At 29.9% G+C, this 72,089-nt stretch overlaps 4 protein-coding genes across 4 annotated transcripts in view; 3 read left to right on the top strand and 1 right to left on the bottom strand.

Moving 5' to 3' along the window:
* The first annotated feature begins 22,380 nt into the window (after window positions 1-22,380).
* On the top strand, window positions 22,381-27,296 carry LOC101499187 (arogenate dehydratase/prephenate dehydratase 2, chloroplastic-like). The gene is made up of 12 exons (XM_004505891.4): window positions 22,381-22,719; window positions 22,789-22,856; window positions 23,430-23,522; window positions 24,271-24,471; window positions 24,545-24,625; window positions 25,187-25,282; window positions 25,374-25,451; window positions 25,584-25,673; window positions 25,774-25,829; window positions 25,976-26,057; window positions 26,138-26,222; window positions 26,979-27,296. Exons 1-11 carry the CDS (start codon window positions 22,461-22,463, stop codon window positions 26,204-26,206), a joined length of 1,173 nt encoding a protein of 390 aa, XP_004505948.1. The 5' UTR covers window positions 22,381-22,460; the 3' UTR covers window positions 26,207-26,222; window positions 26,979-27,296.
* Window positions 27,297-29,474: 2,178 nt separating this feature from the next.
* On the bottom strand, window positions 29,475-31,421 carry LOC101498866 (NEDD8-specific protease 1). Its single transcript, XM_004505890.4, has 2 exons — window positions 31,283-31,421; window positions 29,475-30,395 (listed from the first exon to the last, which is right to left on the bottom strand). Exon 2 carries the CDS (start codon window positions 30,376-30,378, stop codon window positions 29,671-29,673), a length of 708 nt encoding a protein of 235 aa, XP_004505947.1. The 5' UTR covers window positions 30,379-30,395; window positions 31,283-31,421; the 3' UTR covers window positions 29,475-29,670.
* A 6,521-nt stretch (window positions 31,422-37,942) lies between these two features.
* Window positions 37,943-52,702, top strand: LOC101498522 (V-type proton ATPase subunit a1-like). Its single transcript, XM_004505889.4, has 18 exons — window positions 37,943-38,270; window positions 43,019-43,063; window positions 44,598-44,717; window positions 44,900-45,007; window positions 45,300-45,413; window positions 45,531-45,710; window positions 45,820-45,957; window positions 47,002-47,109; window positions 47,245-47,352; window positions 47,483-47,631; window positions 47,745-47,898; window positions 48,316-48,476; window positions 49,828-50,034; window positions 50,132-50,315; window positions 50,409-50,492; window positions 50,862-51,055; window positions 51,143-51,202; window positions 52,025-52,702. Exons 1-18 carry the CDS (start codon window positions 38,127-38,129, stop codon window positions 52,227-52,229), a joined length of 2,463 nt encoding a protein of 820 aa, XP_004505946.1. The 5' UTR covers window positions 37,943-38,126; the 3' UTR covers window positions 52,230-52,702.
* A 14,379-nt stretch (window positions 52,703-67,081) lies between these two features.
* The window catches only part of LOC101489857 (uncharacterized), an 8,651-nt gene continuing 3,643 nt past the window's right edge, over window positions 67,082-72,089 (top strand). The window contains exons 1-8 of the mRNA XM_012717316.3: window positions 67,082-67,396; window positions 67,504-67,707; window positions 67,812-68,059; window positions 68,166-68,248; window positions 68,650-68,804; window positions 69,177-69,313; window positions 69,445-69,636; window positions 69,742-72,089. The exon at window positions 69,742-72,089 is cut by the window's right edge and continues 1,947 nt beyond it. Of these exons, the coding sequence (XP_012572770.1) occupies window positions 67,258-67,396; window positions 67,504-67,707; window positions 67,812-68,059; window positions 68,166-68,248; window positions 68,650-68,804; window positions 69,177-69,313; window positions 69,445-69,636; window positions 69,742-72,089 (3,506 nt within the window). The 5' untranslated portion in view covers window positions 67,082-67,257. The remainder of the gene's footprint in view (window positions 67,397-67,503; window positions 67,708-67,811; window positions 68,060-68,165; window positions 68,249-68,649; window positions 68,805-69,176; window positions 69,314-69,444; window positions 69,637-69,741) is intronic.

The following is a 72,089-nucleotide window of genomic DNA, read 5'->3' on the forward strand; positions in this document are numbered from 1 at the left end:
ATAGTTGTTTTAAAATATACATTCAATTTCTAAAATTTAATATTATTTCAAAATTATATCTTAAATAAAAAATCATCGATTTTTTTTTTTGTATAAATCAATAATTTTTTTTCCATGTATCATGTTTGAGACATTATCGAAGACAAAATATAGGCATTTATTTCGACTTAAATTCAAACCATAGTTTATCATGTTATGAGAGTGTTGTATATTTCACAATATCTAACTCCATTGATAATCAATATAATTTCTTGTAATTCTATAGACAAAGATAATGATTTAGAGAGATATCGATATTATAGAGTGTTAGATTTAGAGAGATGATTCTTCTCATTAAATTTAACTATCTCAATTGGACTTGGGTTTTCTGGTGCCAGCAAGAACCCACAATCACACAATCGAACATCTAGAACTATCTGATCTTAATCGAATGATTTGGATTCAACTTTAATAATTAAAATATAAAATAAAAAATACTTTTTTTTTAACCATTTGATTAAAATAAGACGCCTATGGTGTCAATAGAGAATCCTAGTTGATCTTAACTCAATTGCATTATACAACCGGTGTAGAGAATCTGAATTATGATTCACCTAACTATGCAGGACACATGACCACTATCACCACTCACTCAACTCACAATATTCATGGGTCAATTTATGCTTTGCTTGTTTTGGGTCTTCAAATTAGGTGTTGGTGGTCCCTTTCCTTATACTGCTCATGATCAATAATAATACGTACACAGTGACTGACTTGTCTTACTCAACTCCCACTTATTAGATCAAACTCATAGCCTTTGTTTGCCATGTCACTCTTTTCACATAATTTCCCATTATAGCCACTTCACTCATAAAATCAATCCCTTTCATAGAAAAATTAAATTTATGAAGCATATAGCTCGCATAACAACAACTCAAAAAAGGAAGGAAAATAAACATTTATTCATGCTATGATGTCGTTTGGCTCTAGCATTAGTTCAAAATTCAAATACATTTCGATTCTTAATCCACATTCATTTATAGATACTGCTGGAATATAATGCTTATATGCGCCCTAGGTGGTATGATGCACGTAATCTCTAGTTAGTAGTTATACATTAATAGATTTAGTTGTCCATGTTCCTTGTTATTAGGGAGTTAGTTAAGTGAACCAAATTGATTCAACTCCTTTGTACAAATATTTTTAGTATTATCTTTTATTATATAACTGTTATTTTTATTATAAATATTGTTGAGATCAAAACTTTTTTATATATATATTTTAACGACAACAAAATTATCAAGTAAATGTTAATTTTTATGATTATTAATTTACTGATAATTGCATGAGTGTTGTTTAAGGAACAAGAATTAGAGAAGTCAACAAGTGATAAGTTACTTACACCAACAAAGTTCATAGTATATACTCAATAACAAAATTAATAATCAAATTTATCATCAAAAGATTACAACAATAGTTTCATAACTTACATGATAATATAAGAAAGTCATTGTTTGAACCTCAAGAAAGTTAATTAAGAGGCTGAGAAACTAATCACATAGAATCTTTTTTTTTAAAGGCACATAGAATATTTCTTATTACATGCAAGTTCTCAAGTATAGAAAGTTCAAGTAAGAAGAGGATGTTTATATTTGACGTATTGTTATAGAATAATTAACTTGTATTGCAAGCTACACATTATTTTGCTTGATGTTTATGTGACAAATCACATTGAGTTTTTTAAGTTACAGAATTTGAGGATCTACTACAACAATACAAGACAAAATAAAATATGATTACAGTTTATGAGAATCTTCATAACCTACTCAAAGAGTCGTCTTACTAAAGCTATTCAAGACTAAGAATGTTTGATAATGATCTTGACTGAGTTTTTCAAGAGATCATGCAATACACAAGGATTTTAATCATTCTCGTGAACTATAAAACGGAAATTTTCCTTACGAGCACATTTATTATCGTCACAATTTTTTTTTTAGAATGCTATAAGAACAAGGAACAACTTTTATGAATGACAATTTGAAGAATTAATTCAACTACTTTATCATTTATTGATAAAAATGTTTGTTACAAAACAAGATAACATTCTCCTTTTTCAAAGATGCATGATGGCCTAACATCACATGGTTATTTTGCCTACACTATTGAGGCAAAATCCATTAATTGAATATTTTAATGATAATAAATTTAAAATAATTATTCATAACAACAAGGAATATCATGAAAGGAACAAACTGATATTGTTTACGCATGCAAAAACAGATTCACACTTTAGTCATATATGATTATGTTTCCTGATCATACTCATTCAAGTTCATGAAGAATATTCAATAAGGAGAACGGTCATACATTATGACAATAAAGAGATGATGTTTTGCACTACATGTATAAATGGACAATTCATTGAAAACTCATTTATCTCACTTTCATCTCATTGCAAGTTGTCACAAGTTATCAAGAGAATTTTCAAACGCCTCTATCATCTTCATGCAAAAGAGGATGTCTTCATAAAAATGAGAATGTTTTCATAAAGAAGAGGATGGTCATTAACATAAACAAATATGAGGTTTACCCATAATTGAAGAGGACGTTTATCCAAGTTACAGATGACATTTGCACAACTTACTCTAACAAATTAGGACATGTTCCCAATATTCATAAAAATTTTTTACAGCAAAAAAAGAAGTCTTCACGAGTCTATAAATAGAAGATTCTTCAAACTTCAATCTCCAAAAGACTACAACCAATCATATTTCATTTTCTTAAGTGCAAATCTATCAAAGTTCTCTTTAATTATCAATAAATACACTACTGCTTTTTTTCATAGATTTAAGGATCAAACATTTGAGTGTTTTCTTTGTTCAACATTTATCAAGTGTTGTAAACAAATCCAAACAAATAATCATTATTATCTTGTTGTAAACATCATCAAGTTTGTCTAGTTGAGTAAAAACTTGAATGATTTGTGTAAGCTTGTTGAGGCTAAGAAAATACAAATGTATAGTCAAATATGATTAAAGGAAAAAGATTAAGTTTAAAAGTTGCTCAACTTACTAGTTAAAATCTCACATGTTGTGAGGACTATATTAACCCCGTTGGATGAACTAAGATATATCTTGTATGTGATTTTCTAATCTTTATCTATTTAATATTTTATTATTTCAGTAAATCACGCTATTATCACATTGAAATGAAATTTATCTCTTTAAAATCCCAATACACTCTTCAGAAGAATTTTTAGGTGGCCAGGAAAAAAGATTTTGTGTTGATCCATCCTTTCATATTGTTGATAATGTTCTAATCTAGTAAATAATAGGCTTAATTGCAGTTTTGATCCCCCTATTTTAACTGAATAGCGAAAGTAGTCCCCCCATTTTGTTTCTCCCCAGTTTTGGTCCCCTAAGCAGAATTTTGGTCCAAAACTTGATGAAATTTCATTTTTTTTGCATTTATTTAAGTCACACAATGCCTCAAGATCTCATTTGCAACAACTGTACCTGAAATATATGATCATAAATGGTGTAGTACGGCTTTAAAAACTAAAATTTCATCAAGTTTTGGACTAAAATTCTGTTTGGGGGACTAAAATTGGGGAGAAACAAAATGGAGGGACTACTTTCGCGATTCAGCTAAAATAAGGGGACCAAAACTGCAATTATGCCTAAATAATATTATGGCACAAAAATGGAGAAGTCGGAGATCAAGGTGGCATAGTGTCTCATTTCTTGTGCCTAACAACTATATTTTTAAAGGCAAATCTAAAGGTTGTCTTCATATATACATAGAAGTGGTTTCAACACATGAAGAGTTATAGCTTAAATTAAGAAACACCATTCATTTATTTTTATATATAAATTATTAAATTATTTTATTTTATCACTTGAGTTGTAGAAAGAAATAAAAAAATAAAAAAAAAACAAAATAAAACTATCATATTATTGTAAGTATGTTGAGACTTATAAAATACAAAGTGTAAGTCTATTAAGCAAAGATAATATAAGTTGTAAAATTAAAATTAATCTAAAGTAAAAGTGGAGATTAAAGAAAATTCTCTAAACAGTGTAATAAAAATACCACAGTTGTGAGAATTTAATTAATTATTAAACTAATGAATATATAGATTAGTGTCTTTTTTAAACTAATACTTGAGAAAAATATTTCTTAAGTGCAAGATTAAATTTTGAAAGAGTTAAAATTCAAAAAAAAAATTATATAATTAATATTTTATTTTAAATATTTAATTTTAATAATAATTACTTACAAAAACCATATAAATTTACATAATTTTAAAATATTCAAGACGGTCTTCAAAAGCTAGATCGTGTATATATATATACTAGAAAAGAGAGCACTATACCGACTCCTATCTTTTCCGGAAAAAAAAAAAAAAAAGGAAACAAAATAGTATGAACATCCAAATATACTTATAAGAAATAGGATAGTTACCATAATTTGCCAAAGCAGAACCGAATGATTAATTTCGTCTTCTTGTTTTATATCATTATACATGCCACTTTGTCGTTTAGCTGGTACCACTCTCTTCTTTTCTACAACTGATCAGTATCTTTGAGCTAATTCTTTAACTCAAAATATGATTAGCTAGAGAAAAGTTGATAGCCATCATTGCATTTCATTTTTTTAATTTAATCCCTAGTTTGAATGAATCATTGGCCACATTATTATTTTGTGTGTCTTTATTTACAATAAGATAAACATGCAAACCACCAAAACTGATTGCTAACCTAACAAATCATAGCTGTAATTATGTTCAGATCCTATAATATTAAATACTCTTTCTGTTTTACAACAAATATCATTTAAGATTTTTATATTTATATTAATAAATATAATAATTAATTAAAAAAATTATTTTATTTTAATTATAAATGATTTTCTTTTATTATTGTTAATACAAAATTATTAAATATTTTAAAAATTATGTACATATTAATAATTGAATGATAATATAAAAAAAGTTAATTAAAATTATATTAAAAATCCTAAACATTTATTTTAAATTTTTTATTAAAATGACCTTTATCATAAGACAAAAAAATAATAATCTATGTGATTAATAATTAAAATTCAATGTTTAATGGAAATTTATTTTTCAAGTACTCTCCTCATTCATTAATCAATTCCATTTATGTATTGTAAGATGTGCTTTTAAGATAAAAACATTTTAAAAAATAAAAATTAAATATTAAAATAATAAATTTTAAATTTAGAAAAACCATAAACACAAATTTAATATAATTTTAATATTCTATTGTCAATGTATTTAACATTTATCTTTATTAATGTTACACAATTTTTTAATTGTATTTACTTTTACATGGCAATGTTGTGTTTCAATGACAATTGCTTAGTACTATGTAATAAAATATAACAAAAGTGAAATAATAAAAATTAATATATTTAATTTAAATTTTTCTATATATTTATTAATTTTAAAATAAATATATTTTAAAATAGTTCGGGAAAATACTATGATACTTATAATTCATGTATATATTGTCATTATATTTTGGAGTACTTATGGAAGAAAAAAAATAGAAAACAATGATTGATCCTCTTTGACGGTCCTCTAGATCCCATGGAAATTTGATGCATCCTAGCTAGCTAACTAGTATTCAAAGCAAATATGTATCGAAAGCAAAAATAAATAAAATAAAAGTATAGAATGTGCTATCATATTCTGATTGAAATAGTAAAGGTGTGTGTGAGAATGGATGGTGTTAAGGATTGAAGAGGATCAAATGTTGGGGATTACAAAAATATGTGGTGGGCCATGGATTGTATGTGGGGTAATAAGGCATGAACATCATAGGGATCAGTCATGTTTGTTGACTGGTCAAATTTATAAGATCAGTCAAAGAAACACCAACGAGAATAAAAGTAACAAAAGAAAAGAAAAAATGCAATGGGAAACTGTGCCCAACATCTCTAGGCACACAACATATAGGCTAATTTTTTAAGTATGACTTTAATATTAATTAAAAATTAATACTACTTCAGCAAAATTTCATTAAACTACATATATTAAGAAAAATAGGTTAAAACTCCACAATAATATTTACTAACTCTATAATAGTATTAATCGATAAACTGTGCTCAACTATCTTAAATAAAGTGATAATTATTTTTTAATAATTAAAATATAAAAATATAATATTAATTGTTTAAAAAAAATTAAATTTTGAGGTCTTCAATATAAAATTTATATTTTTAATTTCTTAATAAGTAGTAGAACATTTGGTACAGACTTCTTAAAATAGTTGGTGATTCAATCAATAAGTTATGATGCTATCTTATAAATTTTTATATTGAATCTAATTTTTTTATAAAAGTAATTTATAAAATTAATGATATCAATCTTTATTATTTTCATTTAGAGTTCTATTTATTTTTAATGTGCGATTTGAATTTTCTTTTATTGTGAAAATACTATTGTTTAGATGACAAATATTTAAAAAAAATATTAAATATAATGGTCTTAATATCAGAATGTATTTTATCAACTAAAATATTCTAATTAATAAATTAATTAATATAGTATTAGATGAATTAAAATAAATTAAAAGTATTGATGAAATAATACATTAAATAAATATTAACGAAAAAATAACTATTCCTTTATTGATATTATTTTATAATAACAAATAAATATTTCACACTTAAAATGCTGAGGAGGGAGTGTGTTAGCATTCCTTTGAAGAAAAGAATCTAGTGTTCCCACTTTCCCACTTCTTTCAATTCCACGCAGAATCTTTGTCTCTATTGTTGAGGTTGATATGTCATCTGATTTTGTATTTGTATAGCATGCTATGATTTTAATATTCATATATCATACAATAACTAAATAACAAAGAGGATGTTATATGTCTTATTTCGACTACAAAATAGACACACACAAAAAAACAATCATGTAATCACTAGGTACAACGCATTCTTGTTTTGGAACTACTTGAAAATAACAGTCAAGTTATATTTTTTTATCCAATAAATTAAGTCATCAATTTGCATCACGGTCAATTTTTTACTCTTGAACCAACAGCATCCTTTGTTGCTAGTTATAACATTGAGGTTCTCTTAATTTGTTTTTATCTTCAAAAGAAAAAAGTGGATAAACCGTTAATTTGTTTTGTAAAGGTAAATAACAATTAATATTATTCTATTTGTTGATGTTTCAATGAATTTCAAGATGTCAGTTTATAAACATATATAGGACTACACGCCTAGCAGTTAATTGAATAGTCTTAGGTACTTTAGAAGGACACATAATTTATATGAAAATAAAATAAAATAATGTGTTGTCTTTTCCAAGCACTTTGATTTGTTTGGGAGGGAAAGATATTTTAAGTTTTATTTATGGGGATTTCAATGGTGTATCTTGTAATTTTAATATTTTGGTTAAGTTAATTGTTGTAGTCAATTAAATTAAAAGATGAGCTATCTTTAAATTCTAACTCGACTATTAAATGTAAAAATTATTAGATTAAACATCATGTTATGTGTTTGAATTCGAGACTTCACAGTTGTTTGTAGTAATTATATAATATCTTTAATTAACAACAATAAAATTCAAAAATATACAATGTCATATGAGTATTTAAGTGTTGGTGGTCTATCATAATTAATGTGTAGATGAATTTTTGCTTTTATTGCACATCAGTCCTTTTTAATTTATCATCAGTTTTGTTTTGAATTTAACTTTTTTGTTATTGCATATCAGTCCTTCTTTTTTATTTATTATCAGTTTTATTTTGAACTTCTTTTGAAGAATCACTTTAAAATTCCAAAATGTTAAACCAAGGGTGATATTATGTCTTCAACGTCAAACATGAATTTTTTACCATTATACTAAACGTCAGATTGAATCGTTAGATTATAGATATTAGAATTTTAAAGTCGTTTTTTTTTCTAATTCGTTAAGATCGAACCGTTGGATCGTCGAAATTATAATTTGTTAATTATAGTTAGTATAATTATTTAACAGTGAACTGTTGGATCATCGAAATTCAATTATATGTCATTGTTAGTATAACTAGTTAAGAGACTCATTGAATTATCAACATTGCACATTTATAATTATAGTTGGTATAATTAATTAACATTAAATTGTTGAATCATTAAAATTAAAATTTTCAAATTATATTTAGTCTAATTAGACTAGATTAAACCGTTTTTTCATCGAAATTTAAATTTGATAATTAAAATTAATCTAATTAATTGGTATTGAATTGTTAGGGATTTTTTGACATAAAACAAAATACATTAAATTAACTAACAAAAATATATAGAGAAAAAAAATAATTATATTAATAACATGAAACAAAATACATTAAATTAACTAACAAAAATATATAGAGAAAAAAACATCAAATTTATACTATTGATGTCTACCTAAATGACTTTAAGTTCCACGTCTAGGATGTCGTTGAACTCGTCTAACTCTTTGAACGAGCCGAGGTTCTTCCGGTTCATCTTGATTTTGATCATTATTATCAATGTAAGTTGTAGGTGGATTAGAACCACTACCACCTGCTTCCATATAGTTTTGAGACCGAGGATTATACATAGAATCAAGCACGACATGATCCGACTCAGAAGTTGTGCACTAAGTTCCAAACAAATTATAGAAAAGTTCACTTTATGTCGGATAACCGGATGTTGGTATTTCTGGCACCGACGGAACGTAATACTGATTTAGAAGTGGATCATAACATGGAACTTCTGTAGGGACATGTAAGTTAGGCGACGATAGAGACAGTTGTGCTATGTTTTTTTTTGTGGGGTAGATTGGAAGGTAGACTGCACATAAGAATATGACGGCGGTTGCAAACGGAGATCACAGAGATATTGTTCAACAGATATAAATAATTTTGTGTGTTGTTTAATCCAAATCATATATTTTGTGCTATAGCATAAAACGTCTTTTACGATCTTACCTTGCAACACGTAATTGTGATGCTCATTTCAATGTTTAATTTCTTCCCTCCAAACTCAGTTTCAATTATCATCTACCCGATGCCTCATGTCGACCTCATGGATCATTTATCTCTTCTTATGAAACTTCATGTTGGAACCTAAGATAAGGTCTCCAATATTTGATGTAATTTTTTTTCTTTTTTAATGTATTTTTTTTGAAATTTATAATATAATTTACTATTTTTAATCTTAATTATAATGATTTTTAATAATAATAATAATTATTATTATTATTTATTACTATTATTGTTTATTATTATTATTTATTAATGTATTATTTATTATTATTATTACTATTATTAATGTATTATTTATTATCATTACTATTATTATTTATTAATTTAATTATTTTTAATTTATTAAAATGATATAATAATTATTAAAACAGCAAAAAAAAAATCACTCCTAGTGCAAGGTCGCTCCTCGGGCCAGCGACCTCTAACTAAGTCTAAACAAATTTATTCCTTTAGTTTGTCGTTTCCTAGACCAGCGACTTGACTCCCAAAAGGTAAGATATAATATTATTTGGGAGTGGAGTATTTTAATGTAAAATATATATATATATATATATATATATATATATAATTAAAAATAAAAAAAATTTAATTGTTAGTCATTCAAATTGAATTTTCTAAGTCTAGTGTAAAATGACCTATAAAAAGAAAACATCCTAATTGGGCGGCTATGTTAAAACTCAATATAAGGAAGAAACTGATTATATAAAACTTAAAATTAAGAAGACATATTACATAAATATCTTTAAAAATAAATTTGGGAATATATTACATGAAGCTAATTTGTTTGTGCAAGAGTTTATGTTCTAGGAACTACAGAGTGTTGGAATATTTTAATTAAGATTTAAATATATTTTTCATTTTTATAGATATATTTTATTTTAATTTTAGTTTCTATATTATTTTTTATTTGATTTATATTCTTGTAAATTTTGATAAATTTTAAAAAAAATCTTTTATGAATCTTATTTAGGAAAAAAATAATGACATGACTAATTTTGAATGAAGTGGCACATGGTGACTATGTAATTATTGTTGACTAAATAATATTTAATATTTAAAATTAAAATTTATTTCAGTAACTTATTTAATTATTTAATTAAAAATTTAAAACTAATTAATTAATCAATAAACCAATTAAATAATAACAACTCCATAATCTTCGTTCCCAATTTTTTTAATAAAAACTCAACAATCTTCATCTTCAACCTCAATTTCTTCATCTTCAAAACACAAATTTTCATATTTGGATTCAAAACCTAAAAATTTGTATCTCTCATTTTTCACTATGTGTCACTTCATTAAAAATTAGTCATATCACTTTTTTTTTTTATTAAAAAAGATTCATAAATGATTTTTTTAAAACTTGTTAAAATATGCAAGGGTATAAATCAAATAAAAAATTATAGAGGCTAAAATCAAAATAAAATATATTTACAAAGACAAAAAATATATTTAAACATTTAATTAATTATTATATTTCTATATTATTACATGTACATATATCTTTATTTTATTATAATAATAATTTATCAATCAAGAGTATTTATTGATTAATGATTAAATTAAGTAATAAGGTTAATTAATTTTTTAATTGAATAATTAATTAAATTTTTAATTAATTGAAGTGGACTCGATTTAAGTGGATCTCACTTATTGTCCATTTACAAATAATGGAAACTCTAATTCACAATCACCCTATATATAGATTATGGTTCTTAATATATCGAACATGCTACAAGTTGCCTCTTCTTTCCATATGAATAGTGTTTAAGGCACAATGAGTCAAAGTTGAACAAGAATTACAAGTCAACGGGTGTTCGTTATCTGTCTCTTTTTTTCAAGATCAATATTTAAAGATTATTCAAGATTTCCACCAAAAAACGATTAGCTATAAATCCAAGTAGTATTAGAAATCTTTTATTTTATGGACCAAACATGTTGTAAATCCAAATTATTTGTATACATGCTCATGCTCGTAATATTATTTGATTTTTGCACCAAAATATTATTAAATGTTTAATCTAAATATTTAACATATTTTGATGAATTAGTAAATTAATTATAAGGTAGAGTTCTTCTGTCTATTCTTCATTTTATTTAAGGAGTATGAATTTATCATTTTTTACACATAAATTTTGAATTAGTTATATGTTTTACTTACAACACAAGTTACACAATAAGCTTCCTCCCAAAAAAATTACCCAGTGGCGCCTGTATTTCTTTTCCGTCATAGAATATAAGTGATTTAAGTATTTTTTATTTATTTGAAGTCATCTTTGTACATTGTTTTTTCTTTATCTTTTTATCTATGTAAATGATTTTTATATAGATTTATTTATTTTCTATCTTTTATTATTTCATCTATTAAGTGCGATGTTTTTTTGTTTTTTCATTTTATTGTGATATACATTTTATTTTAAATTGATAAATTAATTTAGATTTAGTACAAATATATTGAATCAATAAATTTGTTTTTTCATCTTATTGTGATATACATTTTATTTAAATTGATAAATTAATTTAGATTTAGTACAAATATATTGAATCAATAAATTTAACGTCGTAGATTGAGAAATATAAATAATTCAATTAATTTAATTTTTTTAAATTCATAACATTTTGTTATTTTTTTTTATTAATTTAGGTGTTGTGACTTATTTGTTTTTTATTTTAGTAAATTTATACTAATAATGTTCTCATATGGAAGTATTTTATTAATTTAAATACATAAATATTTTTTTAGTATAAAAAACGTGTTTTACTTAATTATACATACAAAAAGCTTTATCTAAATTACTAGCATTACTCAACTATACATGTAAAAAGACATATCCTTGGATATTGATAATGTCCTTACCACCACGTTATAAAAAGAAGATAATGCTTACCACGTAACACTAAATTAGCTTACTAAGTAACACGTGGATTAAATAAGATGTGTCTCTTTTAGCTCAATTAAATTAAAGGTTTCATATCCAACCTCCAAAAAAAGCAACAATGTAAAAACTTTCTGAGAGAAAATTTTACCGTTTATATAATCTTACTTAAAATAAAATTAGCTCATATGCAACAAAGACGCAGTGATAAAGAAAGAGCCAAACATAGACAACTCTTTGCCTTTAAATATTCGTTTCTCATACATATGATTAAGTCGCTAATTCAACATTTACATGCTCCAATAGTTTCATTCGGTATGTATATATAATATATATTAAGTTTACAGGAGAGCATATCGACAGAGATACCAATAGGGACAATTATTTTTTACTAAAAAATTAATATTTATCTATTTAAATTAATATATTAAAATAAATTTACAAATAAATTCATAATATTCAAATTAATAACATAAAATAGTAAAATATCTACAATATTAATAAAACATATAAATATAACAAAATCGAAGTATTCATAGTACACATGTCTTCAGATGTCTTTAAAGTTATAAGGTCGACAATATTAAAATTATTGATAGAATTTAAACACACTTGATTAAAGTTAATTTATCATTCTGAATTAAATATATATTATATTAAGACGGTAAATCAAATACCGCACCAAAATGAAAAATTTAAATAAATATAAATTTTTTAATTGAAAAAAGGTACTTTAAAATATAAAATCACCTAAAAGAAATCCAGTCAAAAAGAAAACCAATGAAAAAGGTTAAGGCTATTTATAAAATTGGGAACTTATATATCTGTCGGTTGAAGGCGTAATCCAACATTATGTTTTCTTATTGTGTTGGTTTGTTTGAGCCACAGTTCAAATATTGTGAGCTAAGCATGCTTGTATTGTTCATTTGGTAATAGTTTATAAGAAAATTTTGAAAAGGTTCAGGGAATGTCTAATGAAATGCTTACATAACACATGCTAATCTTTATCAAATCGTTTTCAAAATCTTTAAGAGGTTATTTATTTGTCATTGAGTCCAGATCACATTCACTAATTATACATGCGACTATATAAATATTTATGATAAAAGTAAAATATTTTAAATATTTACTTAGATTTTAAATATTTAATAGTGTAAAAATTATTTATATCAACAATGGATGCAAATTAAATTTAATATTTACTTAGATTTTTTTTTATTGTATATAAATCATATACAATACAAATTTTTGTATTAATAAATTAGTTAAAAGATTATTTTTTTAAAATGATAATATAAATGTTTGTATTTATGTGAAAATTTTGATTTTTTGACATAAATATAAACTAAATCATTTCTCGGACATTAATATAGACTCTCTTTAGTGAGAGATCTTAGCATTTGGTAAACTTTAAAGTTCGTCTTCATTATGAAGGGTTTTCGAAACACAACTTATATAAATCTTTTATTGTATAAAAAAATAATATAAAACATTAGATAATATTTCATATTAGAATAATATATCAAACAATATTACTTTTAATTTTCAAAAATATTTTCATATTAGAACAATATATTAAACAATACTACTTATAATTTTCGATAATATTTTATAATTTAATTTTTTTATAATGAATGACAACGGTCTTTGAAAAAATAAACAAACACGCACCACCTGTAAGAATGTATGAGTATATTACTAATGACTTTAGAAAATGATTAAATTAATTTGCTGCCCATGGACGCTTGTATTGATTATTATTCTACGAGTGAAATTTTTGAAATCTACTTGAGATTTTGAAAATAAATGTATATACAGTTGAAATTTTTAAAATGTAATTTTTATTTTGTAAATTTTAAAATTAAAATATTTACAATTTTAGAAATTTTAATTTTAAGATTTGTAATGTGTTTTAAAAGTCCAAATTAAATTTTTTGAAAATCTAAAACTTTACTTGTGGGTTTTTTAATTTTCATTTTAGAACGTCTTTTTAATTATGAAAATTATTATGTCTATCGACAATTTTATGGAAGTAGGAGAGTTAACCGAAATTCTATGAAAATTTTGATTTTTTTTTTTAAGTGTTAAGGACAAATTTATATTTTATAGAATTTGTCGTGTATAACTAAAAAAAATGAATTTGTGATGTAGAAATATAATTATCGGAATATAGAGTAAACAAATTTAATTTAAGACGTATATCGAAGTTTCACTTGATGGGCTTCTAGTGTCCATTTCGGCAAGAGGCCCATATTCATATATTTTACCATCGGCCCGTTTCATTTTGATTTCGTAATTGATGATATTATTTTAATTAAAAATAATAATTGTGATTGTTATATTATGGGTTTGCTTTTAGCTATGTTTCCTTCCATTCTTTTTTCAGCATTCTCATTCCTCTTCCCAGCATTTTTAATTTAAAAAATGGCATACGAACAAGTGTGTACAAAAAAACTTGTTAAGAAATTAAAAAAAAAAAAAAAACTAAATAAAGAAAATATGTTTTTTCTAATTTAAGATGTTGAATTAACTTTTAAAATTATATCATCCTTTTTTTTTTTTATATTAGACACTTTTTCTTAAAATAAATATTAAACCACCAAGGATAAGTTGTCCTTAATAATTATAAACACCACAAAAAAATATGTTTTTGAAAAATAAAAGGATGGATAGTGAAATGTCAAAAAAGGATATATGAGTATATAAAGTAGGAGTTAAAATTGGTTATTCTACTTATTTCCGGTTAATCCAATCGAGAGTAGCAGATTTATTTTTTTGGGTATGGTTAACAAACTCGTATTAAATGTAGGTATTTTTTCTTTCACTTTCTAATATTTTTAAATACATAAAAATAAATGTTCAAATTAATCAATTCAAACGTGTAAAATATATTTTTAAATTAATTAATCTGAATAAAATTTAGAGATTTTTTAAAAATTTTGGGGTAAAATAAATAAATTTTCTTAAATATGAGATAAAATTTATGACCAAACCCAATCCTATATAGATTATTGGATTTTGAATTTATTTCATTGTAAAATAAATTAATTTCATGTTGACAACCAAGAATTTTAATAAATCGGTTAAACCACTAGGATGACACATAGAATGAATGCTATAGTGTATTTGTTAGATAAATTATTTTATATTTGTGTGAATAATTGATTTGGAAATATATATAATTACATATCAGAAATTCAATGTGAATATATAAAATAAATAAACAATTAAAACTTTACAGAGAAAAAAATATATATACACACGTTGTCACAGTAAAAGAAACTGATGTCTATGTTTTTGTTTTTATTTTTGAAAAAACACGTTAATGATGTTTAAAGCCACATGACACGAGCAATTAGATCTAAAACTAACTGATAATAGTACAAATTATATAAACATGACGATGGCTTAACCCATATGAAACAATACCTTTGAAAACTGAAGTTTTTATACATAAAAAAGATACAAACCTATTTTAACGCGTTAACCTCTGAACAGAAATCTCAAAAGTATATAAAAAATAAATCATTAATCATATGAATTGAAATGTTATAAAATAAAAGCTACTAAGCCACCGTTAAAGGAAGCACAACACATAAATGGAAAAATTGAAAATATTAAGATAGAACTTGAATGTGCTATAGGCAGTATTTGCACCGTACCTGACGCGCACCGTTGTTCATGGATGGTTGTCGGAAATGATATTTGATAATAAGAAGAGATTATTGAAAATGATAATGAAGATAATGAGAGCTAGTTGGTATGAACTAAAATAATAAAGAAGTTCTTGTATTAGTTATGTCACATATTAATAATGTTTATAAGGTATGACAATTGGGGTACTATAAGGAGTATTCTAATTCTACGAAGGAGTGAGAACACACGCAAATAGACGATCACACATGTGCGGTCACTAGGGATGAGAATAGGCAAGGTCGTCCGACAGGGGCATATGGCATGGCCTACTTATGGCCTGACCTGTTTAATAAAAAGGTCAGACTCAGGCTGTTTTTAAAGCCTATTTATGTAAATAGGTCAAGCTCAGGCTTGTAAAAAAGCCTATTAGGCCTGACATGCCGGTCTATATATATTTTATATGTATTCCATTATTTATTTTTTCTTCTTCTAATTTCCATTGCACTCACTCCAATAAACATGTATGAAAACAACATATTTTTTTTTTTATAAAAACCGATATTATTTATTTGTTACTTTATATTTTATAAAAATCAATACTATTTATTTGTTATCTTTATATATATTATTAGTATATAAATTTAGAAACCCTAATTGTTTATTATTACTGAATATGAGTTTGTTTGAGAGAATTTGTTTAGAGGTAATATTCTGAGTTGTTTGAGAGATAATAATAGGTGCGTTTGTTTCAATTAAAAATTTATTTTTTAAACCAAAAATATATATATATATATATATATATATATATATATATATATATATATTATTACTAAATATGATGTTGCACGAGAGGATTTGTTTCAGAGGTAATAATCTGAGTTTGTTTGAGACCATTTGTTTGAGAGATAATAATGGGTGCGTTTGTTTTAATAAAAAATTTATTCTTTTAAACCAAAAATCATTTTTTAGGGTTTAAAGGGTGTTTGTTTCATATTTTTTTTAAATTATTTTGTTAGAAAAATTATTTTTAATGTGAATAAGGCTTTTAAATAGGCTTACAGGTCAGGCCATGATAGGCCGTAGGCCAGGCTCAGGCCGAAAAAAAAGCCTATCATAGGCCGTAGGCCAGGCTTAGGCCTCAAAAAATCATCGTAGGCCAGGCTCAGGCCTTTCAAAGCCTGGTCTGGCCTGGCCTATTCCCACCCCTAGCGGTCACTGACCGATTCAGTTGGAGTCCGAACTGAGTTTGAGCTAAGTTGTGTATTATATTTTAGTATTAAAAAAAACTAAAATTATTTTTAATAAATGTTGTTGATTCACGCATCCGTTTTTTGTCCAATCAAAACCTAAAGAATTTTGGAGTGCAATTTCATGTGGATCCGGTCAGATGGATCGTATAATTTTCTCTCTTTCGATTGCAGAGTTCCTCTATAAATAAAAGACTATTCAATTGGTGGAGTACACCAAAAGTTCTTCGAAATCTGAGACTTTTCTCTTGTTCTCCCTTTCTTTCTTATTACCTTTCTTTCGAGTGGTCAGAGTACCATATTACCAGTGACAGTCATTGACTGCCATATTGATGGTGTAATTCTATAACATTTTTCTACGGTGCAATGGAACTCCAATATAATGTGTCTGAGTTGTTTTATCCTTATGACTTTGTGGTTGATAGTATGTCTTGCACAATTTGGGTAATGTTGCGAAGCGTCTTAAAGAGAGCGACCTAGTTCGTGACTTAACCCAATAATATCTTCAGTGGCATAAATTGATTTTGAAATATTTTCGAAAAACAAAAATAACAATTTTAAGACGTTTTCTTCTACCGTGTCTACCGACAAAATTACTTGACATGTTATTTTGCTTCTGATTTCAACAAGCTGTTTCAATTTGAGGGACGTCAATTCAAATGATGACAACAAAATATGTTGTTAACAATGAAAAAGATTGCCAATGTTCTATGAAGGATGACATTTATGTTGTTCCATAAACAAGTGAACAAACAGAAAAAGATAAGAAGGTTGTTGAATTAACTCAATGGGAACATAATGATTGCTTATGTAAGAATTATATTCTGAATGAACTTGATGACGATTTGTATGATTACTAGTTTACTACAGTTCCAGCAATACTTTTAAACAGGTTTGGGATGCTCTAAAGAAGAAATATGATACTGAGGAAGCTGGAGCCAGAAAGTAAGTTGTTAGTCGCTACCTAAAATATCATATGATAGATGACAGATCAGTGGAAGCTCAATTCCATGAAATCAAAAAATAGCTCATGAGATCATCTCTGAAGGTATGTTCCTAAATGAACAGTTTTAAATTATTATTATTGACAAATTGGCTCCAACTTGAAAAGATTTTAAAAATTCTCTTAGTCATAAAACAAAAGAATTATCTCATGAAAGTATGATAACCCACATCGGAATTAAGGAAAAATCCCTTAAGCAAGACCAAAAGGATGAAGTTCTTCTTGTTACAAATAACAAGAATAAGAAATTCATTGGAGCGGTTCTAAAGCCAATCGACAAACAACTTAAGAATCATAATCGCTCTATAAAGAATAACAATAAGAATGGGAACCCTCAAAATGTACCAACTATAAGGATGCAACCACATCTTAGAAACGACCATAATCCTCCATTTATTTGCTTTAGATGTGGGAAAGAATGTCATATTGCACGCAAATGTAGGAACAAGCCAAACTCTACTCAACAGGCTAACTTGACAGAAAAGCAATTCATTGTTATGATAACTAAAATCAACATTGTTATGGGATCAAATGGATGATGGATAGACATTGGCGCCTCACGTCATGTTTGTTATGATTGTGTTGTGTTTAAAACATACATTATTGTTGTTGATAAGAAAGTGTTGTTGATAGATTCTCACATCACTAATGTTGCTGGTATTGGAGATGTGGAATTAATATTCACCTATGGGAAGACCTTAATTTTAAAGGATGTGATGCACACTTTAGAAATAAAGAAGAATTTGGTTTTTTTTTTCTTAATAAGGTTGGATTTACTCAGTCTATAAGGGTAAATTTGTACATTATTTCTAAAAATTATATTTTTATTGAGAAATGATACGCCACTAATGATATGTTTAAATTGAATGTTGAAATTAATAAAATGTCTCCTTCTTCTTACATGTTGTGATTTTAATATTTGACATGCTAGATTATGTCATATGAACAAAGATGTGATTTCAAACTTAAGTAACTTCGGCTTAATTCCAAAGTTATCTTTAAATGATTTAAAAAAATACGATTCTTGTAATCAAGCTAAAATAACAAAATGTTGACATAAATCGCTAGTTAGAGAATCTAATCCTTTAGATTTAATATACCCCGATATATGTGAACTTGATGGGACATTAACAAGAAATGAAAAATGTTATTTTATCACTTTTATAGATGATTATTCTGACTATACTTTAGCATATCTAATGAAAAATAAAAGTGAAGTGTTTAACATGTTTAAAATCTTTGTAACTGAAATTGAAAATCAATTTAGTAGAAATATTAAGAGAATTCGTAGTGATAGAGGAACATAATATGATTCTAGCTTATTTAATGAGTTTTATAAATTGCAAGTAATTATACATGAAACTATTGCATCATATTCGCCTGAAATGAATGGAAAAGCTGAAAGAAAGAATAAAACTCTTACCGAACTAGTTGTTGCTATTCTCTGGTGTTGCATCTCATTGTGGAGAGAAATTATATTGATTGTTTGTTATGTGTTGAATAGAGTTTTTAAATCTAAAAACAAAATATCTCTTTATGAGATATTGAATAAAAGGCAACCAAACTTGTATTATTTTCGAACTTAGGATTGTTTGGCTTATGTTAGAATTCCAGATCCCAAGCGAATTAAACTATCCAATAGAGCATATGAATGTTTATTCATTGGGTATGTAGTAAACATCAAAACATATAGGTTTTATGACCTAAACGTGAAAGTGATCATAGAGTCCAACGATGTTGACTTATATGAAAATAAATTTCCTTTAAAATTGAAAAATAGAGGGGGTAGCGAACCAAGTTACGTTCATGTGACGAGAAGCACGAAAACCAACAAACAAGTCAACACAGAAACTCAAAGAAGTAAGACTGTCAGAGTTGCTAAAGATTATTGAACCAATTATACAACATATACCTTAGAAGAGGTTCCTACAAATCTTTGAGAAGTTTTGTCATCTTTGGATGCAAATTTATGGCAAGAAGCTATAAACGATGAGATGGATTCTCTAGAGTCTAACATGACTTGGCATTTAGTAGACTTGCCTTCTGGTTGCAAAGCGGTAGGCTGTAAATAAATTTTGAAAATGATGCTAAAACCCAATGGAACTATTGATAAATACAAAGCTTGCTTTGTAGCCAAAGATTTTAGACCAAGAGAAAATATCAATATAATTAGGGTACTCGTTTCACTAGAACAATATCAATTAGAGTATTCGTTTCACTAGCAGCTATTCATAACTTGGCGATACACCAAATGGATGTCAAAACAATTTTTTTAAATGGTGACCTACCCGACATACTCATATTTGGTTTGAACATTCATGTTGTAAATATTGTGAAATCATTATTGTGTAACAACTTTTATATGAAAGACCTCGGAGAAGCAAGTGTAATCCTCAGAATCAAGATTTTATAGGTCAAAAAATGAAACTTTTTTGGATCAATCTCACTATGTTGAAAAGATCCTAAAAAAATACAAATATTTTGACTGTAAACCTGCTTGCACATCATATGATCCAAGTGTGAAATTTTTCAATAACATTGGTGAAGGTGTTAGACAAACTGAATATGTGAGTATCATTGGCAGCCTCAAATATGCCACGAATGTACTAGACCTGACATTGCATGCATCGTGGGACTATTGTGCAGGTTTACATGTAGATCCAGTATAGAGCATTGACACGCTATCAAAAGAGTCACGAGATACCTAAAAAGGACCACGAGTCTCAGATTACATTATCAAAGATTTTCTGTCGTCCTGGAAGGATAAGGTGATGCTGATTGTGATATGATCTTTTTTGTCACGAATCACTTTAAGGATTGTTCTAGGTTGAAAACTTACAGATTGCAGTCAAATCATGTTTTGCTGGATAACGTGATAATCAAAGCTACGAAGCGCAAGTTAGACTGTTGAATCATTGAAAAAGAGTAGGTAGAACTCGAGATATGATCGCAGATTACTAAACACGAAATTTGGTAAAATTTATGTATTTGGGTTTTGATGTATAGGAAATTGAAAATTACAATTCAGCAAACAAATCAAGAACATAATGGCGCCACAATCTATGGATTGATAAGCCAAAAAGAATGTCACATGGATTAACAACCTTGATAAGTTCAAAATGAATTGTTTCAAGAATTTTAGAGACCAAAGCCTCCTGAGTATCCTTTGCCTCTTGATAGAATCTTTGTTATCATAGGTGTCAATTTTTAAAACATTTATTGTGAAATTTACTATAACAATACAATTGAAATATTTCAAATTGATCACTTCAAAATTTATTAGTTTAATCCATTTTTTAGACTAATTTCAAAATTGATTCATGTACTTACGTACTCATCAAATAATAATAAATAAACTCACAAAAGAAAAAATAAATTGGTATCAACATATGTATAATGTAAAAATAAAATGATTCAAATAAAAGTTATAGAAACAACAAAAAAAACGTGGAGAAATCGAAAAAGAGAAGAAAACTTAATTGATGAAAACCTATATCAAATTTGCATAGAATAAGAAAAACCGGTCACAGTTAAGTGCGTGAAGGAGGAAAACCCAACTAATAAGTTAATAAAAAAACAATTTCAAATTTTCTCTAATTAATTTTTTTAATAAAATAATATTTAAAAAATATTAAAACAAACTAAACCACCCATTAAGATAATTAATTTATTTCTCACATACTTGATACTTACGCCATTTCTCACTTCATGTTACGGGCTTCTCAATTTACACTTTATTAGTCACATTCAAATTCCCAATAGTTTATCATAAATATTGTTTGCCATTACTAGGGGTGGGAATAGACCAGATCAGACTTTGAAAGGCGTGAGCCTGACCTACAATTAATTTTCTAGGCCTACGACCTATCATAGGCTTTTTCTTGGCCTGACCTGACATTTTAAAAGTCTGGCATGACCTAGAAGCCTATTTAAAAGCCTTATTCATATTAAAACATTTAAATGTTCCACTCATATCACATGATGTTCTCCACGTACCAATATCAATGTACATATATTAAACAAAAAATAATTTTTCTAACAATATAATTTTTAAAAAATATGAAACAAACATCCTTTAAATCCTAAAACATAATTTTTGGTTTCAAAGAATAGATTTTTTTTTCTTCTGAAACAGATGCACTCATTCAAACAAATATGAAACGACGTGATTGACTAATAAATATGGAACGACTACCGAATATGGAATGATTACTGAGTAGTTATCTAATTGATAGAATTTAAAATAAGAAATAATATTATTAATATAATAATAAAAAATGACATTAATAAATAATAAAATATATATAGGCCGACCTGTCAGACCTAATAAGTTTTTTATAAGTCTAAATCTCTAACATATTTAAATAAATAGACTTTAAAAATACTTGAATCTAATATTGTTATTAAGTAGGTCAGACCATAAATAAATTATGCTATATACCGCTAATAGACGTCCTAACTTATTCCATCTCCAGCCATTAGTATTCGATAAATCACATTCAAGCGTGTGATATGCCACACTTGAGAGGTTTAATTACTGGTGGGCCCCACACCAGCAAAAAAAAATATTTAAAAAAAAAAAAAAAAAAAAACAGGAATTAGCTTAACAAGGCAGACTAGAAATACAGAGAGAAGATCGTGAAGTAAACTAAGCCAATCCAGTGACTTATTCACCCAACACAATAAGCCTTTCATGGCATCATCACGAATCATATCCCATTCTCCACCAAATCTCCACTGTCAATCTTCCCCCTTTGACTCCGTTAACCCCCTTCCATCCATCAATCTCAATTTCCCCTCAAAACGACATCGTAATCTCCGCATTCGCGCTTCCATTCGCGGCCACAGGGATAACGACATCAACGACACGTTGCAGTCCGTTGAATTGCGAACAAGCTCTGCCTCCGCACTCCCAAACGACGTCGTTTCCAAAGATCCACTCTCTCTTCCAAGTTCGTATCACTTTTTCCTCTTTCTCTCACATTTTCACTCTTTCTGATGTTTTTCGCGATTCGTTTTAGGGCCTTTATCTTCGAATCAGTTATCTAGTGCTGTTTCCGATGGTTCGCGCCTTCGTGTTGCATATCAGGTATTTGCTTTTTGCATTGCAATTTGCATGCAAACCGTTTTTAACATTTTTTTAAAAAATTCGTCATTTTTAAGGATTTTTTTGTCTTGTGTATGATGAATTTTATATATTGTTCGTAATTTCATATCAATGTTGTGAATCGCAAATCAAAAAATTGCTGTTTGTTCAAATTCGTTATGTTATAGTTCTATAGCTTCTATTTGACAACAATTTGTACTATTGACAATAGTGTATCATATTACGATAACAATTTGTTCAATTCTGCTACACTGCAACACTGTAGCATATAGGGATTCGTCTTCCCTGTTGTCCAAGTCACCGCATTCACGCATTTAGATAATGGACTGTTGTTTGATCAAGATTGGGCGGTCCATATTTAAACTCAGTATTTTAAATTATTATAAAATTATTGGTATTTTTTGGACAGTTTGATCAAGATTGGATAGCCACCAATATGCCCGAATGCGTGAATGCATATACTTTTCGACTGCAGGGAATCCACATTCACATACAGCATAGCCACAATTTGACAATGTTGTTTCATATATAAGCTCAGAATATTGCATTTTTCAGGGGGTTCGTGGTGCTTACAGTGAATCTGCGGCACAAAAGGCCTATCCAAATTGTGAAGCTGTGCCTTGTGAACAATTTGACACTGCTTTTGAAGTAAACATTATGTTACCCTTTTCCTCTTTGCTAGTAATATGTTACTATGTCTATGTTTCTTTATCAAGTTCCTTTAATGTTATGATACATAAGTACGGTACTGTGTACTGGTATGGGATACAGTATTTAAAAAAAAAGGAAGGTACGGGGGTACGTTAATGGAAAACATGATTTTTTTGTATAATTTAACTAAGAGATCAGAATTATTCAATTCACAATACAAAATCACAATAAAAGTTTAAAAAAACACAAATTGTGTCGGTTATACCAACAAATTAACTTAGATACACAAATAATATTATATAAATGTATAAAAAAATTATTAATTTTACTCGCAATAAAATAATAACAAAAACAAAGTACCCACAGTACAGTACGAGTACCGATACGGGTACTTCACCATTTTAGAAAGTACCCATGCTTCATAGGTTGTACTTAGGTGGGCGATTGAACTTGAACTTGTTTGCACTTCTGCGTAGTGGTTTTCTTTATGGATTTTCATTTTATTTTGATGTTAGTTTTAGTGTTTGGTGAATATAAGTTGCAAAACCTATGTTAACCTTGATTAATTTGTGCAATGCTGTCGTATTTGCTCATATAACTCTGGTAGTTTTGCATTACAAGTTATAACTAATAAAATCTCAAAATAACATATTCCAGTTAGTTCTTACTTTCTGATTGTCAAGATGGTTAGTTTATAACTGTCTGTAGTCTCTTTATTTTTCGTGATCTCGGATTCCCATGATAGGCTGTTGAAAGGTGGCTTGTAGACAGAGCAGTTTTGCCAATTGAGAATTCTTTGGGAGGGAGCATCCACAGAAATTATGACCTTTTACTCAGGCACAGGTTACATATAGTAGGAGAAGTAAAATATGCAGTCCATCATTGTTTGATGGCCAATCATGGTGTTAAACTTGAGAATTTGAAGCGTGTTCTTAGTCATCCACAGGTGTGACTCTGACATTTTATACCTTACTTTTTTTTTTCTAACTATAAACTAACCCAAAGTGGTGATGTTTTAGGCTCTTGCACAATGTGAGAACACCCTGGCAGGGTTGGGCTTGGTCAGAGAAGCAGTAGATGATACAGCGGGTGCTGCAAAAGTAAGTGGAGAATTGTTGGGAGCTGTTTTTCTTGTATCATTTCAAGTGTTTCTGTTGATTAATTAATGATCACGATTGTGTATGCTTGACTTGCTTAAAAAATGATGCACTAGATAGCTCACGGTTTTTGTTTTGCTCCGTGTTTAATTTTTGAAGGTTTTGGTTGACAAGTGTCCATATATAGGGCACTGGTTAAAGTAATCAAGTAATGAAAAATATTTACTGAAAGCCCAACATTTGATGCAATGATAGACTAAAAATTGTGCATTTTAGTAAATGGTTTCCATTTTGATACATTGACCATTGCCATAAACTAAAGGTGGCGTCTAGGACAATACTCTAAAATTTTGTTACTTAACCAACAGACAACTTATTGTAACAACACCAGAAAGACAAAAATATCTTTTTTTCTTACTCTTCTCAAGAGTCATACCCCCCTCCTCCTCTCACTACACATGCATATGTCGTGAAGGGTATTATAGATTTTGACTCTCTAGTCTCTACTGTTATTGTTGACTTGTTTTTCAATATCAGTTATCCTAACATAGTTACAAATTATAGCATGTTGCCCTCCATGAACTACAAGATGCAGGAGCTGTTGCTAGCTCTGCTGCTGCAGAGATCTATGGCTTAAATGTACTTGCTCGAGACATTCAGGTTTGGGTCTATGTGTCAGTGTGTTTTAAATTACATGGTAGACAATTTGTGTTTATCATGGATTTGGTGACCAATGGATTTGCATTGGCAGGATGATAGTGATAATGTCACCCGATTTTTAGTGTTGGCGCGAGAACCAATACTTCCAGGCACAGACAGGCCATTTAAGGTACCTTCAAATAGCATAAATAGCTGAAATTACTGGACTCGCGGAATGCATCATGTCTCTCCAGTTGTTTGGTTTTATACTTACTGACATCAACATTTAATATTGCTGTTGATTGTGCTATTGAATTCTCAGACAAGTATAGTTTGTTCTTTAGAAGAGGGTCCTGGTATACTTTTCAAGGCCCTTGCTGTTTTTGCCCTGCGTCAAATTAATCTTTCAAAGGTTAGTTGTCTTCTTGGGGCAAGGTGCAATATCTTTTATTGAAGTTACATTTGCAAGTGTATGTTTCTGATTGTACAATTGGCTTACTCTTTTTATATAGATTGAAAGCCGGCCTCTGCGGAATCAACCTCTAAGAACATCTGATGATAACAACAAGTAATGAAGGCCATATAGCCATAGTTCATTTTCTGATTTCTAATCCATTCATCAATTAATTGGTTCAAATCATCTTTAGTATTGTGTCTACAATGATGTTGGATTGTTAATAATTGCTGTGCTGATTACAATGCATATCTTAACAGGTACTTTGATTATCTTTTCTATATTGATTTTGAAGCATCAATGGCTGATCAGAATGCACAAAATGCCTTAAGGCATCTAAAGGTGTGACTTAATTTAATTTATGAAGCATATTGAAAGGATTATTATCTGAGTATGTGCTCTAAAACCAATACAATTTGCAGGAGTTTGCTACATTCCTGCGAGTGCTGGGGAGTTATCCTATGGACACTAGCCACACTAGTATGGCGTAAATAATCTCCAGAAGAGGTGAGTTTCATTTATAATTATTTTTACTGGAGATTGGTTTATCAAGTTTTCTAAATGTGAATGCCCTCCAATTTTAGAACTTTGTAACTATACCTTGATTGTTAGTAAATCACTGAATTTCATGGAGCTTTATCTATTGTTGCACTAATGAATATGTGATAACTGGCACAAGTTGGATCCAAGCCTAGGTTGAATACCATGCAAGATAATTTAAATTTGGTGGGAACTTTATCCTTTGCTGTGACGTCTTTAAATTATTATGCATGAGCTTTTATCAACTCCCCCAGATTGTTTTCTTGTTTAAGCTTACCAAAACCATATTACATGGTAACCGTTTATAAAACTATTCTAAGGGTCTGTTCCTTATTCAGGAATCCCTGTTGTTTTATCCTGTATTTCATTTTTGATAGATGATAATGTCAAAAGGCGCTGCGTTTCTGTTATGTTGGTTCAATCTTTCCCCTTCTTTCTGTCCTAGAAAATTAAAAAGAAAAGAATAATGATATCCAATGTGAATACTGATAACTTTGCTTCCCTGCTAAAATTGTGTCATTACCAAAATTGTTGAAGTGACATGATACTATCGGAATAACTAGCACGGGAAAAAGGGTATTTTTTCTCTTGTTATGTGATTTGGGTAATTTGATAGATCTTCATAATGTAATGGTGTGAAGCATGATGTGTTGCTTGTTCTGTTTTTTTTTTTTGGAGTTTTTATTATTCTGATGCTTTTGATGTATACTATTGATGGTGCAGGACTTGCATATATAGTTACTGTTGCGTATGGTATAGTTCTTCCAACCGTTGAATCACGTTAATGGAAATGCCGAGTTTATGTTGATTCGATAAATATTAGCAGATAACAGTATCAGATGTACAAGTTCCTTAAAATTTTGATGGGTAGTATTCAACACTGAATCCGCATGTTTGTTCAAATATTTTCTCCTGGTTGTCCTCCCTATCATTTCTCTTGGATGTTTTAAAATGTCAATGGCTAAATACAAGTGATACTTCTATAGGGACTCATGTATTTATGTCTTTTTGAAAACAGTGGAAGCTTATTTTTGTATTCAAGATGAGCCTGCATATCCTCCACCATTTACTACTTCTTAAGTGATTGCGATGAATTTACACTTTAGGGTCAAATGCATCATAATTTAACTTCAGATACTGTAGTTCACCCTTCATTATAATTTTACTGTTAAGTTTAACGTATGAAAAGTCATCTGCTACAAGTGAAATGACAAAATTGCCAAACCTATAATTGAAAAGGAAGACCCTCGTATAATAAAAAATAAGCGCTGAAGCAACCAAAACAGAGTTCATTACAGATTGCAGTTGTACACATACAAATCAGCAGTGCAAAGTGCAGTGTTTTGCGTGATAGAGTTTTTGAAGTTCTATGCATGATACAATAAATAAGCGGTGGAAAATAAAAAGCCTCAAACCCTGGTCTTGAAAGCAACGCCTTGGATGACGATTTAATGATATACTGCAACGCAAGGCAGCGAATCCGATGTAAGGTCACTCAAAAATCCACTGTAAACCATGAAATTGTATTATTATTGAAAGCATTTTCTTACATGTCAACTGAAGATAGAGCAAAAATTCATGTCTAAATTTATCAAAAGGAAGTAGAAACGTTCATGATTGTCATCTCATGCGAAGTCACTTTTGAAGATGATGGATTGATGCCTTGATGGTAGCTTCGAAACACGTAGCTGGGATATTGCCGGTGCCTTTAATGGAACGTACACACTAACACTTTCATTTATTATTTTTCTTAATTCTCTTATTCATTTGATTCACAAAACTTTTTGAATCGTAAATGAAATAAATATGATCAATATTGTTTAAGTCAAATGGTGTGTTTGATTCACAAAACTTTATGTACCGCACGATACAAGATAACACATAACAACTTTTTGTACTCCACTGTATTTGATGGTCGATGTATATAACAAACAATTTTGCATTGTACTTAATTTGATATGTCTATGCATTGGACAAAATATTATAATTTTTACTTTAATAAAAGTGAGTTTTATAATGAGAGAATTAAATATTGACTACACAACTATACATGGATGATCGTGTGACTTTTTTAAATGATCATGTGCCACTTAAAAATCAATGAAGAAAAAAAAATGATGTAGAAAGAGCGAGATAGATAACAAAGAGAAATGATAGAAATACATAAGAGGGAGATAGAAAATAGAGAGATAAATGTGAGGGAAAGAAAAAGATGATATAGTAGAGATGAATTTTAATTTTTTTTGTAGAAATAAAAAACGTATTTTAGTATTTTGATAGTTTGTACTTGGGACAAAAAGTTATTTCATTTTTGTTCAAACCCCTTAGTACTGTTTTTGTTGAGTCCCATGATCAATTTCTGAATCAAATAAGGAACAAAAAAGTTGTGATGTTCAATCCTTTATTATTTTAGCAAATCAAACACACTCAAACATTAAACTTAGAGCACTAACCAAACAATTTCATCTTAACTAAAACTTATTGACTGCTGAAATTTTTCAACCGCTTAATTGTAATGAGATCATTTAATAATGATTTGCAGCTTTGACTTAATAAGATTACAGTTGTCTTTTTCTTTACCGTTGATAACTCTTTAACTTCTTTTCCTTAAACATGTCATAGAGTTTCATGAAGGGGCAAATTATAGCTAATTTAAGAAATAAGGGTGGAAAGTGAAACTAATTGCTAGAACTTGTATAACAGAATTAATATCACTGAATAATGATTCTTCCATTGATCAATTACAATGAATACTACCAGAAAACATCGAGTAATGTTCCAAAAAATAAAATAGAGAATCATCTGCGGTCTCCCAACCACCAATTCCTAATTGAATACCCAAACTTTCCTTCCCCTATTCTAAAATTCAGATACAATTTATAAACATATATAGTTACCACACATGACAGCCATATAGACACCTGGTCCTGGATAATAGTTATGAGTCATATCTGCACAGCATCATGCATTACTTCCAAATTTGATGTAACAACTTAAAATTCAAGATTGTATGAAAGAATTGTTGACCAAAAAGAGTTTGTATGAAAATAAATCATGGACTTTGTTAAATAAAACCTACAAAAATCAAACTAGCACCCCTAAAAAAGCAGATATAAAAATGCAACTATACTTTTCACACTATTGATTGAAAACAACGTATGCATGAGAACTTTCCGTCACATTGTAGCAGAGAAAGCCTGTCACTACGTTCAAGTGTAATGAAAATCTAATTTCAAACACAGTTCCAAAAAATTTACCAAGAGTTATTATAATCTTTGTATTTACTTCCTTAAAAGTTAAAACCACCAATATACTAAGATACAATTTGCTTAAGCACTAACTGTGTAGACAAATGTTTAAATAGACACGACACTAAATTGGAGACCATCAAAATCGAATTAGTAGAAACCAATTTTTATTCCGGAGCACGTTGGCCTGAATGTCTTGCCATTAGATCTCTGATCAAAGCCAGGATCTCGCTTCGCATGCAGTCAACAGCAGATGGAGTAACCTGCTCCTTCACAGCAGAGAACCACATCTCATTTGCATCAGTTTTTTTACCATTTACATGCCAGTCACATATGACTCTTGCTATAGCAGTGACATATAAGCCACAATCATACCCATTCACTTGCCTAGGTGAATTAGTGCACTCCAGAAAGCGGGCTTCGGTTCCTGATTCAGATAATCCGACGTATCCAAGAACAGCTTTATAGAGTTTCTTAGCAGGTTCTGCATTCATGTTTATGAAACTATCATGGTGAACAAATTGATTAGCATTGCGGTAGTATGCAAGTAAGCTCCAATGAGATCCACCTTCAGCTGTATTAACGTCGTCGTTGTCATTGATGGGAAATAAAATCAGTGTCTTATCAGACAACTGAAGGGGCTCTAAGAAATCTTTGAAAGACTCGGCGACAGGGCATTGTATTATCCAAAATGCAATGGATGGTGGAACCAGCAAGATATCCTGAGAGGGATGGCATGAAGAAAGATAGCTGAGATAAAACTCAATAATTCGATCGTTCAAATAATATGGACCACCAAGGATGTCTAGATCAGATCGTCTAAGCACCACATCATTGTAGCTCAGAATCTTCTCATCTGCTTCTGATTTCCCCATCCTTTGAAGAGGCTAGCCTGAAGAAAACAAATATGGATACGGCTTAGTTAGATTTAACTAGCTATTTTATGGGAAGAAAAACATCATGCATATGGAACAGTGTAGTCAATTGCGGATTGTAGAAAATAGTAAGTTTGTTCAAATTCGGCTATGAAACAATGCTATAGTACCACTGTAGCTGCTGATTGGACAACATTTTGTATTAAATAACATATTCCAGAACAATATTGATTTGTTCAAATTCCGCTACACCTATTTAACAACACTTATATGAAACCCTACAACAAATGAGTGGAAATTATGAGAAAAAAAAGGAATAATTGAAGAAACAAAAGATCAGTTTGTTACCTACACATTCCCATTCCCATAAAAATGAATATATATTTTTATCATAAAAAACGGCCTAGTTCTAAAGCATGGGGACATTTAAAAGAACTTGTTGGGATTTTATCTTACAACATAAGCATTTGTTTAAGTGTTTATAAGAACTAATAAAAACAGCTTATTTTCATAAATTCCTCGCCACAAGCATGTATGTAGAATTTACTCTCATTCTATCATCAACTACAAAAACAACTTGTCCAAAAGTGTTCAATTTAGTCCATTTACTAAACACGCTTAGCATAAAAGAAATTTTCATTTTAAAAAAATGAAACAAGTGCTGTAAGCTATGATTCATTCTTACAAATGACCTTCTATCGAACAATCATCGAATCCAAATCAAGAGTAATCTCATTTCCTACTACAACGAACTAAGAAAAATTTGAATCTAAAACTTAACCTAATTCCGTATTGTTGTGGTGGAATTGAATGTCGAATGCATTGGAAAGAATAAAAAGAAAGAGAGTTTTGTGAATAAAAGAAAAGAAAGAATCGATGATAGATATGAAAGAGGGTGACTTACAATGATTGAGTGGAGTGAAGAAACTGCTATGGATTCAGAGAAAGCTTCTCTTCAATATTTCTGCAAGAAAGACACACGGCGATACCGAGACTCATCAAAGCGAATCTGAATTCAGTTCATGTGTCCACTCGGTTATGAATTATAAATATTTATCTCCTATTCTTTTATATTTATTAATATTAGATATTTGTACTACGATTTATTTGATGTAACTTTTTATGTTTATTATTGATAAATATTTATTTTATATTATTTTTAAGATATTGATCAATGTTAAAGATTTATTTGTTTTATATTTTTTTAATATTTATTATTGATAAATATTGATTTTATAATTATTTTATATATTGATGTCAAATATTTATTTTATAATTTATTATATTTATTATTGATAAATATTTATTTGGTATTTTTTTAAATATATTAATTATAAATACTATTTTTACAATTTTTTAATATTTATAGATGATAAATATTTATCATATTTATGATATTAATTGTTTCAGTTTGCACATAAAACAAAGAAGATAGTTTTTTTTTTTTTGTAATGAGAGGTAGGATAAAAATTGGAAGAAAAAATAAAATAAAAATATGGAGAAAGAACAATAAGACGGGCGAGAGGTTTATTGTAGAAAAAGGAAAATACAAAATACTACTATTGAACCCATAAATAAAGTAAAAAAGACCAAATTTGAATGGACAAGAGTTGTAATTTTCTTAGCAAATATATAATAGACTAGATGGATCATTTGTTCGATTGATTTAATCAATTACTTTATAATATAATCCATTTTTATAATATGTAATTATTTAGTATTATTCATTTTATATTTAGATGAATTACGTAAAATAAGATTAATTTGGTATAGAGAGTTTATTGATCAAATGATCTATTGTCTATTTATATTCAACATTATTTTTTAATGTTGGGTGTGATGATATATATCGAAAAAAATACAAGTCTCCCATTGAATAATAATAAAATCTCAAACAAATTTTAAAAAATATATGCATCTCACCCAACAAGTTGAATATGTAAAGATAATTTTAGATTAATATAAAATATAAATTTAATTATATTTTTTATTTAATATTCATTTTGATTATTTAATTTTTTTTAATTCGTTTTGGAATTTAATAAAAAAAATCTTGCATAATTTTACGAAAGATACATGATTGAAACAAATATGCAGTAAAGCATATCAATTTAATGTGTCATCGTCTTTTCAAGTCTTGCTATGTTTTGTGATTTTGGTTTTATCGTAATTATTCAAACTTTTAATCTTTCAATTGCTATATTAGTCCAACAGATTGATAACATAGATCAATTGAGATAATCTGGTTCAAACCAATGATCACACTTATGACTCCTCACAAGTCATAGGTACAGGATATTAATGTGTCATGCAATACTAGAGATATACAATATAATAATGTGATATCATTAATATACAATATCATGATTCAATGTGAAATCAACACATAAGTAAAAAGGTTAAGTGTAACGTGTATATCAATTTAACCTACTTATTAGAACATTGTATAATTGTTATAAGAGATTTTCATTATGACTAATTAACTACAATGAATAGTATTTTGATTTTAATATTATCAAATTATATAGATAACAAAATAATCATAAAGATAGACATTAAACTTATAGTAAATCATGTTGAGTAATATGAATGGTGCTAAAAAAATATGTCTCTCACGAATAATATAAGTTATGTCTTAGATTTTTTATAGAATAAAATATGAGAATACTCTCAAATGAATTAAATATATGATATTGCATACAAGAGATTTAAACTTTCCTTTTTTGACCGAGAAGAAATTTAAATTTGGACAATTATAACACTTATTTATGTCTTATGTTAAATAACACATTTGAGCATATAAAAAATTGCATCGTGATCAATTTTCTTTGGTCGATCATCAATTAAAAAATCTAATTGTCTACTTTTAATTAAGTCACTTCTCTCAACAAAATTTTCAATCCACATAATTCGAAAACGATACCACGCTTTTGAATTTAGCTTTCGAGTTTGTGACCACTTGCAGTTTAACTATATATAACTCATTTTTTTAAGAGACTAAAATTAAGGTTTAAAGTATAACTTTCAAATTTTGTGACCGTTAATCTAAATAGCAAGATACAAAATATTCACATAAATATGGACATTTGGTTATGGAAAAATCCCACGAAACTTATTTGATAGCATTAATTACTTCATTAACTAGTAAGAATAATAAGAAAATTTATAAAAAAAATAATATTAATATATCAACATGCTTAATGCACAAAATAATTAATTTTCAATTTTCTAAATTGCCCGTTAATTCATATGTATATATAGATATATCATGGACAATTTTTATTTTACTTTTGTTACTTTTTTCTTAAAATAAATTTTAAGGTCAAAATTTTCAAAAACATGAATTGGAATTTTTTTATATCGAAAATTTTTTCGAAATTGTTTTTGAATTTTTTCTCGAAACAAAGATTTTGTAAAAAAATTCATTTTTTTTCTTTTGAAAAATCTTTCAAAATATTTTTTTGAGTTTGTCATCGAATACAATTAATGATTTAATTGCAGTTTTGGTCCCCTTAATTTAGCTGAATAATGAAAGTAGTTCCCTCATTTTATTTCTCCTTAGTTTTGGTACAAAATTTGATGAAATATTATTTTTTAAGTCACACCATACCATTTATGATAATAGATTTCAAGTACAATTGTTGCACTACGAGATCTTGAGACCTAGTGTGACTTAAAAATGATACTTCATTAAATTTCAAGTGCAAAAAAATTGACATTTTATTAAATAGGGGAACCAAAGCTGGCACCACGAGATTTCAAGCGCAAAAAAATTAACACTTCATTAAATTTTATATCAAAATTCTTTTTGGGACTAAAAGTACGAGAAATAAAATGATGAAATATTTTTGTGATTTAGCTAAAATAGAAAGACTAAAACTACAATTAAGTCAAATTTGTTTATAGAAAGTACCAATTTATTTTTTCAGAATTCTTTTTTTTTTTTAAATTGAACTTTATTTAAAAAAAATGATTGTAAAATTAATTACGAATTATATAATCAAATTCGATTATATTGTTTAATTGTAAAAATTGATTATAATAAGTAGTTTTTATATAATTGTGAATATGTTTCCCATGAACAACTGTATTTGTCTACCTACGATGCCATACTATGTCATCCTATCATTTCAACCAATGGCTCTTTGCCACATGTAATCTGATGGGACCAAAATGACTATGAAAGGACCAACAACTATGTTACTCCAGCATCCGTTCATTAATGGTTGATGGTTAATGTCGGTGATGCCATTTTTTTTATAATGTCGGTGATGCCATTTTTTTACAATGTCGGCGATGCCAGCGTTTATATCTGGTATCTGCAAAATTGTATTAAGTAATTCACACTTGAAGTCTAATTCAATCCAAATAATAGTTTTGTTTTATCTTACAGAGTTACTATTACTTTTTTTTTTTGTTAAATTATTTGAGAGTATACGCAGGACAATTTTAAGAATTTAATAAAGATATATTTTCAATTGTAAAATAAATAATTTTATACCAACATTAAAAAAATACGATATTATATAATGTAAGTCTATTTTGTAATTATAATTTAAAAATAACCATTAAATTCTCAAAAAAAATTAGACGTTAATATAAAAAATAGGTTGCAATATTATAGTGTATGCCCCTCTTTATTCAATCCAGTCATCATGATGAGATTTGGATCATTCATCTCCTTCAAAATTTATTTACATTCCTTTTCTTTAAATGTTTAGAGACTCTACAATATACATAATTTATTTTATAATGTAGTGTTTAATAAGTATCCAATCTCCTCGATCCAACACATAAAGAAAAATTAAACGGTTTCACTGATTTTTACATTTCAACAGTTTTATCTATTTTTTTTATATATACAATACTTTTATCTATTAAATCATAATTATCTAACTTCTGAAATATTAAATTAATTATAATTTATGAAATTTCATATTTACTGTGTTTTGCAAGTTGTAAAATAATTCACAAAAATATTTGAAATTAAAAAAGAAAAACTTTAGATTGAGAATTTAATTATGTATAGCATGCAGCGGCCAATATAAGCCATCTTGAAATATGAGTATCACAATTATAATTACAAAACTACGTGCGATATGCTATATATATATTTTTATATTATTTAAATAATTATATATACATCCTTAAATTTTAATTAAAAATAAATATCAATATTCTTAAATTGACCGTCTTATTTTAAATTTAAATTTTGTTAAATTAATTGTTTCATTATAAATTTAAATTTAAAATTGTAATAAATTAATTACAATTTAATTTTTTAAATTAAAAAAAAAAACAATTATAAAAGTTATGCATGTATGTAGGATCCACATATAATATAATAGGCGAGAGTGCTTCTAAAAGCACTTCTTTTTATATACACTATTTTTTCTTACTCTAGAATGGGGTGTTTGCGACTTTTTTTCTTTATATATTTTTATTATCAAATTGTCATGGTTTGAAAAAATAATATAGAAATGCCATACTTTTTAGTTTCAGTCGTTGATAGCAATCTAGAGATACGACGATATAAAGCAAATGTTTTTTATCTTTAATAGAAGGTTGCATCTGGAGATGCAACCATCTACTTCTATATATATATTTGCTATTTTATTAATTATTATTTAATAAATTATAAATAATAAATATTTAAAAATTTAAAAAACTATTAATAAAATAAAATACATTAATAAATAATTGTATTATAAAATTTAATAATAATAATAGTAATAATTATATTAATAAAATAAAATTAATTAAATTGAACAAATAAAACACGTTAAATTAAAGAAAAAATAATCACAAATTGAAAAAAAAATACATCAAATTCATATTTTTTTTTATTATTATTATTATTATTTATTAGATAAAAAAAAAAAGAAAAAAATTGTTATAATAATGTGTCAAAAGAAAAAAAAATTGTTATAATATATGTTAAAACAAATAAGTTGTTATAATAAGATAAAATTGTTATAATAATGTATCCATAATATTTTGCCTATAAAATAACGTATTTTCTTAATAATTCCCTCTTACTGCAATTTAAAATTGGTATTGTATAGACGTGACATGTTATTTGTTTTGACACGTTATTATAACACCATTTTTCTATTATAACAATTTCCTCTCATTTGTTTTGGAACATTATTATAACAACTCTCTCCTCTTTTGACACATTATTATAACACATTCCTCTTATTTTTATTTAATAAATAAATAATAATAATAAATATATGAATTTAAGTTTTTTTTATTCAATTTGTGACTTTTTTCTTTAATGTAACGTATTTTGTTTGTTCAATTTAATTAATATAATTTACTTTATTATTGTTATTACTATTATTATTTTTTATTAATGTATTTTATTTTATTAATATTTTTTTAAATTTTTAAATATTTTAATTATTTTTAATTTATTAAATAATAATTAACATAATTAATAAAATGGTAAATATATATATATATATATATATATATGATAGTAGATGATCGTATTTCGGAGATGCGACGTTCTATTGATGATAAAAAATATTTGCTTTATATAGTCGCATATCTAGATTGTGATTAGAATTAAAAAGTAAACATTTTTTTTATTATCTTTTTAAACTGTAGCCTAAAAAAAAAATGGAATATAAAAAAAAAGTCGGTGTTTGCTTCCATTATTAGTTATGTGGAGAGTATTTACTCTCAAGTGTATTATTGTCCAAAGATTAACTTGTGTGACTATTAGTACTACTAAAGTGCGGATGATCCATATCTCGACATAATGCGTTCAAATGATTTGTAACGTTCTCTTTCTATTCTATTAAAGTTGTTTTATCTTAAAAAAAAAAAATTGACCATTGTAAAAATATAATTGGAAAGTTATCATTAATTAATAATATTAATATCTTTACTTCAAAAAGTGTATAAAAATTAAATGTCCGTGGTCACACAACAAATATTTCAAATAAATGATATAATATTTTTTATAAGAGAGTTTTTAAAAGACCTCAAATAAAAATTTGTCTCCAATAACTTCTCATAAAAAAATATTTTAAGTATTTTATCTTTTTCTGTTACTTTTTTTAGAAAATAAAAAATTATACATATATTCAAAAGGTATACATATATTTAAAAATTTTAATTTTGTTAAATCCTTAACAAATAATATTAAATTATTAAATATCAAAATGACTTTTTTAATTTATAATAAATAAATTTAAAATAACTTAAAAGAAAAAAAATCATATACAGTGTCAATAAAGTAAAATAGTAATCATATTTTATTTCACAAATGTCAAATAACAATTCTTTACATCAAATGACCCACTCTATCTCATTTTAATAGTACAAAATAGAAAAATAATTAATTTTTATTGTAAAATTAATTTAGACCAACAATTCATATCCATTAAATTCAATAATTTAAACTATATTTTATAGATTACCATAAATATTATTTTAAAATATAAAATTATATAGTTTTTAGTCTATTATTACAAATGGGTCAAAATCTTATAAATGTTAAAGATGCCCATAATAAAGAAAGAATTACTAACATAGAATTTTATTAATTATTTAAAAAGCATTAAAAGTTAGTTTTGGAGTTCCATTGTAATGGCAGTTGCGAAGAGGAAACTGAAGCGGAGTGCTCAAGTTGAAGGTCACCGAAACTAACCAACCAAAACAAACCCTTCAAACACAAGAAAACGGTTATTATATTCTTCAGATCTATACAACAATAGATCCATTCCCAAGGGAAAATGGATCATTTCACAGATAAGTTCCCGCCAATGGATCTGATGCGTTCCGAGAAGATGACCTTTGTTCAACTCATCATTCCCGCCGAGTCCGCTCACCGAGCCATTACCTATTTAGGCCAACTCGGTCTTCTTCAATTCCGTGACGTAACTTCTCTCTCAGATCTCATTTTCCTTTCTTTCAAATTATCGATGTATTTTCACTTTTTTCGCGCCTTTTATTTTTTGTTTTCGTTTCGTTATTCCTTGATTTGATTGAATTTAATGTGGAAAATGTATGTCGGTATTTGTTTTGAATTTGGAGCTTCGTGGCACTGTTTGAATTTAGTGCGAGAAGTGTTTGCATTTTCCTTAAGAAATGATTAAAATGCAGCATTGTTGAATTCGTGCGTTGAATTTAGGAATCCTCTGCTTTTGCGTGCTATGAAGCACGAATAGTGACAGACACAACATTGACAATTTTAGAAAATAAATTAATTAGATGTAATAAGTCATAAACCGAGACACGTCTTCAATAAAAAATGTTTACGGAGTATGTGTGAATTTGTTCATAGTGGTTATTCTCTTTTTGTTTGTTGTGTGGTGGATTTGGATGCTAGGTGCTTAACAGGGATGCTTATGCAAAGTATTTTCCAATATTTACTTGTGTAAGAATTTTGAATCTAAATGATGGTTTGAGAGTTGGTTGATAAGCTATTAAGTGCCGACACTAACATTGATATATAGATATTGGTAGTAATTTATGAAAATGGAAGTAATTGAATGTAAAATACGTGTGTCAGTGTCTTGTTGGACACCGAATACGCCTTCAATTTGTAGTGTCAATGCTTCATACGACATGGTTGATGAGTGAAAGTTTGGTTGCATTGATGAGTTGCTTAAGTTTAATGTTGCATGCCAAATGAAAATGGTTTAGTGTAAAATATTTTACACCAATATTCATTTACAACTCTTCAATTTGCCACATCATGTTTTCTGGTTTTAAAATAAAAAAGTTATTTAATTGTTTGTTGTCTTGACGAATTGTGATTGGTTGTTAGTATAAAATATGCTGTATATATCCTTTAGTCTCCTCTTGCTTTTAATTACAAAATTGTCATCTGGTTTACACTTGTTTCATGTTTTTAAAATACACAGGGAAATAAAAAACTATGTTCACTAATTCATGTACAAATATTTGAAAATAGGAAACAAAGTGCACTTTAGCTTTGTAATAAAAAGTGAAAACACGAAATAAAATTACAGTACAAAATGTATTTTCAAAACCAAACCAACCCCGCTAAGTTATTTTAGATTACATTCTCATGTCACTGGTATTCTCCTTATTTGAAAACGGGTTACAGTTACCTTCCTTGTTTAACTGGTTCGGAGGGCTTTGGTTTGGGTTTTGATTTCCAACTCACATTGAACTGCTTTGCACTGTGCTGTTGCAAAACATTGGTGTAGGTTCAACTGGATTATTGTAGAAACTTCATTATTTTTAATGCTGGTTAGATTCCGACTGTGTGTCAATTTGCATAATGCTGCTATTGATAATGGTAATTCTATTGATAAATAAGGGCTTCTGTGTGACCAACTGACCATATAAATACAAGTTTGTAGAGAACCATCTACATAACATAGTCTTTTCATAACATAGGACACGCACTATATGTTGTTAGGTTCTTTGACATAACTCAATAGCGAAAGGACATTATTTGTCCTTGATTTTTATTGATTGAAAGAAAATGATACACAAGAGTTGATACACTCCTACAATGGTATAAACCACTTAATTTGTGCTCTTCCAAAATGGTATTTCAATTGGCTCAATGCTTTGTCTCTGTTCATCAAGTCTTGTACCACTGCTTCTAAGCTTCCCTAGGTACAAACCTTGTTAATGATGGCAGGGTCTGCCGTAAACTGTTTCAAACGGAGTGCACTTGACAGCTCCTTGAAAACTATGATCGGTACCATATCTGCCCAATTTTTGGTTGTTCCGAAGTAAAGCAATGCAGGTATGTTTCCAAAGTTCGGTGAAGTACTTTCGTTTGTCCATCCGATTCAGGATGATAAGATGTACTCATTTTCAGAGTAGTTCCTTGCAACCTGAAGAGCTCCCTCCAGAATTGACTCAAGAAGGTCGGACGCCTATTGCTTACTATAGAAGCCGATATAACATAAAGCCTCTCCACTTCCTTCACGAATATTTCAGCAATGGAGCGAGCCGAGTAAGGATGCTTAATGAGAATAAAATGGTCGTATTTGCTTAGTCGATCCACCACCACTAGTATCGCGTCAAATCCCTTGGCGTTAGGCAAACTCATAATGAAGTCCATACTAATGTCTTCCCAAATTGCATTCGGGTAATGGTTCGAGCAACCTCTCTAGAGATGATGCTTGATACTTCATTGGCAAATGTGGGATGCGGAAATGTAGTCGTTGACCGTTGTTTTCATGCCAATCCAGAGTAACGATTGAGCTAGTCATCTGCACGTATGAAAGACCCCAAAATGACCTCCTATTGGAGAGGTATGAAACTCATGCTGCAACTTGAATATCCAACCAATCTTTCCTGGTAATACAACCTTCGATTTTCCAAAATATAGCTGCCATGTGACTCTGGCCTCTCCTTCAAATCTTCACATATTTTATTTAGCACATGATCTGGCTTAACCTCTTGTTTTGAGTAAAGCACAAAGCCAATCCCTCGTCTGGACGCATCACACTCAATGCTGAAAGTTTGATCAAAATCTTGCATAGCCAACCCCAGATCTGTTGTAACCGCTTCTTTAAGCTTCATGAAGGTTGCCTACTCTTTGAATTCTACTGGAAATTCCCTTTTTTCATCAAATCAATCAAGGGACGAGCTATCTTCCCATAGTTACATATGAATCTCCAATAACACAGTCAATCCCAAAAACCCTCACAAAGCTTTGATTGTCTTAGGAATAGGCCAATCTAAAACTGCTTCAACCTTTTTGGGATCCATAGACATTCCATGTTCAGAAATGAGGTGTCCCAAGTATCCTACTGTGGTCTGCCTAAATTCACACTTCTTTAAATTGGCATAGAAGTGTTGTTGCTGTAGAATGTGTAATATGCACCTCATGTGGCTCAAATGATCCTTCTAGGACTTATTGTAAATAAGAATGTCGTCAAAGAAAACTAACACAAACTTTCGGAGATATGACTGGAAGGTATCGTTTATGGCGCATTGAAAAGTGACTAGGGCGTTGGTTAAACCAAACGACATCACTAAAGATTCATAACGACCTTGGTGGGTTTAGAAGGCTCTTTTGTAGACACTTGCTTCGTGCGTCCTTATCTGACGATATCTCGACCTCAAATCTATTTTTGAAAAATACCTTGCCCGATTCAATTCATCCAATAGCCCTTAAATAACCAAAATGAGAAGTTTATCTGACACAGTAGCCATGTTTAAAGCACGATAATCTACATAGATTCTCCAACTGTCATCTTTCTTTTTAACCAAGATAACAGGGCTTGAGTAATGACTTCTACTTGGTCTGATTATTCCAGACTTAAACATAGCATATCACCAACCCGTTTTTCAATCGCGTTCTTTTGTAAATGAGGGTACTGGTAATGCCTAACATTAACTGGATAAACACCCGTTGTGATGGTTATTTTATGATCTGCGTCACAGTTAGGGGGTAGCCCTGTAGGTTCAACTAAGACACCATGAAAATCATTTAGAATCTGTTGTAACTTCTTCCTTTGTGATTTTGGAAGTTGCACTTTGACCTTTTGACATGTCTCTTTTGTTTCCAAACCCCACAATAATGCTTCAATTTCGATCATTTTCACAAGAATTTCATAATGAGGGTTCTCCAATTCACCTTGACCTCACCTAAGCCACACCCAATATTAAATCCACTCCTCATAATTTGAACAAAAAGAAATCTTCAACAGCTCTATAGCTTCCCATCTGAACCTGAATTCCTTTGCAACATCCCTAGGTATCCTTTCCTTGTCTATCCCCTAATCTGACGGTGAATGCGACCGTCGGTTCAAAAGAACAAACCCAAACCTTTCACCAATTTAGTTGATATGAAGTTGTGACTTGCCTCGCTGTGTATTAATATCAGCACTGTCGTACCTTGAACAACCCCTTGCCACTTCATAGTGTGAGGTCGACTTCATAGTGTGGATACACTCCTACAATGGTATAAACCACTCAATTTCTAATTTTGCCAAAGATCATTTCAAAGGGGTGGGAGCCTTTATTTATAGGCTGATTATACAAGGGATAGGATCCAAAAGCACTACCTAACAACTAACAATTAATCACCTAACTAAAAAACAAAAACTACTAACCACCTAACCATAGAACAAAAACTTCATCATTTCCTATTGTTTTCCTGTGATAAACCGGTAAAGGTTTATTCCTATTTACATCTTCATTATTCCTATCATATGTCTTGACAGTTGTAGCTTTTTTTAGCCTAGATTCTTGGTTGGATATGGATCTCAGTATTTCAGGAAATGCTGGTTATGCAAAAACTTCAATGTTTTCTGATCTTGGTCTATTCTCTCAAACATTTCACTGGGAGAGACTAAAAGTGGGGATGTTATTTTGATTTTCAATGACATTTTTTGCAATAGCATATATTCATTTAGAATTCTGTCTCCTGTTACGAATGATATTCTGGGTGGCAGTATGCTACCATGTGAGTTAGGAAATGTTCAAAGCTTGTTTAATTTTCTCCTTAAACGCCGTATGTGGGCTTCAAAAAGCAGATGTTAGTATCACAAAATTTCTGGTTTACTACTCAGTGATAAAAGTTTTTGAACTTTTGTTGTAAAATCTCTGGTTTTTATGTTGGAGGTGTAAAATTCTTCTATGATCTTCAATCACTGCATTTCTTATGACTGTATTTTGTCATCTGTAGTTAAATGCTGAAAAAAGCCCCTTCCAGAGAACATTTGTTAACCAGGTAATGCACACTGCACTAATTATTAGAATTCCTGTTTCTTTTTCAATGCTTTGTTTATTTTACCTCTTTGGAATGGTATCTTATGAATTTGGTTTTTCATGTTAAGACTTTGTTTGCAGTTGGGATTTGAAATTTTTCTACAGGGCCATTTATTACAGCACTGTTCTCGATTTACTAGTTAAAGAAATATGAAGATGTATAATGAACAATGTAGTGTGTTTCATGTGAATCAGATTATAGTTATCCAATCTCCACATTTGATATCAGACGGAAGAAATAGGTTCAAACTTTAGGAAATAGTTTGTTTGATGTTTTCCTCTCTTTTTCTAGAACTACAATTAATGCCAGCTGAATTTGGTATATAAAATGTTGATACGGACAAGAACTTAGGTAGAAGAGGAGATATAAGGTTGACTTAGTAATTGGGGTGACTTGGGGAGTTGGGGAGTGGAAATAAGGAAGGAGAGGGTTCAATCCCACCCCGAACAGAATACTACTATCTATACTAAAGTTTGTCATTAAAGAAAAGAACTTTGGTTGAAGAAGTGGTAAAGAGAGATAAAAGAGACTGTAAATAATAATTCTCCAAAGTATTGTATACTGATGAGACAAAAAAAGGCACTGACCTTTATTTATACTAATACTCATATTCCTAAAGAGATAATTAAATGAATCATGAAATATAATTATGAGAACTATTCTTAAGAGATCTCTTAAGATATTCTAAAACATTTTTCATACAATTGTGATATAATTAAATTTAAATATTTCTAGATATTCTAAGTTCTAACATTCCCCTCAAGAATGAACCCTTTATTAAAAATGATAAGTTACTACACACACATTGACGAAAAGGTAGCAGATGGTTGGGCTGATCACCAACCTGAAGAGTTGGTTGGAATGTTGCATTGACAAGGATGAAGAGATTTTTCTGGAATGATAAACGAAGAGAATTTCCTAACAAGCAATTATAATAAGTAGCATGACCCTAAAACTCCTCCAAGATCGTTTTGAACAAAGGCAACTCATGAATGTTGCTGACGTCAAAATGCCGAGGGTTGCTAGAAAGATGCCTCAAAAAGCTTCCTTGAGTGATTGTCCGCCTGAAGAGTTGGATTTAATGTTTATTGAAACTGATGTTCAATGCAAATTTTTGGACAAGCAATTATAAATTTCAAGAAGGCAGGAACTGAAACTTCCCATCCATGTTCATCAAGAATAACAATTGAATGCTTCAAAGCGATAGGAAAATAATATAAAACTGAGAAAAACCTGAACCTTATTTAGACATACTCGACCCATAAGTTTAATTAGATAAGAAAACAAAACATGGAATATGATGAAATTTGGAAGCCAAGATCACCTAACATATTCTAAGATAAATAATGATATCATGAGATATTTTATAGGTAATCTATCAGCTATAATAACTTAGTATTTTTTGACTTGATATTGATATATCTATCTTCAAATTGGAATATAACTCTTCCAAAAAAGTATTTACCAGTATTAACTGCATTTTGCTTTTTGACAGGTAAAGCGATGTGCAGAAATGTCAAGAAAGCTACGATTCCTCATGGATCAGACCAATAAAGCTGGGATTAAGTCTTCCTGTTCTGTTTTGAAATCAGATATATACTTGGAGGATATAGAGGTCCTTCTCTATTTTACTTCTCTTTTCTCTATCGATATGATAATTGTCCTAGAGCTTTCATTCAACATAAATATAGTCATGTTGCCTGCAATGTACTGGTAATATGCAGTTTCACTAGTCAATGTAGGGATTTTTAGAATTGAATCTGACATTATAATTTCTGTGGATTTCGCTTAAACCAGACACAACTTGCTGAGCATGAACATGAGATAATTGAAATGAACTCTAACAGTGAGAAACTTCAGCAAGCATATAACGAACTCCTGGAGTTCAAGATTGTGCTGCAAAAGGTATTTTCCATGACCATTTGTGCTGAGCATATTCTCTTGTAAATTCAAAGTACTAGAGGTTTCCATATGCTCTGTATTATTTTGGTTTCAATAGCTTGTCCTGTTTGAAAACAGTTATTGGAGTTTTATAGTTCATCTGTTACTGAACTATAGTTCTGTTTTTTAATCAACTCTATCAAATGGTATTGTTTTCATAATGAATTAAATCAATTATTGCAATCCTGCTCTTTCAATATAATATACCTTCTACGAACACTCTCTCAATATAATATACATTATGTGTATATTTCAGGCATGTAGTTTTCTTGTATCAAATCATGGCCATGCCGTTGCAGAAGAGCGAGAACTGGAGGAGAATGTATACTCAAATGGAGACTTTGTTGAGACGCCATTTTTATTTGAACAGGTTCCTTTTATCATTCTTTACTGTCGTTGATATTTTTCTGCCGTGAAAAGTTTAAATTCTGTTTTTTTTCAGTTTTATTTTATCTTGTAAGTTCACTATAATAATTCTTTTGTACAGGAAACGTTGCCTGGACCATCAAAATCAAACCAATCTGGTTTAAGATTTATCAGCGGGATAATATGTAAATCCAAAGTTCTTAGCTTTGAAAGGATATTATTTCGTGCTACAAGAGGCAATATGCTCTTCAACCAGGCACCAGCTGATGAACAAATTATGGATCCTATTTCAACTGAGATGGTTTTCTTTCTTCTCAATTTAGAAAAGCATAATTTGGCTTATGTTTAAATATATATTTAGTTTGTTTTGTTTTCCACCAATTTATTCTCTCTTCTGAACTTCTTTTCAGGTTGAGAAGACAGTGTTTGTTGTGTTTTTCTCTGGGGAGCAAGCAAGAACAAAGATTCTGAAAATTTGTGAAGCATTTGGTGCCAATTGTTACCCTGTTCCTGAAGATATAACTAAACAAAGGCAAATAACCCGAGAGGTAATAATGCTTAGCATAAGAACATGTTTTTGTTTTTGTCGTCAATTATGTATACTATTGTATGGTATCCCAGGGGCCAGGGCCAAGTGTGCGCTAGTCTCTATATAATAAAAGGCTTTTTGCGTCTGTAGTTTCCGTTAATAATCCATTAATAAAAATAATATAATTCATTTTAAGTTGCATCCTAGGGACTTCGACATCTTAACTTTTATCATAAATTAATATTCAGAGAACTTATTCTGCAATCCAAGAGGCTTTTTTGTATGCTGTTTAAGATTTCAGTTTGCAATATGATTTTGTTTGGGGAGATCTTTTCCAGCAATATCATTCAGTAATATCTACAACAACTCAAAGATGAAGAAGAGAGGAGAGTGAGTAGACTTTTAGGTTCTTGATTTTTTTTTTAAGTTGTAGTTGAGTCCCACATTACCAATGTTCATGGATTGTGCAATGTATATGTATTTGGGCACCCTCATCATTAGAGCTAGCTTTTGGGAGTGAGATTCAAGCCCATTTAACATGGTATCAGAGTCAGTTTTTGTAGGGTGTGTGGAATTGGACCCAGACCCACGATACCTGCGAGGGTGGCCATTGTAGTTGTATTTGAGTCCTCACACTGCCAATGTTCCTGGGCTGTGCAATGTATATGTGTGTTTGAATACCTTCATCCTTAGAGCTAGCTTTTGGAGTGAGATCCATGCTCATTTAGCAGTTTTATATCATTGCATGTCACCATTTGTAAATATATAAAGGGAAGTTGGAAACCATATAAATTACAAGGTTTACATTGAGGAAAAAGGAAAAGAGAAAATTTAGAACAAATAATTATTGATATTGTTTAAATGGATAGAAAAGACAACATTTACCCGAATTTATATGAATACTAATTAAAAAATGAAACAAATCATGAAATAGATTGAAAATATGAAGAGGTGTGAATGGTACTCTAAAATAGTCAAAGATACAATATTGTGAGATATTTTCAAAATATTCCCAGAGAAACTATATGATTTTATAATTGAAAAATATAGTCTATGCTTACAGGTTTCATCACGCCTCACTGACTTAGAGGCAACTTTGGATGCTGGGATTAGGCATCGGAATAAGGCTCTATCTTCAGTAGGAGGTCATTTAGCTAAATGGATGGACATGGTAAGAGTTAGCTTCTGAAGGACTTCTCGTCTAAGGTTTTTATGTTCTTTACGTTGTGGTTTCAAAGAAGGCCTAATACTTTATCATTGTTTGATTTATGAACCAATAGCTTCCATCCTTGTCATCTTGTCCTAGGTAAGAAGAGAGAAGGCTGTGTATGATACGCTGAACATGTTAAATTTTGATGTCACCAAAAAATGTCTTGTTGGAGAGGGCTGGTGTCCATTAATTGCAAAAACACAGGTTTTTTTTCTCAAATTTGTTGGACCCTCAATAATTCTTGTCCTTTTAAATTTTGAGAAGTTGTAAGCACCTTTCATCTTTTTGTTCTATATATTCTCTAATAACAAGCTTGCATCTTCTGATTTTCCAGATTCAGGAGGTACTGCAACGTGCAACTTTTGACAGCAACTCTCAAGTGGGGGTAATCTTTCATTCAATGGATGCACTGGAATCGCCACCTACATATTTTAGAACCAATAGTTTCACAAATCCATATCAAGAAATTGTAGATGCATATGGGTGAGCAAAAAAGTTAATGTGTTGAAATAAGTTACCTTTCATGAAGTTATGAATACTTGGCTATGAGCTGTGAAAATTTGGAAAGACTTCTAACAAGCCATTTTATTTGGCAGTGTTGCAAGATATCAAGAAGTAAATCCTGCAGTTTACACAACTATTATATTCCCATTTCTCTTTGCGGTGATGTTTGGGGACTGGGGTCATGGAATTTGCCTGCTGCTTGGAGCATTGGTTCTTATAGCACATGAAAGCAAGCTCAGCAATCAGGTTTGTCATTCTAAGTGTGACGTGAATAAAGTAGCAATGGAAGGATTTTACAAAAAGATCATAATGGGCCTCACATCACATGTGACATCTATTATGGTTGATTTTCTTTGATAAAAAGCTTAAGTGAGATATATGAAATTTGAACATGCTTCTTTTTCCAACTGGTGTTTAATAGGATCATCATGATTCGTAATGATGTTTGAAGTTTGAGCATCTATTTTTCCATATTTTCCCTGATAAACACCAAAATGATTAGTTGGCAACTTTTTAGCCATTTATTATAATGTTTTGTCATTTAATATCTTGAAATTGAAATATATTATGGATAAAAATGCAAACAAATACACAAAATATCGTTTACTTATGTACGGCGCTTGGCATATTAAGGACCTAAAAATCCTATTTGATTTCTGCCAGCGACTAGGAAGCTTTATGGAGATGCTATTTGGTGGACGCTATGTGATTCTATTGATGTCATTATTTTCAATGTATTGTGGGTTAATCTACAATGAATTCTTCTCGGTTCCTTTTCACATATTTGGTGCGTCTGCTTACAAATGCCGAGATATTTCATGCAGGTGTCTTCTATTTGTCTCTTTACAGCCTATAATTTTTGTACCAGTTGGATTTTTTCATTTCATTACCAAGATTCACAGTGCATTACTTATTGGTGTTTTAATGCCTACTATTTTCAATCTATTGTGAATTATTCTACAATGAATTTTTCTTTATTCATATCACATACTTCGTGTGTCCGCTTACATGTAGCAAGATAGTTCATTATGCTGTCTTCTATTTGTTGCTTTACAGCTTGTAATTTTTGTGCCAGTCGAATGTTTTTTGTTGCATTGCCTAAATATTGAACTTATTGATGTTTTATATTTCCTTTATATATATTATCGGCCCGTCGATCTGCTTTTTCTATTGTATTTCGTTGCATACATTTTTTATTGTATAATATGTTTTATTTTAATTTGCTTGTTTCAGTTTTATAATATTTATGTTATTTAAACTCTAAATTTCAGCGTCAATATGTTATATGCTTTTAAATTTGAATTTTGAAAAGATTATGTTGTTTAGGAGTTCCCTATAATTATGGTGTTTATTTAAGTTTAAAATTTAATTTGAAAAAACTGAATTGTTAAGGGTAAAATTGTCCAGAAAGAAGGCTTGGCCAAAATTAAGAGTTGTCTTTATATAATGGTATAAATATATATATTTTTTTAGTTGACATGTAGTGTACATTCATTATTTCTTACTAGTGTTGAGAACTCTTCTACTTATAAAAAGGAGGATTGAACTTCTTTACCTTGTGACTTATGAGTTGAGTGCTTGCAATTCTTGCATCTGTGCATTATGACTTTTGTGCACCAATGAGTTAAAGATTCAAATTTTTACTATAATATTAATATTCCATATGGGCAGTTAACAAAGGTGGTTGGATTGGGATGGATAGGTTTTCGGTAGAGATCATAGATTCAACCATGCAAGTAATACTAATGACTCCTTGATTAATAAATTATATTCTTGCTAAATTATGAACATTTGTTCAAATCATTTGCTGCTCTTAAGTGGTGGACCATAATAAAAACAATTCGACATTATCAGATTTGGTTCATGTTCTAAGAGAAACACGTGTATGTTATGACTGTTATTTTTAGAAACTGAAGTGCTGTTTATTTGTATTGATTGACATTTCTTTAAAAGTATTATATTTAAATCTATGTAAATATGACTAGTTTGATTGGTTTCTCTGGCACAGTTACCCTCTTCGGTTTCGCTCCCTTTTTATGTTCCTTTCATACTTCAAAATTGTGCTGATTTGGGTATTTATATTGTCAGAGCATGTATAAATTGAAATCTTGTTCATGCCAAGCTTTAATTTGGGGATGTTTGATTTTTCATCGTTCTCCACCTACCTCTTATTAGGGATGCACATACTACTGGCTTAGTAAAATACAGAGAACCATACCCATTTGGTGTCGATCCCAGCTGGCGTGGAAGTCGTTCAGAATTGCCCTTTCTGAACTCTCTCAAGATGAAGATGTCTATTCTATTTGGTGTGGTGCATATGAACTTAGGAATTATGTTAAGTTATTTCAATGCTCGTTTCTTTGGCAGCTCGCTGGATATAAGGTGTCTTATATTTTTAACTTCCCACCGTTGGTATTATTTTGCTAGCTATCCTTTGAGTAAAATGTTTTAACTTTCTCTTCATGTTATGTTGCTTTAGGTATCAGTTTGTGCCGCAGATGATTTTCCTTAACAGTCTATTTGGCTATCTTTCCCTTCTCATTGTTCTCAAGTGGTGTACTGGCTCTCAGGCAGACCTTTATCATATAATGATTTACATGTTTTTAAGTCCCTTTGACAATCTTGGTGAGAATGAGTTGTTCTGGGGCCAAAGGCCACTTCAAGTATGGTTCTGGTTCTTTTCTTCATTGTTAGTTAATAATTGATGATATATTTAGGTGTTTTCATCTTCCGAAATTACTGTGCATGAAATGCAGGTTTTGTTATTGCTTCTGGCTGTAATTGCAGTGCCATGGATGCTCTTTCCAAAGCCTTTTATACTAAAGAAACTTCATAACGAGGTGTTACTTTTTCCTCCCTTATGTTTGGTTTTATTGCTTGAAAGTTGACAACTTTGTTCCCCGAACTTCTCAGTTACATGTGAAGATGTCTACATTATGTACTCATTCTGCTTATGGTTGTTGAACACAAATCTCCTCGAGATCCATTTTAAGATCATTTTTCTTTGGAATAAAATATACTATTTTGGGCGTAGGCCTCTTTTTTATGCAAAAACAAAATGTATACTATTTCTTAAATTGCTTACAACTTCAATTGGCCAAGCCATTTTTTTGCCTTTGTTCTGTGCTGTTGTTGACTGCTAGTTATTAACAAAGCAATGCCACAGACTTTGTGAAGATTATTATTTATTTATCCTGTTGATATTTTAGAGATTTCAAGGACGCACTTATGGCATGCTTAATACCTCTGAGGCGGATCTTGAGGTGGAACCGGATTCTGCCAGGCAACATCGTGAGGAATTTAATTTCAGTGAGGTCTTTGTTCACCAAATGATTCACTCCATCGAGTTTGTTCTGGGTTCTGTTTCAAATACGGCATCATATCTTCGACTTTGGGCATTAAGGTTTGACCAGCCATGATTTTCCCTCCTTGCCACAACTTCCTATTTTATAAATTTTTTATTTGGTTGATTTTTGTGACCATTTTGCAGCTTGGCTCACTCAGAACTTTCAACTGTATTTTATGAGAAAGTCCTGCTACTAGCTTGGGGGTGAGTGACTTATAACCTTTCATACAGCGTACTATGTTTTTCAAACTCTATTTTGTTCTCGTTTCTGTTATCTTCTGTGGAATTTTCCCCTTCAATGTGCATCCCATAGTAGACAAACTATAATTTATAGTTGAAGTTGGGTTGAAATGTTTATCATACAATACAAAATAAAAAAACGGCTTTTAGAGTTCACCAAGTCCACTTGATCTTTTGGCAAAGAGAATGATGTGCATGTGAACTTAAAGAGGAAGGGAAATGGCAATAGATATTATCAGAATATGAACTTAATCATCAAATTGCTTAATTTGTTAATTGAAGATACTCTTGTGGTTGGTTTTGTATGGAAATAGCTATACCTTAATCTTAATGTATTTTCTTGTAGCAGTGAAAGTAAGCTTTATAGATTAGGATTGTTGAGATTGAAGTACAGAATTAGTATCGTTGATTCATTGTTGATGATAGTTAGAAACTGTTTCTTTATATAGGGATAAGTCGGTAGATATTTTATGATGTAGAATACTTTCTGATCTGAGCAGACATTGTATTTATGGTTTGTGTTTTTGGTGCTTTTGTCATTAGACTTCTGGCTGACAATTATTTTAATCAATTCAGAGAAGCCATTAATTTATTTTGTACCAGCCACTTGCTCCTTTAGATTAGTATATGAAATAACCAGTTATCATGTCTGTATTCCTTTGTTGAAGTGTGTTTTGTGCTCAAGAATTATTCATCCATTTTTGCATTCCTTTACTGTATTTATCTTTTTAATATCATATTTTCATCTTTAATCATTGACGTCTTCACTGTTTGCAATTATAATAGGTATGACAATCTTATCATTCGGTTAGTGGGGCTAGTTGTTTTTGCCTTTGCAACTGCTTTTATACTCCTGATGATGGAGACTCTGAGTGCTTTTCTTCATGCCCTGCGTCTTCATTGGGTTGAATTTCAAAATAAATTCTACCACGGTGACGGCTACAAGTTCAGACCTTTTTCCTTTGCCACCTTAACAGAGGATGAAAATTGATAAATTCTTGTCTGTTTTGGTTTGTTGACAAGTATATGCAAAGGATACATACATAGGTAGATGGAGTACAATGGTAATTTTGTGGGAACCAATTTGGTGGCTATGGAAGTAGAGGAGCAACTTGATATTTGACCAAGCAACAAAATTCTGGCTCATTTCCGGTGGCTATGCTGGTGTGACATATTTCGACCAACAGTCGTGGAAGTCATCTGTAATAGAATTTTCACTTTTTAATTTATTTGATCACTTAGAGTAGGAAAACGGGAAAAAAGTTAGAGAAGAGAATGGTTAGATTAATTTTTTGTAAAGAAAGTCCATCATAGTGTAGCTATTGCTTTTTTGTTGTTTGGGGTTACACATACACAAAATATGTAGTAGGGACTTTGGAGAAAGAAGGCATTTATTCTGAAATTTTCTTGTAATGATTTTTCTCAAGTTATAATCCCATCATTTTATTTCCTTGTAAGGTTAAATTTTGAAGTAGTGAAGTTTGTTCGTTTCTCTGAGTCTTTGTGAGTGAAATTTTAGAGAGAAGGGGAGGGGAAGAGAAGGCTTTTGGGAGAGTAATCTATCTGAGAGGGTAAACCCCTATTTAGGAGTTTTAAAAAATCAAGAAAAGTGTTTTGGTATTTGTTAAACAAAGTTAATTACATTTTACTCTCTTACATAACTCTGAAATTTCAATTTTGCGTCCGTGTCTCTCTCTCCCCACGTCTCTTGTGACCGTCTCTCTCGATCCTCCTTCTCCGTCGATCTGGATCTCGGTTCATGATTTGTTCTTCTTCATCTTTATATTTTCTCCATTTTCTGCTTCTAGATTTTGCTTCTGATTTTTGCTTCCGTTTTAGATTTTGCTTCTGTTTTTTGCGATCCGATTCTAGGTTAGGGTTAATTTTTGCGCTTTCTTCTTTTTTTTGCGATCCGATTCTTGTTAGACTCATATGCATCAACTTGTTCCTTTGATTTTTCCTTCAGATTATTATAATAAAATAGATTTTTAATGCTCTAATTGGTTTACATTTTCTCAGTAATTTACTCATCAATTTGAGTAAATTGTTTTGAAACAATGATTGAATCAAATGATTGTTGTGGCTTTGTGTAGAAGATTTCATGCCTCTTCCATGTCTGTGTAAATTTCATTTATTTTATGTGGCTAGAAGAGTGTCTGCTCTATGGATTATATGCTCAAAGCTTCCCATTCTCTTTGGGTATTTGCATACTGAAGTGTTAATGCTAATTGTTGCTATTTTAATTCTATATTTTGTATGATTTTTTATTAGACATTCTCTTTGAGATAGCTGAATGCTAGATGAGATATCATATAATCATGTGAAGTCCTTCTGAATTTTCCTTTGAATTTTCCTAACCTGTTTGCATTACCTTTCTCACCTTATAATTGGTAAGGAGGTATTATAATCAATTATCAAGTTATGTTGTTTCCTTATTTAACTCGTTCTTTTCTAAATTAATAATTTCAGATACTAATAACATCGACGACAGTGTAAGTTCTTGCAGTGCTTTTGAATTGGAAGTTCGACATTGTGTTCCAGCTTCCATTAATACAGCTGAGAAGGAAGCATACATCCTAGAAGGATAAGATCCTAAGATCAAAAGAATTAAAAATAATTAAATTTCAAAATATTATAATTTATAGATTATATTATCATTATTATTATTATTATTATTATTATTATTATTATTATTATAAATAATCAATTTATTTAAAATAGTTATTTGTTTGTTAGAGACTTATAAGGTAATAATATAAAGTTTATTTTGTTTGTTAAAGATTGATGTACAATAGATAATAACAAATAAAGTTATTATAACAATTTTTTTATTATCTAATTATATAGTATTAAGGAGTCATAATCAAATTATTTTGTAAATATTTAAATATAAATAGATACATAGAAGAAGAAAACATACTTAATTAACTAGAGAGATTAACATAATTTTTTATGATACATTTATTTTAAAAATTTGAGATGGGAAAAAAGTTAGATATTTTTGTTGAAAACTTAACTCCGATAACATTGGGATTTTATGAAATACAATTTTAAAGTATGAGTTGATTTATTTACTATTTTGTTTGTGGAATTGTTGTTTTTTTTATTATTATTGAATATGTATTCTTTAAAAGATTATTTTATTATGTGCTCTTGAATGATTGTTGTTGTGGTATATTTAAATAAAATATTATATTATAAATATGATTTTATGAAGATGATTGTTAAAAATAAATTATTTTTCAATTGTATGTGATGTAGCTAAATATCACTAGAAGGGGGGGTTGAATAGAGATTTTGCTGTTTAAAAATAATTTTCAAGAGATTTTAAAACTATCCTCTCGTTGAGGATGGTAAGTCCTAAGATGAATATTTTCAACCCTTTAGTTTTTAACTTGAGTGAAAGAGTAAGAGAAGAATATAAGAGAGACACACACAATTTTATACTGGTTCACCCAAATATGGCTACGTCCAGTCCTCACACCCTTGTGAGATTTCACTAACTTTCAAACTGATCAACCTCACGCTGAAGATGATTACAAACTGTGTATTCTTTAGCTTCACCAAGCTTACAATCAATTTTCAAATATTTTCAAGTGTCACTCACAAGGAAATTACAAAGTATTATGAGAGTGATTGATACTTAATACTTTCTCAAATGATATACAAAGATATAGTGTAAGATCAAAGAAAGTATGAAGTGAGGATGTGAATTGCTCTTGATAGCTTTAATATGCTTGATCTTTTTATGCAATTGTGTTGTGTGTCTTATGATGAAGAGCTTGCTGCATTTTATAGAGGTTCAAACTCTTTGATGACTGTTGGAACTCATTTTTCAAAGGATCCAAGGTTTTTCATCATAATTACAAAACTGTCATTCAGCTTGTTAGGCCAGGCAGAACCCATCCTCGCGCAACACAACTTTGATCTTGACATGTCCTTGCTTGTTCTCTTTTATTAGAGTGCAAAGCTGTTTCTTTGACCATCTGAGCTGTATCCTTTTCAAAAACTTTAAGGACTAGGTTGATTTCAACTTTTGAGGTGATGTTGACAAGAGAGAGAAAGCCACCATATTACATAGGACTGTCATACTCAGTCCGAGGATCAGATCTGACAGCAACATGTGATTGTTTATTCTTGGCTTGTTTGAAGTTGTCTTTTGTTAACTTGACTTCTTCATGTATTAAAACGTGCAAGCCCAATAAATGATCTGATTTTAGCCTTTGCACATGCTTGATGGGTTGCTTTCAACTTTGCTGGTCCATCCTCAGCCTATTCTGTCATCCTCTTAGACTTAGATCTAGTTGTTCTTGTCCTTTTCCTTTTGGCCTTCTAACTTCTTTATTTCAAATACTTTTACTTATTCATTCTTTGACTTTGTTGTACATTTCTTTAATGAATAAAAAGCATTTGTACTGGTGAGGTCACAAATTGGGAAGATCTAGAGATTTTCCACTTTGCAAGCCATCCTCACGTGGTTCATCTTTATCATTTGTCATCCTCACGTGGTTTTTCATCCTCAGACCTGAATCATATTTTCCTTCTTTTTGCCTTAATGATTAATAACCTATTATCTTATATGAATACACTCAAGAACACATGTTAGTCATTAACCACAATCATAATCTCTTAAGTAATTTTGGTGAGGTCATTTGAGAGATTTGTACTGGTGAGGTCATTTGAGAGATTTTGTCTCAACAATATGTGTGTGAGTCGAATTTATGCTCTATATGGATTGGTCTTGTACCCCGCATTTATTTACTTGAATAAGCCATGTGCTCCATATAGATGAGTCATGTACTACACATATAGATGATTTTTAAATTTTACATGAGATGAGTTTTAAACTCCACACATATGAGTTTTGTATTCCACGCTAGATGAGCTAATGCTCCACATGATGAGAAAATACTCACTTCGTGGAAATAGTGCAGAAGAAGTACATATTCATATAACGATGAGACGTCATTGAATTGATTGATTATTTGGAGAATAAATGTGTGTATTTGATTATTATAGTGAGTTATTGTTAATTTATGTGAATGAGTTTATATTAATTATTGGAAGTAATTGGTTATTATAGAAAAATTATTTATATTATTTATATTTCCAAAGAATATTTTTGGAAGAACGCGAGTGCCATGATCATTTTTTTCGGTCACCGCGTCGGATGTGAACAATACTTGTTTTAAAATTGTGTATTATTCATTGAGATTTATTATCTCATTAAAGTATTGTTTTCAGAGACTAAGACCGTCGAGAATCGAGAAGAGTAATTTCCTTATATTAGGTTAGTAGATAAAAAATAAGTAGACACAATGTCTATATCGTATTTTTATTTATGGATTAGTTATTAACTGCACAATTTTGAATATTTTGATCATTAAAGATTGTCAGTTGTAAGAATTTTTTTTAACGATTTCATAATTTTACTTATTTTGGACAAATCATTATTTATTATAGTACCTTATTGTCTTATATAATTTTTTTTTTCATTATTACCTCAATTGTTATACCCACATAACTAGGCGTTACATTTTTGGTATCAGAGTCTGGTCGAACCTATATCGAACTGTGGTGTGAGTTTACTTTACCTTATTTTTATTTAAAAAAAACAAAACAAAACTTGGGCTTATAGGATTGCTCGTTATAGTCATAAATTTTGCATGCTATTAGGTTGGATATTGGTCCTAGTGAACTCAATGTTTGATTGGTGGTGTAAATATTTATGGTAGGTAACAAGCGTGAGAGGAATGACACACTTGTTGAGGCTCTCAACTTGATAGCTGCAGCCATGGAGAATAAACAAACAATTTCCATCATTTGAGAGGACCAAAGGTCAAATTGGTAGCAGTCGTAGACCTTCATTTTCAAGGCAGTTCTGATCCAGTTGAGTCACAAGAGTGGTTGCTAAAGTTAGAGAAAATATTTAGAGCCATGCAAAGAAAGCAGAACTCATTGTTTATATGATAGAGTATGATGTTAATCATTGGTGAAATTGTGCTAGAGGAGATCTACTGACACAAACAGTTCCTATTACTTGGGATTAGGTTTAATGAGGTGTTTTTGGCAAAGTTTTTTCTCCACAATGTTTGCAATCAAAAGGAAACAAAGTTTCTTCATCTTCATAAGGGAAATATGTCAGTTGAAGAGTATGTCGCCAAGTTTGAAGTTCTATCAAGGTATTCTCTATCTTAGGGACAATCATCAAGACGAATGGAAGCCAATCATATTTGAGCAAGGACTAAAGCCTGAACTGCAAAGCTTTTTAGAATTTTAGAGATTCATGACTACCCCACCTTGGTAAACAAGTCTAGGGTGGTTGAGAAAAATATGCAATTGCTGGAAGCCGAGAAACCAAATGAGAAGTTTAACTCTGGTGGAAAGAAGTTCCTCACTGAGGACAATAAATTTCAGAAGAATCTACGCCTTGTATCCACAATTTCAAAGGACAAGCAAGGGCAAGTTTCAACTAGTAAGAGTAAGGGATGCGAAAAGTGTGGATTCAATCATGGAAATCAATCATGTCTTACAACACAGACTACATGTCTTAAATGTGGGAAGGTTGGACCATTTTCTAGATGTTGCAAGAGTGGGGGACAATCCCAACTTATGACTATTGGTTCATCTTTGTTTGAATGTTTCGTATCTGCTTTAGCTTGTCATAAGTATTTAGTTGAGTGAGGCCATGGATCCATGCTCTTATTTTCTTCGAAGGTAGACGTTGATGATAATTTAACTTTGATGATGTTTGTAGTTTATGAGTTTCCTAATGTGTGTAGACTATAGAAAGATTTAGATCAGTTGAGAGGAGCTTCAGTATTTTCTAAGATAGAATTGAGGTCCGAGTACCATCAAAGTAAGGTCAAGAGTGAAGATATTCCTAACACAATTTTTAGGAAAATATATGACACTATGAGTATGTAGTGAAACCTTTTGGAGTTACCAATTCCCTTGTTATTTTTATGGATTATATGAATCAAATTTTTAGACCTTTCTTAGACAAGTTGTTGTGGTATTCATATATGATATTCTAATCTACTCTAGGAACTTGGGTGAACATGAGAAACACGTGAGGATAGTATTGCAAGTTTTGAGAGATAATAAATCGTAGGCAAAACTTGAAAAATGCGAGTTCTGGCTTGATGAAGTGATGTTTTTAGGACATAATATCTCTAGTAAAGGAGTAACAGTTGACTCTAGTAAGGTAGATGCAATATTAAGATGGTCCCAATCTAAATCAGTGACTGAAGTAAGGAGTTTCTTAGGATTGGCAGGTTACTATAGGAAATTTATAGAGGGGTTTTCTAGTCTAACCTTACCTCTAACCAAATTGACTAGAAAATGAAAACTTTGTGTGGGACCAACAATGTGAGGATAATTTCCAAGAGCTTAAGGGAAGATTAATTTCAGCACATGTTTTAGTTATACCAGATCCATCCATGAATTTTGTGATTTATTGTGATGCTTCTAAAAATAGGTTAGGATGTGTTTTAATGCAAGAAGAAAAAGTGGTAGTTTATGCATCTATACAACTTAAGTCACACTAGGTGAATTATCCAATCCATAACCTTGAATTAGTCAATGTAGTTTTTGCTCTTAAGATTTGGAGGCATTACTTGTTTAGAGCGAAATTTGAGGTTTTAAGTGATCATAAGAGTTTTAAGTATTTGTTTGATCAAAAGGAATTAAATATGACACAAAAGGTGAACAAAGTTTCTTAAGGACTATAATGTTGAGTTGAAATTTAACCTTGGGAAAGCTAATGCAGTGGTTGATGCTCTAAGCAGAAAATCCTTACATGTGGCTTGTATGATGGTACAAGAGACAAGCCTATTAGAAGAGTTTATGAATTTAGAGATATGAATTTGGATGTGTTCCTTAACGTTTTAAGCTTGAATCTGAATATGCTAGAAATCAGTAGTAACTTGAGAGGGATAATAAAAACATCACTACTCTTAGATAAAGAATTGCAGTCTCTTATGGACAAGGAGGATACCTTATTTGGTGATGATTTAGTGTTGTTTAAGGATAAGATCATTGTTCCTAAGGAGGGGAGTCTTAAGGATAAAATTTTAGAAGAAACTCATAAGAGTAAGTTCACGATACACCCAGGAATAACTAAAATGTATTTGGATTTGAGAAAAATGTAGTGGTGACCAAGAATGGAAAAGGAAGTAGCTAGCTTTGTGTCTAAGTGTTTAGTGCGCCAAAAGGTTAAGATTGAATACCAGAAGCCTTCAGTATTGTTGCAACCTTTAGGTGGGTTTGCCTAAGGCGCGTATGGGTTTTGATGCCATTTGAGTGATAGTTGGCCAATTGACCAAATCAACTCATTTCCTACCAATTAAAGCAACTTATAGGTTAGATAGATTGGTTGACAAGTACATTAAGGAGATAGTAAAGTTACACGATATACATATCTGTATATTATTAGATAAGGATCAACAATTTACCTCTAGATTTTGGAAAGCTTTTTAGGGAGCTTTTGTTATTAGATGGTCAATCAGAGAGGACTATTCAAACTCTTGAAGATATGCTTAGAGCTTGTGTTCTAGATGAAGGTGGGAGTTGAGATAACTATTTACCTCTAGTAAAATTTTCTTATAACAACACTTATCACTCTAGCATATGTATGACACCATATGAGGCTCTTTATGGAATAAAGTGTAGTTCTCCTTTGTGTTAGTGTGGAGTTGGTGAGAAGTCTTTGTTAGGACCAGATTTAGGGCAAGAGACCACTAGTAGAATTCAATTGATTAGGGAAATGATGTGTACAACACAAAGTAGGCAAAATAATTATGCTGACAAAAGAAGAAAACCATTGGAATTTCAAGAAGAGACACATGTATTCTTGAGAGTCACTTCTAAGACTGAGGTGGAAAGGTCAATGAAAGTAAAAAAGTTTAACCTTCGTTTCATGGGTCATTTCCAAATTATAAAGAAAATCCAAATTCTAAAGAAATTGAAGTGAAAAATGTTGTGCTAGTTGTTACTGACAATGGTAGCAACTATGTCTCGGCGGGTAAAAGTTTTATAATTGTCATTATCTAATTTGAAATATTAATTACATGCTTCCACCTATATGATGTGATTCATTTATTTTTGTGTTAGGAAAATATTTTGAAGACAAGTATCCTAATCTCTTTTGGACTCCATGTGTTTTCCATTGTGTGAATTTAATACTAGAAGATATTGGAAATTTGCCTATTGTTAAGAGGATAATTTCTTGTTGGACTCATCTACAATCATACCATCACCTTTAACATAATGAGAAGGTTCACTCAAAAAGTTGAATTGATTAGAAATGGAGTGACAAGATTTGCAACTACATTCCTCACTCTTGAAATATTGGAATTCAAAGATATTTGTATTATAAGAGTGAATGAACACAAATACATCAAAAGATCCTAAAGGAAAAAGGGCATATAGTATTGTTATCAAGGCGATAGAAGGATGTTCTATTATCTCTCAAGGCGATGGGGTCGTTGTGCATGTTTTGTGACAGGTTCATAACGAGAAAAAGCTGACAATGAGTTACATATATGAGGCAATGGATAGGGCAAAGAAGTCTATTGCAACAACGTTCAATGGAAATGAGAGTAAATACTCTAAATTTACACAATTATAGATATTAGATGGGAGTGTCAACTTCATTGTTCATTGCATGCATCAAGACATTTTTAAACCCCCATCACTTCTACAGTGACTCAAATGTTGGCAAAGATCCGGAAGTGACACATGGACTTTATGTTTGCATTCTAAAGCTTTCTAAAGATTCTATTGATAATGATAAAACTCTAAAGGAGATTGCTCAATATAGAAAAGCATGAAACATGTTTGGTATACCTTTTGCAATTAGAATGAGGTCTATTGTGTCCATTGACAAGTTAAAGTACAATGTTTTGCCAACATGGTCCATTGGCAAGTTAAAGTATAATGTTTTGTTTTGCATGTAAACAATATAATTAATTATTTATTGCATTACATGTGATTGTGTGGCTTTGTTTCATTTGGAAAGACACAAAATTAGATATTGGAACCTCAGAACCTATATATCGAGTAATATTTTGAATTGCGTAGATAATGTATGATTTTATAGTAGATTGATTTAGATTATATAAAAAATTATAATAAGATGTCGTGTTCGATTTGTTCGTGAAAAAGGAGTTGTCAATAATTTTATTTTATTAAAGGAAAAATTAGATAAAACCTAAAATGAAAATCTTGAACCAAAAATTCGGATTCATGGTTGAAGGCGCGATTTTAAGGAAAATGGAAGGAATGATACATGATGTGAAAAGGAACTCGTGACGGTTGTCAATAATAGTCGCACCACCCGTCACAAACGAATAATGAGGGCGGTTTTTTCACAACCGTCGTAGGTCTTCTGTCGCAATAATTTAAAGCTCTTGTAATGAATTAATTGTATACAAACTAATTATTTATATTACCCTAAACATAATTTAAAAAAATCTATTATTTACATTAATAAAAGGAAAAAAATATTTTTTATTAATTTGGATTGACAAGGGGAATATCTTGCTCCTACGTATCCTCAAGTGCAATTAATAGGAAAATCAAAACACACGTAATTCTTAATATAAAATATTTGTGTGCGGATCAATTTTAATTTGTATTAATTTTAATTTCTTTTTTATTGTGCGACGGTCATGAGAAACTAATATCAAATGGCGCATTGAAAAACAACTAAGTGGTCCAACAATTGGCGAGTTCGATACGGAGAAAGAGATAACAATATGTTATTTTCATTTTTATCCGTTTTATTTATCTTATTTTTCTAAGTATTTTTAAGTTTACATGAATGAGTAAACCATAAATGAGTGTATGTGTGTATGGGGTTTGTGATTTTTTCACATAATACCGAAGAATGTGTGTTCTCAATTCAATATTTAGAATATAAAAATGCATTTTGTTTAAATTATAACATCATATATACAAAATAAAAAAACATCATAGTATTATAAAAAAATTATAAATAGTCTTGCCATATGAACAAAGTTAACATGAAAATAATAAATAAAAATTAAGACATAAAAAACAACAAAGATAATAAACAAAACAAGACTATTATACTATTTTGTTTCAAAGAAACGAAATTTATATATTGAATTTGCGATATTGTTTTGTCTCCCCTTTTATCTCTGTCTCGGTTTTTTTTTTTTTTTTGAAATAAATGATTATCGAGAAGGTTGTGTAAGAATGACACAACTCAGAATCAATAATAACTTTCTGATAGACAAATTCAATCACCTAAAATTGATCTATATTTTATAATCCCTCTTTCTTCCTCCCTTTGCTCTCCTTGGTAAGAGTCTCGTAACATTCTTGTTTATATTAACAAATTAAGTTTACATAATTTTTAGAAATAAATTACTAACGTTATGACTAATTAAGTTGAATACTTGAGTTTTACTTTTTCTTTTAAAAACTTTCCTCAAATTCCAGAAATCATATTAAATATAAATCAATCAAATCAAAATCATTTATATTTAATTTACTCAAAAAAATCTGATATTTATTAATTTTATTTTTTATTAAATAAAAATAAAAAGTTTTGAGTTATTTTTTTTATTAGAATGTTATTATTAGACCACAAAAGTAATAAATAAAAATAAATAAATAAATAAAGTCTAACATATATCTCTTTTTATTAACACATGAATATCATATGAAAAATTAAATAAATATCATATATTGAATTAAAAAAATAAATTAGGATAAAAGTCAAAACACCCTTTTTGTTAATTTTTTTGTGAATAATAAGAAAAGACGGACAAAATTAGGTGTCATAAGATATATTATTTTTGAGGATTCTACCATGCACCCCCACCTAAACCTGTCACCCCCACCTATATGAAAATATAATTTTTCTATTTTAACCATCTATAAAAACCTCAAAAATTTTACCTCTTATTTTTTCACCTATTTTGCGAACATTTAGAGAAATCACCTTAACTTTCGAAACTAAAAATAAGTAATATTTGAATATTTTAAACTTTCGAAATAGCAAAATATTAGAATTTTGAAATTGAAAAATTTCAAAAATTTCAAAATTTCTGAAATGAAAATTTTCCAAAATTTAGAGATTTTAAAGTTTCGAAATTGAAAAATTCCAGAATATTCAAACTTTCGAAATATAGAAACTTTTGGAACTTTCTAAATTTGAAAACTTTCTAAATGTATCTTTATTTCAAAACTTTGAAACTTTCGAAAATATTAGTTTCGAAAATTTAAAACTTTTAAAACTATAAATTTCAAAACTTATTTTAAATAATTAAAATGATAAAATTGTATTTTCATATGAATTAGAGATAATAAGTATAAGTGGGAGTGCATGATGAAACCTCATTATGATAGAAACCTCGTTATTTTTTATGAGGTATCCAATAGTAGAAGAATATTTGTTGAAGGAAGATATAGAACTTGATCGGTACCAAATAGTAGAAAAGTATTTGTTGGAAGAAGACAAATAACTCAATCGAGCCTTATTTTAGTTTTATTTGTGTCGGAAACAATATATGGTGTTAGAGAGAACCCAAGATGATACATTATAATCACAAATTTAGAAACCATTTCATAATAAATTAATAATAAATTGTGAGTTTGAGGACTATTTACGTGTATATTTAATTATTCTAGAGATTTTATTCAATTTTTACTGTTGGTTTAATTAATAAATGAAAAAAAATGTACAGTTAATTTTTTTTTTTGAGAAAAATCTATCTTTATTTTTATTTTTAAAATTGATATAAATATCATACCAAAAAATTATTATATATATATATATATATTGAAATAAAAGATAATATATTTCTATAACAGAAAATTTAAATTTTATTTAATTTATGAAGTTTTTGAGATTTTATACTTTTTTTATTTTAAAAAATTCTGATTTATAAGATAAATCATAAATAAAATGGAGGTAAAATATTAATTTTAAGAAAAAAAGTTAAAATAGTAAAAATACCACATAAAACCTCCATTGATTTTTCTATTAGTTTTTCTTACTTTCAAACAAGGGAAAGGGTTTCCCTCCTCCCCTACCTTCCTTTTCCATCCCCTCCTAAGTCATTCCCTCTTCCACTCCAAATTCTAAAACAAACTCTAATAGATTTATTGTTAGTTTTAAATTAGTCTTAAATTTAGTGTCAGTGTAAATATTTTTTTACATTCTCAATCAATAGTAATAATTGAATCATCAAAATTATTTGATTTTAATTATATTTATTTATTTTAAAAGTCATTCAAAAGATTATTTATGATTAGTTTACAATATAAAAAAAAAATTACACTTACTATACCAAAATTAATCTTTAAACCAACAAGAGCAAGATATTGCAAATATAAAATGAGTTAAATGGATCTATTGTCAATTTAAATCAAGTCTTGCATTGACATCCAATGTGAACCTTTTATTTTATCATGTCTTCCAACAAATTTTACAACGTAGCTACAAAAATAGAGTAATGTGGTAGAATATTAAATTATCATTGGACAATACAATTCAACTAATTTACATTGATAATTCATATGTGACATTTTTATATGAAATAATAAAGATGAGGAAAAAATAAACGCAATCAAATCAAAGTTAGACTATCACTGAGATAAAGGTAAAATGATATGACTTTAAAATATGATTTAACATAAATAAGTCTCTAACTAAAATGTCATTATTAAATGAATTTATAAAATTCGGAATACTTGTAAACTTATTCGACTAGAGTTAAAAACTAAATCACTATTTTTTTTTTCTTTCAATTTTAAGTATTTTTACTTAACTTCAAAGATATATGTTAAAATAATTTTGATTGATCATTAAAAAATAATTGAAAAACGCTTATGTTCTAGTCTAACAAACTCTCAAAAAACCTAAATACCTCTTATTGGATTGTAGGATCTAGTTTTATAGTGAGATAGAAGGCACAATGTCCTTTTCTTCGTTCAATCTATTTTTCAAATAAAAAATTCTCTAAACCTCCATTTCTTTCAAATTCAATTCAATTTGATTTCTTACTTCACTTTTCAATTCATCGGCTCATAATCATCTAAGGGTAAATTTTTTTTTATTTTTTATTTTTTATTCCAGTGTTTATGTTTTTGTTGTTGTTTCAATAGGTAGGTAGATAGATATGAATGTTGACGTTGTTATGTCAATTGATTGTTGTTGTTAAAATTGCGTTTATGTTTTATAAGTTGTTATAGATATAAAATGTTTTCTATTTGAAATGAATTTGTTGTGAGATATAATTAGTTTGTATTGTTGTTGTAGTTTAAAGTAATTTATGTTAGCGAACAGTAGTGATTTTTTATTTTTGTTATTTCAATTCGTTGTTGTTGTTGAAATATGATAAAATGTTGAATAAGTTGTGAAGTTTTTGAAAAACACACTACAAGATGTGTGAATTTGGTGGTGATAAGTTTTTAAAAGGCTTAATTGCAGTTTTGATCTCCCTATTTTAGCTGAATCATGAAAATAGCCCCCCATTTTAATTTTCTCCAATTTTGGTCTCTCAAACATAATTTTGGTCCAAAACTTGATGAAATGTCATTTTCTTAAGTCACACCACACCATTTATGATCATAAATCTCAAGTACAATTGTCGCACCACGAGATATTGAGGCATGATGTGGCTTAAATAAGCGCAAAAAAAATGACACTTTATCAAGTTTTAGACTAAAATTATGTTTGGGGACTAAAACTAGGGACAAATAAAATGAAGGACTATTTTCGTGATTCAGCTAAATAGGAGAACCTATTTAAAAATATACTACCAGAATCATGTACAATACAATACTTCAAAAATTTAACAACAAAAATGACAATGAGGAGGATTTTAGAGTTACATTACCTTTGCAATGAAGAAAAATATAGTTGATGATGTCAATGGATAAGCCTTTTGAGGTTCAGGGTTGAATAAGAAGTGTTTGGTGAGAATGTTGTTATGACTTATGTATTAATACCTATCAAATGCTTTAATACGTTAATTTAAATTACCAGATTCATGCCATTAGAAATTAGCAATCCTAATATTCGATAAAAAAATAAATTTAGAAAATTGAGGGGTAAAGGGGGAGAAGAGCAACTTTCAATATCATTTTCTATTTTAATGTTTAGGATTCTACTTGCCGCCACCCCACATACCTGCCACCCCTCAAGATACGTTAAAAGACCATTTTATCGTTTTTACTATATGTAAAAACATGAAGAAAAAAATTACTTCTCATTTTTTACTCCCACATAGTCAAATTTATCAACCATTTTTTTTTTATAATTTTTGAAATTTTTATTGATTATCAAACTTTCAAAATATAAAGTAAGTTAATTTTCAAAAAAATTATGTAATTTGAAATTTTCAAAATGCATGTAAAAAAATTTCGAATCTTTCACTTTTAACTAAATTTTTAAAATTGATATTTTCGGATCTTTCAAATTTTTAAAATAAAAATATTTTAAATATTTATAATGTTTGAATGTTTAAAATATTTAAAACTCTAAAAAAATTATTTTAAAAGTTTGATATTTATTGAAACTTTCGATATTTCTAAAAATTTTGATATTGTTTTGTAGGATAGGCAAAGTAGAATCTTCTTTAAGGATTTAGTGTACGCGAAAGACAATTAGAAGCCCATCAAGAAGAGCCCAGAGAGTATTAATGAACAACTAGTCGATGCAGCCCAATTACATTTCTCTCCTTTCCCTCCCGTTGGATGATTCTTCGTAAATCTGTTACTTCGGCACACTATAACGGCAACGACAATTCCCGCTTGCCATCGTTTTGAAATTGCGACGAGTTTGGTTCCCTACCGTTGGATGATTCTTCGTAAATCTGTTACTTCGGCACACTATAACGGCAACGACAATTCCCGCTTGCCATCGTTTTGAAATTGCGACGAGTTTGGAGAACCAAACACAGCAATAATAATCCATGCAAAATTCCAATCCACTTCACAGTGACACTACAGACTAGAAGAAAAGTCCAAAGAAATCGATCATGGATCCAATTTCCGACCTCTCTCTCTTAGAAATCTCCGGGGAAGACGATTCTCTTCTCCTCTCCGACGCTTCCACTTCCGCCAACCTTTTCTCATGTTCTCCTCTCGTTTCCCTCAGATCTCGACCTCGTCAAATCAGTTAGGGTTTTTACATTTACATTTTCTTCAGATTTCTCTATCATTTCTAATTGATAATTAATTTATACTGATTTTGAATTCTGAATATCTGAATTCGCAATGTGCAGAGGGAAGTGAAAGTGATGGTGTTGATTCTGAAGATGTGATTTCGTCTCCCAAAGATAGTGCGAACAAAGAGAACGCGAATTGTATTAAACCGGAAGCACCGAAGCTTAACGTGGAGCCTCAACAGATGAAAAGGAAGAAGAAATTAGGCGGTTACAACTTGCGCAAGAGTTTAGCATGGGATCGAGCTTTCTTCACTGAACAAGGCATCTCTAATTCCATTTTCAATCCACAAATTGTGAAAATTCCATTACTGTTATTATTATTACTACCATTTTATTAATATTAATACTGAAACCCTAATGTTCAGGTGTTTTGAATCCGTTGGAGCTTTCTATGATCAGTGGCACTGCTACTCCAAATGCAAAGTCGAATTTGGATGTTATTGATGAAGAAGAACCCGCTTTGACTTCGTCAGCGTTGCAGGAAATCGAAGAAAATTTGTTTAAGCAATCATCGGAAGGTGTTCCTATTAGAGATAAAAAGATTGGTGCTGGTTCTGGCTTATCTCCAAAGCCTGGTGCATTGATCAAACAAACACCACCCCGTGCTTCCTTGGTTAGTCTAAGATACACTTTACACTATTGGTACATATGTAACTGTGTATAGTAGTTAAACTCTTCCTAATTTTTATCATGTGTTATTTTCTACTTATGATTGTTAGGCAAAGCGGAAAGTGATTGCAGCCAACGATGTTGGAAATAGGTCGAAGCGCAGTGCTTTTCCAAGGCCGGCACCTTCATCATCATATCCTTGTCATTGCTTGTATAGACTTTAGATACATAATGATAACCACTTTGGTCAAGATTAAGAAGAGTCTTACGAAAAAAGAATATTGAAAGAATCCTTCTGTTACTATGAGTTTTTAAAAAATAACTTGTATTGAATAAGATAAAATTAACTTCTGCATCTTTTAGTCTTTACTTTGTTTAGGAGTTTTCTCATTTAATTTCTCCATAACCTTTTATAAACTTAATAAAGACTTTTTCATGAGTGAAGAACTGTAAGCTTATTTTAATTGAAGAGCTTTTATAAGATAGTAGTTAATTCATTGTGCCTAAGTGGAGTCTCTTATATTGTCTGTGATGGAATTGAATTGTTTGTATTTCTGTTGAATAATGTAAGCGTTTACCTTAACTACTTTGAAAACTAAAAAGAACCGGCACCGTTACAACACCGAGTAAAGAGACAAAAATCACTAGGATACCAGGACCAAAATCCAATGTTTCTGCAAATGCAACAACCACGAGAAGTGGAATATTGAGCTCAGGTTCCGCAAAGAGAAATCAGAATGCACATCTTGGTAAGCTCTGCAGTTTGTATTTGATCCATTTTTCTGGATTTAATTCCTCTAAAGCAAGGAAAATGTGAGTAATTATAGTTTGTTACTCACATACATGCATATGATCTTAACCTCAACTATTGTCTTTTTTAATCAACATTGTCGAAATTCTCACTTTCCCCTTTCTCCTTTAAAATGAATCTATCGCTTTGGAAGAGTGAAATCTCTCTCTTTTTCTATCCACTGAACCAAACTTTGCAACCCTGACTGTGACACTTATAATATTCAAGTACTATTATTGCCAGTCGTCAAAGTTTATGATCATGTTTCTCTTGAATTGCCAATCATCAAAATGTACTGATCATGTTTAGTCATTTTGTTTCTCGTCAACAGCCACTAATGCTCAGACGTCTGCTGGAGTAAAAGGCCAGTCAAAAATTCCTAGAACTGTGCCAATCATCCCAAAGTTTGATCTGGCTAATAAATATTCTGTTACTAGAACTCTTACCAAGCAGGATGGAAAACATTTGGTGGGTACTTTATCCTTTTAGAGGCTGTAGTTTTCAAGTATTCATCATTTACTCCATCAATTTTGCAATTCCTGTTTTTTTTAACTACTAAGCATTTGATTATTCTCATGAAATGGTTTTAACCTGCACAGGACAATTCAGTTTCAAAAACATGTCCACCATCCAGACTCCATCAAACAGGAAGTGGAGCAAATAAGGTGTCTGGAGGTTGTATCCCTCAAGGAGTTCCTGACACCGGTAACAAAAAGCAACAAACACTGTTGCAAACAACAAAGTCGTCAGGCCTAAGGATGCCATCTCCCTCACTTGGATACTTCTCTCAGGTATGGGTTGCTCTGTTTGGTTCCTTATTTCATATTTTGGAGCATGCATCAATAAAATAACACTCACATATTGATCTTATGTCCATGCTTATTACTTATTTGCAGGCAAAAGCTTCCAATTCTCAAGGCCAATTGCAGAAAAGCTCTATACCTTGCAAACCTTCTGCGAGTAACATTCCTAAACCAAGGAAGTTGGAAACAATTGCTGTTAAAGAGGCAAGGTCCAAAATTGTTGAAGAAGCCACAAATAATTGTACTAAGGAGTTAAGCATTTCAGATGTAAAGTCAGAACCAAGCATGCAAATAGATAATAAGCAGATGGCTGGCTTAGAAGTGGAATGTTATTCTTTGGGGTTCGAGAAAATAAGTAAGCAAGCAGAGGTTATAAACATTCTCAAGCATGTCAACTTGAAATCTAAGGAGCAAAGAGAACTACATGAAAATGAGAAAGTTTCTAGCATGGTATTCCCTACACATGAAAAGGAAGTGTTTACAAAGAGTCGCACACATGAGCAGTTGGAGAAAGAGGCTGACCACACTCTTGATGACAAATTCAATGATGTTTTATCAAATGGGGATCAGTCTTTATATCAGCAACCACAGTCTATGCACTGTTTTATCACGCAGAGCACTTCAAGTAATATTTCAAATACTGTGCATAATGCTATAGCACAAGATGAAGATGACCAAATCAAAGGGCCCACTTGTGACATTCTGACTTTCAAGGAAAGTGTGGTACTACAGGAAGAGCATGGAACTTCTTTTAAGGACAGTAGACATTCTGGAGAGTTTAAGGAATACAATAGTGTCAAGACTGCACTTTCAAATTCTAGCCTTAATGATTTTAGCAAAACTGTCCCAGTAAGATTTATACAAGGAACCCCATGTAAGAATACTGAATCGGTAAATGGTGGTGCTGGTGAATTTGGTAGATGTGGAGGAGATGGACAAGTGCATTTATTGAATGAGGGTCTCTCAATCAATTGCAATGAGACATCACAAAGTAATTTAGAGGCAGTTAATCAGCAGTTACAGGGGGGACAACTCAAGGCGCCACATCCTAGTATTGTAGGAGATACTGGGTCAGAAAAGGAAAATGAATCTGATATGAATAGTTGTCAGCCAGTTCATGTGACAACCTTATTTTCCAAAGGTGCTCCTGAAAAGTCTATACTAGAAATCAATGGTGCTTCTGAGAATGAATCAAAAATAACTGAAATCAAAGACTGTCAGCTTCCAGTAGACAGTCAATCATGTTTCATCCCGAGAAGACCAATGGATGAAGAGTATGACCAAGTTATTGACTCAAAAGAAATTCATGATAGAACTCAGGAGTTTGAATTGGATAGGTTGAGTGAAGATTGTAGAACTGTTTCAGCAGCTTCTTGCTGCACTAATGTAACTAATGTTTCTCCGGAAAGAAGACCTTTTCCTGAGAATAATGTAAAAAATCTTCACTTAACACCTGAAATATGTCCAACGGTAAATGATGATTGTGATAATATGCCAATTAAGAACAGCAGTACCACTCCTCAATCGCAGATTAGAGATGACAATTTTTCTATGGATACTTCAATACACTGCGAGGTTCAGTGTGATGTCTCTGGAAACCTTGAGCAACAAGCTAGTATACTTACATATCCTGAAATTAATGAAATTCCTTGGAAAAATGAGAGTCTAGTGCCAAATCATGACCACTTGCTTCATCAGAGTGAGTTTGCTGAAGTTTGTGCAGATGTAATTTCAAATACCGAAAATTCTGACTGCAGTAGAGCTGAAAATTCCTCTTGCCTTTTACAGCATACTCCACTGACTCAATCAGTCCAAGAGTTTGATCACACTTACAAAGAGATTGAAGAATCACACGAGGAAGATGCACAAACGCAATCCTTTAATGAAAATCCGGAAGCATACGACTGCAGCAGTAAACACTGTCTTGCAGTTACTAATGACCAGTTTGCATTGTCAGATTGTAATAATATAAATGAAGATTCTCATCTTCCTGAGTTTCAAAAGCCTAGTGCTGTGGTTGCTCAAGATTCCCAGAATGTTGATAACATACTGCACTTGGATAGTGACTGTTTGCCAACAATTATTGTTTCATGTGCAGAAATCAAGGAACAAAATTTAGTTAAGGGCGCATTTGAAGGATGCAGGTTCGACAAAAATGAGCATGATGCTTCTAATCATCACACTTACAGAAAGATTGAGGAATCACATGAGGAAGATTCACAAGGCCAATCCTTTATTGAAAACCCTATAGCATACGACTGCAGCAGTAAACACTGTCTTGCAGTTACTAATATTATAAAGGAAGACTCTCATCTTCATGAGTTTCAAAAGCTTAGTGCTGTTGTTGCTCTAGATTCCCAGTTTGTTAATAACATACTGCAGGTAGACAGTGACTGTCTGCCAACAAATATTGCTTCATCTGCAGAAATCAAGGAACAAAA

The sequence above is a fragment of the Cicer arietinum genome, chromosome 6 (genome assembly GCF_000331145.2).
Source record: "Cicer arietinum cultivar CDC Frontier isolate Library 1 chromosome 6, Cicar.CDCFrontier_v2.0, whole genome shotgun sequence".
Classification (NCBI taxonomy): Eukaryota; Viridiplantae; Streptophyta; class Magnoliopsida; order Fabales; family Fabaceae; genus Cicer; species Cicer arietinum.

Bases quoted from the DNA above. Each gene is read 5' to 3' on its own strand.
- LOC101498522 (XM_004505889.4), top strand. From the start codon at position 38,127: ATGGATCATTTCACAGATAAGTTCCCGCCAATGGATCTGATGCGTTCC. The intron at 43,064-44,597 runs GTAATGCACACT...GCTTTTTGACAG, and splicing joins AGAGAACATTTGTTAACCAG to GTAAAGCGATGTGCAGAAAT. The intron at 45,711-45,819 runs GTTTTCTTTCTT...ACTTCTTTTCAG, and splicing joins ATCCTATTTCAACTGAGATG to GTTGAGAAGACAGTGTTTGT.
- LOC101499187 (XM_004505891.4), top strand. From the start codon at position 22,461: ATGGCATCATCACGAATCATATCCCATTCTCCACCAAATCTCCACTGT. The intron at 23,523-24,270 runs GTAAACATTATG...TTCCCATGATAG, and splicing joins AATTTGACACTGCTTTTGAA to GCTGTTGAAAGGTGGCTTGT. The intron at 25,674-25,773 runs GTTAGTTGTCTT...CTTTTTATATAG, and splicing joins GTCAAATTAATCTTTCAAAG to ATTGAAAGCCGGCCTCTGCG.
- LOC101498866 (XM_004505890.4), bottom strand. From the start codon at position 30,378: ATGGGGAAATCAGAAGCAGATGAGAAGATTCTGAGCTACAATGATGTG.